This window comes from Aedes albopictus, chromosome 2, assembly GCF_035046485.1.
Source record: "Aedes albopictus strain Foshan chromosome 2, AalbF5, whole genome shotgun sequence".
In the NCBI taxonomy this organism is placed as follows: domain Eukaryota; kingdom Metazoa; phylum Arthropoda; class Insecta; order Diptera; family Culicidae; genus Aedes; species Aedes albopictus.
The window spans coordinates 320,149,772-320,221,860 of NC_085137.1; the positions used below are offsets into that span (position 1 = coordinate 320,149,772).

The 72,089-nt window shown below is 39.0% G+C and overlaps 2 protein-coding genes across 2 annotated transcripts; both read left to right on the plus strand.

Annotated features, from left to right (window-relative positions):
• Nucleotides 1-29,410: 29,410 nt before the first annotated feature.
• Nucleotides 29,411-34,857, plus strand: LOC115270394 (carboxypeptidase B). Its single transcript, XM_029879994.2, has 3 exons — nucleotides 29,411-29,759; nucleotides 29,828-30,560; nucleotides 34,299-34,857. The coding sequence occupies exons 1-3, from the start codon at nucleotides 29,680-29,682 to the stop codon at nucleotides 34,788-34,790; spliced, it is 1,305 nt and encodes a 434-aa protein (XP_029735854.2). The 5' UTR covers nucleotides 29,411-29,679; the 3' UTR covers nucleotides 34,791-34,857.
• A 5-nt stretch (nucleotides 34,858-34,862) lies between these two features.
• LOC109622197 (carboxypeptidase B) lies at nucleotides 34,863-40,977 on the plus strand. Its single transcript, XM_029880165.2, has 4 exons — nucleotides 34,863-35,077; nucleotides 35,150-35,359; nucleotides 39,873-40,151; nucleotides 40,210-40,977. The coding sequence occupies exons 1-4, from the start codon at nucleotides 34,863-34,865 to the stop codon at nucleotides 40,922-40,924; spliced, it is 1,419 nt and encodes a 472-aa protein (XP_029736025.2). The 3' UTR covers nucleotides 40,925-40,977.
• Nucleotides 40,978-72,089: the final 31,112 nt, after the last annotated feature.

Genomic DNA, 72,089 nt, shown 5'->3' on the forward strand with positions numbered 1-72,089 from the left:
AATTTACTTTATATAACATGTTACATTTCGTAACGGGACACCATCGCAGAAATCTTCTTTTTAAAAATTTCAAGCTGAAATGCGTATATTAGCTCTGTTATGAGGTTTTGAATAATAGAGTCTTCTAGACATTTCTTCTTTGGATTGATGTGAACAAGATTGCCCAAGTGAGTTTTACTGAGAAATGTATAGTTTCGGAAATATTCTTGATTTAGTTTTGGGAGCGCAGCGTTACGCTCGCGTGAAAACAGTGTTTTGCTAATGGTGTCCCGTTACGGCTAAAGACATCTAGTTGTAGATCAAATGCTTTGCTAGATAAAATGTTGGTGTCTTCGGCAATGTTTTCAGACAGATGGTAGCTGTCCGACAGGACACAAAAAGGCCTTCAAACCCGCTCTTGCCCTATGGTGGCCATCGGAATGGGCCCTGGGGAACCTGTTTCGAGGTTTATTAAACCTTCACGTACCCGATTCCCGACAACTCATTTTCAAAATGCTGGCAGTTCGTCAATTTTCTTCCGATTTTTTTGAAGTCACCCTCAATTGATCATAAATTGGTGCGAGTTTATTATACTCAAGTGGCCGTTAAATATTCGGAACCATTCCGGCGATATTCCGGATTGTGCAGGGATCAGGGGGTTGTCAAAATGGCTAAAAGTGATTATTTCGAGTGTTGTTGTGTTTGAACCATCGATTTTCAGCGAAATTTTTGTTGCGAACAGTGAAACGCAGCTTCTGTAACCAGATTGGAATAAGTTGGCCCATCCGAATCCCCGTGACAGGTTCCGCGGGGCCTCATTGGGGACACTTCTGGTTTTCAACATAAACATGCCGTGCGACATATCAATCTTCATGATTTCGAATGACTGAGTCAGAAACGATAGACTGAAGTATGTATCAACTAATTTGGCCACCCCGGAACATATAGCACAGGTTCCACAGGGATGTCATCGGGGACATTTCTAGTTGGCAACCAAAACATGCTGAGCGACGTGTCAATCTTCATGATTCCGAAAGAATGGGATAGAAAAAAAAATTACTTAAGTATGTATCAACTAATATGGCCGCTCCGTAACACCTGGAGCAGGTTCCGCGGGGGCCTCTAAAACACAATAACACACACGAAATAATCAGTTTTAGCCATTTGGCAAAACAGATCCCTTTCCCACGCCCTGACCACAGTACAACCCGGAATATCTCCCAAATGGTTCCGAATAATACATGGCCACTTGAGTGTAAAAAATAAGCACCAATTTATGATCGATCGAGAGCGACTTAAAAAAAATCGGATGAAAATTGACGAAATGCCAGTATTTTGAAAATGAGTTATCGGGGGTCGGGTACGTGAAGTTTAATTGTATCTCCAAAACTATGGCTGTGCGACGTATCTATCTTCGCGGTTTTTCCAGATTCTACATTGTAATGATCCGAAGAAGATTTAATGATATCTATAGTATACATTCTTCCAACCCAGTCTTTTCAAGCATATGTTGCATGTTGCTTTAATCCTTTATTTGAAGGCTCATGCGCCTGGAATAAAGGAACCAATTTTATTTGAAATAATTTTTACATTTTAAAGGGGTTTTTTCTTTTATACTATGTTAGTTTTGGGGAACCGTTATACTCGCGGCTTGGTCGAGGTTAGAGAAAACAATGTTTTATTTTGGAAGCGATGGGATTATGGGAGATTTCCGTTGATATTTGGCTAACGACAACCAGTAACAATACAAACAAACGGATTTCGAGAAGAAAAAAAGGTTGACAACCAAAACGACAAGAGGGAGGTCGCTGGACTTTTAATCAATGGTTACTTATTTATGTAGTCACAAAAAGTAATGCAATGTCATTTCCGTGATGCATTTTTTTTTCTTTTTAATAAGAATATAAGCTTCAAAATATGTATGTCGTCATAAAAGTAAATTATGCGGTGATTAATGGGGTAAAAAAGGAATGCCCACCATAACTTCGGGATTTTCATGTTTTGAACGTTGTGTGATTCTATAAGCCTTTTTATACATCATGGTGGTAATTCATAGGACATGTTGAAAAGGTTATAGCATTCAAAGAATATGCTGTCACAACAAAACTTAATAAAATATCACTTGTTATACTGATCCATCAGAATACCTGCCATTTCTTTACGTAGATTTCGTAGAGCTGAGAAGCGGGCTTTGTTCCAGTAGGGCCGTTGCACCAAGAAGGATTATGTAAATATATACCACCTACAATATCATTTCATCATGGTTACAGTTTTTTGGTTAAATATTTGATCAAACCAAACTTATTTATCCACTTATGAATGTTTTTAAAATTTTCGTAACGGGACACCATGTCTACGTACCCATTGTAACGCCTAAGATAAAGCGTAGATCAAGGTAACCCATATGTTGGAAGAAAGGTCTCCACGAGTACTAAGAGAATCCTGAAAATCATTTTTCTAAAGTTCGTAATAAATTAGTTATTACAACAAATGTGCTATTTTCGTAACGGGACACCATTAAATTGCGGCTATTGCAAAAAGTGCTTAAAACATATCTAAACCCATTTTTATGATAAGTTGCCTTTGGGTGTATAAAATATACATTACTATACTACATTTACAAAAAATAGGTATAATGTTTTTAAACTTTCATATGCAAGCAGGCATATTTGAAACTTATCAATGAAAAATTTCATTTTTCTTACATAAAATGCTATTACTTCACCTAACTATTTAAGTAAGTTACCAGTCAAATTTTAAGTAAAACAAATGGTTTTCCTAAGATTGAATCTACCCTTTTTCATATGCTGGAAAGCTTGGGGCAAAACAACTACTTTGAAATTTCCCACCCTTGGCGTAGAAGTGCGTGGAATGTGTCATTTGGTTGCTTGAATTGGTGGACCTACACGCAACCTGAGATTGGCAGATTCTAATACATTTGGGTATGAAACATATACAAATATTGTATTAGGGCCTTGCAAATACAAAAATTGGTAGGTGACAGTAAACCAAAAATTGTATTGGCTTCCTAGAACCTGGAAAAGGAAAATTTCGCATGTGTGCGTGTGCTCTGTCGCACTGGTTTCTCATTATTTGTTCTATTTTTAGACTGATCAAGGCAGCAGCGGCGGCATCAAATACCAATACATGTTTAAAAAGAAATACGAGCGGCAGCGGGAATCGAACCGAGACACTATCATGATGATACACGGTATCCTGCGCTCTAACCAGCACGGCTATAACTGCACATGGAAAGACGAGAGGCTGAAAGCCATCATGATCAACACAAACGTGGCTTGGTGATGGAAGTGATACAGCCGCCACACTGCACAATGGGTCCAGAGCCGTATTTGCGAAGACAAAACTGTTTAAGCTTCAGCTTTAAGTTTTTAGACACATATTGTGTTTTAGAAAGTTTATTTTCAATTGTTGACCCTATTCCCTATCATTGTTATGTTGGGGTGGTTCGTCTGGTTAAACTGATTCAAAAATCTGCTTTCTTATAATTTTATTTGCGATACCATGATGGATAGTGATGGATCGTTTAATTAGAAATCCCACCAATAAACGGCAAATTATAAATTTCATATATCTCAGGACTCTCACCACTTAGAAAGTTGGTGTCTTCGACAACGTTGTTAAGTGAGTCAAGGGCTTACAGTTAATGGTCCACTAGGCGGCGCTAGTTACACATTTGCAAAATCATTCAAATGATTGATATTTTTTCGTGAAGTAATCAACAAGCTGTAAGTTTGTTTTCTTTGAACGTGTCTAAGTCAAGTCAAAGGTTTTTCAAAGAGCTATGTATTAGTCATAATTGTGCAATGTCGCATTTCATTCGGTCCCCTTGATCCAGAGATAAAGCAATTAAACGAAGAACACTCAAATTTGAACTACTTTATTAGAGTTGCTCCAATTTTTTGTAAAGTTATCCAATCGAGCCCAAATTTGTACCGTTTATAGCTTACTAGTTGTGCAACTGGCAGGAAAAATTTGAGAATATTTGGTGCATTATTGAAAAAGTTACAGCTTGCTGAATATATTTGAAATAATAAATTAAAGTTGCATGCTTCAATTAATTCGTAACTAGCGCCGCCTACTGACAGAACCTTGAACCAATCAGCTAATCAACTGAGCGGCCGTAACCAACCTAACAACATCGCCGAAGACATCAACTTTCTAAGTGATCTGAGTCCTGAGATATATGGAATATAATATTTGTTTGCTCACTAGCGCTGCCTTGTGATGGAATTTTGAATCAAACGGCTCATCATTTGTTAGTTCCTGACCAGCCAAATAATATTGCCGAAGACACCAACTCTCTAAGTAATCAGGATGATGAGATATTTGGTATAAACATTTCATCAGTGTTACGTCTGTTTGTCTCTGGTATGACAGATATCACAGACAGCAAGACGTAGCACTGGCGAAATTTCCATACCGTACATCTTGGCACCATGATTACTTAAATATTCGGTATACTTGGCAAAGTTGGTAGGCCAGCCAAGGTTTTACTGGTGATGGGCCGTTTGATTTAAAATTCCACCACTAGGTAGCGCTGACGATAAATTAATTATTATGTTCCATATATCTCAGAACTCTGATTACTTAGAAAGTTGGTTTCTTCGGCAATGTTGTTTGGTTTATTAAGGCGTTTCAGTTGATTAGCTGATTGGTTCAGGATTCTGCCAATATACGGCGCTAGTTGCAAATTAGTAGAAGCATGTATCTTTTACTTATTATCTCGAATATATTCAGCAACCTGTAACTTTCTATAATGTGTAGGGAATATTCTCAAATTTTACCTGCTAGTTGCACAACTAATTAGCTATAAATGGTACAAATTTGAGCTCGATTGGATAATTTTTCATGAAGTTGGAGCGACTCTAGTAATATGTTTCATATTTGAGTGTTCTTCGTTAAACTGCTATATCTCTGGATTAAGTGAACCAAATGAAATGAAATTTTGCACATTTATGACTAATATATAGCTCTTTGAAAAACCTTTGACTTGACTTAAATATGTTCAAAGAAAACTAAATTACAGCTTTTTGATTGCTTTACGAAAAAAAAACATTCATTTCCATAATTTTGCAGATGTGTAACTTGCGCTTCCTTGTGGCAAAATTTCGAAACAAGTGGACCATTAACTGTAAGCCCTTGACCTACCAAACAACATTGTCAAAGACACCAACTTTGTAAGTGACCAGAATTCTGAGATATATTAAATTTAAAATTTGCTTGACCTCTAGCACCGCCTAGTGGTATATACAAAAGCATGCTAAGTTTAAAAAATTGCCTAAAACATTTTTAGCAAGTTGTATCCTTTTATAAAGTCCACCAAAACTATTCAAATTTTGATTACTTGTTCCTCAACGAGTTTGATTTAATTGGTGCAAATTTGGGCTTGATTGATTATTCAACTTTACACGAAATTAGAGCCCTTCTATCTATATCTAGGTTTTGACTTCCGTTTATCAAATTACTGTACCTTAGGACTAAGCGAACCGAATTAAACTAAATTTTGAAAGTTTGTGACTAATGTATTGGTCTTCATATATCGTTGGACTGGACTAAATTATGACCAAAGGCAAAAAAGTTGCAATTTATTGAAAACTTTTCGAAAAGTTCTAATGATTCGAATGTTTTATCCAAGGGATGAAAGTCTCTTTAATAAAGACAAATCAATCAAATCAATCGAATGTTTTATTTTTGTAAATTTGCTATGACTTTGTAAAACATTCTGATATTGTATAGAGAATAATTAATCAGCAGATTTTTGGATAAGCCACACTTGATTGACCGTAATCATTTCACAATAATGAAAAAAAAAAAAAAGAAATGACAGAACTTGGCAGAAACATTTTTGTCTTCGTAAATACGACTCTAGACCCATTGTGCACTGAAAAGCCCGCATCCAGCAGGTTGCTGTTTGCAAGTGGAAAATTCCATGTAGACAATAGGACGCGAAGCTCAGCAGCGAAGCGAAAGTTATTTTTAGACGCAACCCGGTTCAACTTCTCGGATTTGAATGGAGGTGTTTGTGTGTAGTGGTATGGAAGCTATGGAACCGTGTAGCGCATCTTAATACAACGAATGGATTATGATTTATCACATTTTCTGTACGTTTTTAATACATAAATTGGTAGAAAAGGCATATCGCAATTTTTGGTAGCTTTTCTTGTTTTGCGTGTACCATTAGTTGGAGCCACACATTTTTTGTGACCCCATAAATTTTCAGATTTTGGTATAATGTTGGCTTATTTAAACTGTTATAGCTCGAAAGTTTCTTCATAACTCCCATAAAAACGAAATGTTGTTGAAAAGAGGAAAGATAGAGCTATTATTTACAGTTATAAAAAGTTCGGTTAGCCATATAGCTTTCGGCCGCAATTTTGAATTTACATATAACACCTTTTTTGTTTGCAATAGGACGCAATCAGTGAAGTTCTAGATTGATAGTAGTGTGTTGAATTATTGTATGGTGAGATGATCAATTCTCCATTTCTGCAATGAAATGGTGTAAACAGTGTGGGTATTATGATATCTTGACTAGTTTGATGACCGAATGGGTGTAATCAGTTTATAACGCGTAAATACGCGTATCTGTCAAAGGATGAGGAAAATAGGGCGGAGTTAAAAGGTACAAAACTGATTAGACTCATTCGAAGAGGGTATTCTGCTTAGAGGGTTTGAAAAGGCGGTACAAGAGAATTTGATAATGTTTGAGCAAAAGTGTCGGTAACTGTGTTGTTGTATTATTTATTTCTTGCAACTACAACAACACAGTTACCCAAAACTTTTGCCCAAACGGCATCAAATTAGGCAAGAAACCCATATGGGGTAGCGAGTCACTTGGGCAGTGGCCGCTATTTTGGGTACTCTTCGCTATAACTCAGCCAATTCCAAACTAACTTACTTGAAATTGTGTACAGGGCTGGATACTATACATATCTCACCGCGTTCCAAAAATTGTGTAATTGGTTCAAAATTAGTTGAGTTATAGCAGTAAAGTATGAGCCCTGCTAAGATGGTTCCATTTCCCTACCTACGCTGTTTCCACCATTTCATTGTAGAAATGGAGAATTGATCATCTCACCATACAAAAATCCTGCTCACTACTTTCAATCTAGTACTTCACTGATTGCGTCCTACTAAATTTTAACACCAATTCAAATCAGAGACATTTTTACAAAACAAATAAAAAATCAGTGTCATCAGATAATAATTGCGTGGTTGAAAAAAAACACGATTGTTTTTGAGAATTTTGTAAAAAATGCTGAAATGATTATTAATCCTAATACAGTTCTGGAGTCAGTATGACAGCAATATTTCAGTAATAGGGTATGTGTGCCATCAGTAATCGCACGCTCCCATATTCATCCTATTTGAAAACAAGCGATTCCAGTACCGATTGATTCCGTTCTTTTTGTTTTCATGGGAGCTCACTTCTAACAAAAAATACAAAAATATAAAACAAAACAAACAATGCTTCAATCCTTTGTTTTTCGTAGGATGAAAATGGGAGCCACATGCTTAATAAGGGAACCAATACCGTATAGACCCATTAAAAATGTACAAAATTGTAAAAAAATTCAAAAATAAAAAAAATCCAAAATTTAGTTTTTTTGGAGTTTTTTTTTCATCCATCGATCTGGCGGATCCTCTACACTACATGATTTTTTATAAGAACATCGAAATATTGTACAAAAATGCTGCAAATACCTATGTATACCTTTTATTGTAAAGTTGCGTACCTTGAATTTTCGAACATCGATATTTTTGCGATAGCCTAACGGTCATCAACGATTTACCTGATCAATGCTTTCGTAGAGCTTCTGAATGTAACGGAAGATTAAGAGTAAGCAAATTAGCTGACATCACAAGAGCGCCTTGAAATTCGTTACATTGTTCATCATTTCGCGTGTATTTAAGGGCGGACGGGACGGTCGAGAAAATATCCGCCATTGCTCTGTTGCTACTAAGATGGTAATCTCAGATTCTACTTCATATTTTGCAACAAAAACCTATCATTGTGTATGCTCACTTGCAGTGCATATGCTGATTGGTTTTCAGCATCTTCAGTGCGATAGGTCTCGAGATTACCATCTTCAAAATCGCGAGGCAAATTGTTAGAAAGAGAGGCAAGATAGGAAAAATAACACGGCGTCCCGTTTCACCTTAAGTGAAAAAAGTAGTTTCGCTTTGGTGCGATTCGGAGAATGACTCACTCCTTATCGGGGAGGGACGCGGCTGGTATCTATATTGATATTTTCCGTTAGTCGCGTCTTCTTCCCATTGCGTTGGTGTTCAGTTGTATGGGAAAAATCACTTCCGCTGTTGAGTTGATGCTCTGCCGCGGCAGTAGTCGTGATTGCAGAAGTAGCTGAACAGGTTGATACTGGTATCATATCACTGAATGGTCGCACGGCTTCAAGTGTTTGACGTGACACGTGACGAAGGGAACTAATACAGAGGAATGTGTACAGTGGAGTATTGGTTTAATACAACAAAACTTAAAACCCGAGAGAGGCAATGACCCAACGCATTGCGGTAGAACGAGTGGTCCCCGAAAGGGTGACACACACTCACCATAAGTCATAAATGATCAAAATTTTATTGCATTCGGTTCATTGAATCCGGAGATATAACAGCTCAAAGTTAATTATACCTTTTCTAGAACCTTTATAACTTCATGTAGAATGGCCCGATCTTTTCCAAATTTTGACCACTGATACACAACTGGTTGATAAACTTACAGTAAAAATTTGAGAATATTTGATGCCTTTTTCGAAAAGTTACAGCGAATTGAACATTTTTTGAAAAGTGAAAATTTTACCTGTCCCAGTTATTTTGAGTATTCCTCATATATCGAGTCCATGATATCGAAAATAAGAAATATTGTATACTGCTTGAACAGTCCTCTTACCAGGGAACGCCCAATTACACTAGTTTACAAAATAAAACGAAAGTCGTGAACTTCTGTCAACGACCAAAATTTTTGAAGCACAATTTAGTACTGATTTCGAAACCGTGCTTCAAATTTTTTTAAGTAGAGCACTTTTTGAGTTTTAGCTCAATATCGAGTTTTACAACTTTTAAAAATATGGAATTTACTAAAATTCAAATATCTTGTGTTTTGTTCAACCAATTTCAAATCTTTTTCCATAAATTAAAAGCTAAAAACAATACCATTCGATCATCTGAATGCAGGTTTTGCGTCAGATTGATGAAATTCAAGATATTGGCGAGTTTTAGGGACGATTTCCTTAAATTTTAGCCAAATTTCCAAAAATATATGAAGAAATGTATTTTTTTCAATATGAAAAAAACAATCTAAAAATTCTTTCTCAACGTTTATTTGACATATCATATGTAGGCGAGTTACAGTAAAAAATTCAGCTCAATCGCTGCATTGATTACGGAGAATGAGATGTGTGAAATGAGCGACGTTGCTTAAAAATAGAACAAAAATCGATTTCAAATCATCAACCTTGTATGGAAAGTCGAAAAAATTTCCGCTCTACTGTATTTTTTTTCCTTCGCGTTTTCGAACTCAGGGCATGATTCTACACCAAAAACGATCATCAGCTTACCGAGTTCAAAAATGCTGTAAACTAGTGTTATCGAGACACCCCATCTATCGAGCCCCCAACGAGCAAATCTACACTGTAATTTCATTTATCTTGAGGTTGACGAAAATCGGTAACTGCAAATCATATGGGGTTGTCCAGGTAGTGTGGGGTTAAGGCCGTCTTCTACAACAAAAGTTAAAGCCACGACTACTCTCTCCTGGACCCACTAAACACATTCCCATGGTTGCCAAACCCTACGTCTCTCCGGAGGCGTTGCTTCAAAGAGGGGCATTGCTTCAGAGAGGGGCACCCGAGCAGAGGGGAATACCTTCCACATACCATGCATAGAGCACCCTGTGCTATTATACCAAAAATTGTAATTGCTATGCTATTCTACGAAATTTTACGAGGACATCATAATAACAATTGGAGGTATTTGAGCAGAGTTTGGTATTGATGCGGTATTTGTTTATTTAGCAGTGAAAATGGCCAAAGAACAAGTTTTGCTATTACATCTTAGAGCTATCTAAAAATGTACAATTTAATAGCAAGAGTAGTTATTACTTTGTTATTCAATACAATTTGAATAACAAAAACTGAACTTGAAATTTTAGGTATGCATTCATTATCAAAATAACAAGACTTGTTATTTTCTGGGTGTTCCTTATACTAAATTATGGTATTCGTTTTTGTTATTTTGCCTCTTATTACAGCCTAATGAATGGCATATCGAGGTATTATGGTATTTAAGATTAATACCATGATATGTTATTCAATTGTTATTCTTTTCTGCTCGGGCATTGCTTCAGAGAGGGACAACGCTGCAGAGAGGGGCTAGTGCAAATCGCACCCTCAAGGTTAGCTGCGTAGCCTGCAGCAACGAACATCGATCACTCGCTTCCACCAAGATAGCATTGGCGCTTAACCAAGTTTGCCGAATGGTCCTCACCGCTCCTTTTGTCCTCGCCCTCGGAAAGTGGACAAGGTCAGCCACCATGCCCGCGCCCAACTGTTTTGCAAGTACCATGAACTGATACTTACGTGCAACGCGATTTGACCTGCCAAGGGTATCACTACCCTTGATGCTCTATCAGCTAGCACTAGAAGGAGTAGCTGTCTGTGGGGCCTCCGGACCCGGCCCTTACCGGGGACCTCTTTCCAACCCAGTGAACCCGTATGACCAAAACAATGTAGATACTGTCGGAAGCAACCATGGCCTAAAAGGACCTGAGGCAGGTGGAATGTTACTTCTCCATGACGCCTGTTAACCCAACTATCTACCCTCGGGGTCAACCTATGGGGTTGGTGGAACTGTCCCACGTACGCTGCCATTTGACCCTGAGGGACTTCCTGGCAGTCCTACGTGCCTGTTGTGCCACTCATTTGTCCGCCGTGATAAGGATACCGATAGGCACCATTCCAGTGATGACGCAGAGCGCGTCGTGTGACACGGTACGGTACGCGCTCACAACCGTCAGGAACATCAACCTATAAATACTTTCCAGCTCACCACGGTAGCCTTTGATACTTAGCGCCGTGCCCTACGCCGGGTCGTCATACCTTAGTATGGACGTAGCGACAGTAGCCAGAAGCTTGCACTTACTGCCATACACCGCAGAGCTATTGGACATCACCCGAAACAGTGCCAGTATAGCTATGGAGCGTCTTTTGCAGGCGTAATCAACGTGGCTACCGAAGCTAAGCTTATTGTCGATGATCACCCCAAGCGTTCCACGGAGCGCTTCAAAGTGATAGTGCAATCGCCTACACTAATCACCGCTTGCTGCTACGACTTTCGGTTGTTCACAACCACTACTTTTGTTCTGTGGTGAGCCAACTCCAGTTTCCTAGATTTTATCCACGCCTCCACAAACGCGATTGAGTGGGCAGTAGTCAACTCCACTTCTACGATCCATTCACGGTAGACTTCCAGCGTAATGTTGTCAGCGAAGTCAAAGATCTCCATACCCACTGGGAAGTCTAACCTCAACACCTCGTCGTACATGACATTTCGTATTACAGCACAGGACCCAGAATGGAACCTTGCGGGACTCCTGAGGTTAGCTCTTCCGACCCACCTTTGTGTCGTTAATTAGTACTCAATTCTGAAAGTAACTTCCAAGAATCCAGGTAGCTGGGTATCCCTAGACGCAGGAGCGCATCGGCAATAGCTGGCCAACGGCGCTATTGAACGCGTTCCTTACATCCAGAGTCACTACTGCATAGTACCGTAATCCGGGGTCAAATTGATCACTATAAAACAACTTTTGCGGATAACATCAAAGGCAATTTAAATATTGACAAAAGGATTTCTGTTAAACTAGTACCCAGTGGATCTCCATGGAACCATGTGACAAAATTTTTTTCAACAAATTTAAACTTTAAGTTAAATAACTCCAAATATAAAAAAAAATGGAAATGCCAGTTGATCAGTATACAATTAAGCATCGGTTGGAAAGGAAAATTTCCTTCTTCGCTTAATTTGGCTCTTCTAAAACCGAATAACGCGTTTAAAATCTTACAACTAGTGAATTTCATACTTTAAATGCAAAATTAAATTTTGAAATTTCCCCTTAAACGCCTAAAGGTAGGCAGTTTCATTTGAAATAAGTGATTTCTATCACAATAAATGACTATTTAATCATAAAATGAACTTTTTTTTAACTATGTCATGTTCTGATTAGCAACATAACTTCCCAACCAAGGCTCCACAAAAATGTTAAAACATAGAATTTACGGAAAGTCCTATTAGCAATCGATTGTTTAGTAGCAATGATTTCCGCTAAATGAGAAATACATTGCAAATTCCTTAAAAAATAAGGCAAAACTAACGTTTTTCTAAAAAATTAAAAATCTACTCTTATCTCTGGACATCTACGAACCAGATGATGTAAAAAAATAAAGAGTATTACTACGCTTAAGAGTTCCTAGTATGGAATTACAATGTAGTACCCGAATGATCAATTTCACCCCGCTGATCAATTTGACCCCGGTTTACGGTAACGAATCTTCTCTTACGCTGGAGCGCTATCTCGGCGGTTTTTTTTTGTAACTGATGGGATAGCATAGGCCAGTACCACTGTCACGTCGCTTCGGTCGGCGATATTACGGCGATTGACTAAACAGCGTAAACCGCTGTGTTATTCATAAATATCTGCTCATTGGTATACATATTTCAAGAAACTCTAATAAAGACAAATCAATCAATCAATCAATTTCAAGAAATTATAAATGAAACATTTGTAAATTGTCGATTTGGTAACATTCGACAAAAAAACATAAAATGACAGTCGATTGATAGAATGATAACACTAGTTTACAGCATTTTTGAACTCGGTAAGCTGATGATCGTTTTTGGTGTAGAATCATGCCCTGAGTTCGAAAACGTGAAGGAAAAAAAATTACAGTAGAGAGGAATTTTTTTCGACTTTCCATACAAGGCTGATGATTTGAAATCGATTTTTGTTCTATTTTTAAGCAAAGTCGCTCACTTCACACATCTCAATCTCCGTAATCAATGCTCCGATTGAGCTGAATTTTTTACTGTAACTTGCCTACATATGATATGTCAAATAAACGTTGAGAAAGAATTTTTAGATTGTATTTTTCTTATTGAAAAAAATCCATTTCTACATATATTTTTGAAAATTTTGTCAAAATTTAAGGAGATCGTTCCAAAAACTCGCCAATATCTTGAATTTCATCAATCTGACGCAAAACCGGCATTCAGATGATCGAACGGTATTGTATTCAGCTTTTAATTTATGGAAAAAGATTTGAAATTGGTTGAACAAAGCGCAAGATATTTGAATTTTAGTAAATTCCATATTTTGAAAAATTGTAAAATTCGATGTTGAGCTAAAACTTAAAAACTGCTCTACTTTAAATTTTTTGAAGCGCGGTTTCGAAATCAGCACTAAATAGTGCTCCAAAATTTTGGTCGTTGACAGAAGTTCACGACTTTCGTTTTATTTTGTAAACTTGTGTAATTCTATCCCAACAAAAAAAAACAACATATACACTCATTGCACAATTATGGGTCACACACAATTATTAGTCACTTTCCACTTTAATAGATAAATACTATTTAATTGCAAGCTTTTGTTAGCTTTTATTATTTTTCGCACATAAGTTGATTTGTTTTGTGTCATTATACGTATCGCACACGGGCTTATACATCAAAACATACATATTTTCAATATTTTTTTGTTCGGCGCAAAACTAGCTGTCAAAGTAACGCTTCAATTGTGAATATCGGACAGTGCGTGCGCTGCTTTCGTAAGCTCTGTAAAAGCGAGCTTCAGTGATTTTCATGTGCAAAATGGTATCGTCACCAGAACAAAGGTATAATTAACGCTCTAAATGTAGAAATTCATGTGACTGCAGCCAATTAAAGCTTATTTCTGGCAAAATTTAAGTGACTCATTATTGTGCCAAGGAACACCGAAAATCACACAATTATGGGTCATTTTTTGTGCAGCATAATATTGACAGTTCTGCGTACATGGGCATTGCATACTTTTAGGCGTTTATCGGTGGTTGTGTTGGAGATTTTGACCCAATTTTGAAAAATTGATTCCAAATCGTGAAAACACGCTTCGTTAAGAGGTTTGAGACCAGTTTTAGATTCTACTATAGTTGATCTATCGAGAATAAGTGATCATTCATTGAAAAAATAAACAAAACATTATTTTTGAGCCGATTTCTCTTAAGTGACCCATAATAGGCAACAAATTGACCCATAATTGTTACACAGCCAATTTTGACCCATTATTGTGGTTTTCATTATTCACCAACATTTTAGTAATTTTCACCGCCTAAAGTGAATTTTACAAGCAGATTTTTATTTAAAACAATAAAGAGGGGTTTCAATGATAAGAATATAAAATAAAAATATTGAAAGTGTTATTTTTGTATGAAAAACGATTCATATTATGAAATGGTTGTTCCTTGAGTGACCCATAATTGTGCAATGAGTGTACAAAATTTAAATGAATTTTAAAAAAGTTTCCGGGCACCAACTATTGGGTTGGTATACAGATTATTTCATAATCAGATTCTCCGCCCAAAAATTAGTCGAAATCCAAAATTTCATAATTTTTTGAGTCCGGGAACTATTTTTAAAATGCATTTAAAGTTTGTATGGGGAATCATACTCGGTAAGTAGGCCTTGACCAGGCTAGACGGTCTTTTTGTGCTTGTCAGATTTTTTCTGCGTTTTTCAAATATTTTCCAATTACAGGTTTTCGAGGATTGTGGAATAATAGGAAATCGATTTGGGATCAGCGGATTTTTGCAAGACGGATTGGTGCGGTGAAGTCAGTGGCGTTCATTGAAGCTTTGATTCAAGATCATACATTTTCGAAGATTTTGGATTCAAGAGAACTAGTTTGTGGCGGAAGGAGCAGTGAACAGAGGTTACGGATTGGAGAAGCAATTTATTGAAGAAACGTTTGTTGTCCAGGAAACCTTGAGTACAGTCATTGCACAATTATGGGTCACATACAATTATTAGTCACTTTTCACTTTAATAGATAAATACTAATCAATTGCAAGCTTTTGTTAGCCATTATCATTTTTCGTTCATAAGTTGATTTGTTTTGTGTCATTATACGTATCGCACACGGGCTTATACGTCAAAAAATACATATTTTCGATACTTTTTTGTTCGGCCCAAAACCATATGTCAAAGTAACGCTTCGATTGTGAATATCGTAAAGTGCGTGCGCTGCTTTCATAAGCTCTGTAACAGCGTGCTTCAGTGATTGTCAAGTGCAAAATGGTATCGTCACCAGAACAAAGGTATAATTAACGTTCTAAATGTAGAAATTCATGTGACTTCAGCTTATTAAAGCTTATTTCTGGCAAAATTTAAGTGACTCATTGTGCCATGGAACACCGAAAATCACACAATTATGGGTCAATTTATGTGCAGCATAATATTGACAGTTCTGCGTACATGGGCATTGCATACTTTTAGGCGTTTATCGATGGTTGTGTTAAAGGTTTTGTCCCAATTTTGAAAAATTGTTTCCAAATCGTGAAAACACGCTTCGTTAAGAGGTTTGAGACCAGTTTTAGAGTCTACTATAGTTGATCTATCGAGAATAAGTGATTATTCATTGAAAAAATAGACAAAACATTATTGTTGAGCCGATTCCTCTTGAGTGACCCATAATAGGCAACAAATTGACCCATAATTGTTACACAGCCAATTTTGACCCATTATTGTGGTTTTCATTATTCATCAACATTTTAATAATTTTCACCGCCTAAAGTGAATTTTACAAGCAAATTTTTATTTAAAACAATATAAAGGAGTTTCAGTGAAGAGAATACAAAATAAAAATAATGAAAGTGTTATTTTGGTATGTAAAACGATTCATATTATGAAATGATTGTTCCTTGAGTGACCCATAATTGTGCAATGAGTGTACAATTTTATTTTATTACTTTTCTATTTCTATTATTTTATTTATTATTATTATTTTTTTTAATTATTGTTGTTTGTTATGGATGTTGATGGTTCAAAAGAAGGTGACCCTCCTCCAGGATCTTCTTCATCAAAAACGAATCCATTTCGTGTGAAGCTTTATCCTGCTACATTCCCTGGCCCATTTTTGGTTTATTTCCGTAAAAAGGATAAACCTATAAATGTTTTACTAATATCATCAGAAATTTACAAAAAATATTCTTCTGTCAAGGAAATCAAAAAGATTTCTCTTGACAAGTTAAGAGTTATTTTTGGTAAAAGAGAGGATGCAAATTCTCTAGGGGGGGGTGGGGGTAAGACGGACCGGGTGGGTAAGACGGACCAATGACTAGTTCTGTCACTTAAGAGCTGAAATTCGACTTTCTTTAACGATTAACTATATCTTCTTATCAGTTAATGATAATTGATCAACTCCATGAGAGAATACATATGTCAAAAGTGCAAAAAATAATCAATCATTTACCAGGCTACACGCTTTTGTGCTAGGATCTAATTTTGAGGCGGTAATAAATAAGCTTTTTAACATTAAATTGCTAAGTTTTTGCATTTTATTTTGAGTTTCCCAGTAGTTTTAAACTGTTCTGTCCTATACACAACGAAATTCAGGTAAATTTCATGGATTATGAATAGGGTAAAAAATATAATTTGGACATGTATGTAATTTGGACATGCACGGCAATATACGTCTTGTACCGGAGAGCTAACTAAAGTAGATACTTCTTAATATCGATTATTGAATCAAGCAGACCCTATTCTGATGACTTACGTTGAAAATACGCTTAACAATAACGAATTTACTTAAAAATTATCGAAAATGTAAATTGTTTCACTAAAACCCCTCAAATGCACAGGTATGCAAGACGACATATACTTTACAGTCACATACAATATTCACCCCAAAATCGTTGAAATAATAATTGTAAGAAATTTAAATGCCTTATTGCAATGAAATATGTTCAATAAAGAAGCATTAGGCAGCCAATCTCTTAACATTCATCTAGAACGCTTAAAATAGGTGGTGTCCAAAATACATTGCATGTTTTCTACTGTTAATATATTTTGGTCATCTGACGAACTACATGGGGATGTTCTGCGATTGCATACTTGGAGGCGTATTCTGTGGGTCTAGCGATATTTTCTCGATTTTAGCAAAAACTGTAATAGTTATCAAAAAAGATGCCTGTTAAGCGGAGAAATTTGATTATTTTCAAGAAAATATTTGTTAATTTATGCTACTTTCATGATTTAGCAGTACACATGGCTAAACATTGTGATACGTGCCCTGTCCAAATTATATATACCAGAGTGTGTCCAAAACATATATTGGGTGTCCAAAATGCAATTCTAACAGGCGATTGCAAATTGTTATTTTCTCAGCTTAAAATGCTTTCGTTAAGGTTTTTGTCACCAGGAACGCAAAGTACAATCATATTATAAGCGTATAAGTAACTTTGCAAAATAATCAATTGCTTCCTAAGGAAGCTAGGGGACGATTTTTCCAACGTTGTCCTCAGCCTGTCCAAAATACATGAATTACCCTAACGGTGGTGGAATGAATATTTTGCGTTGTGTGGGGGTAAGACGGTCCGCCTTGAGGGTGGGTAAGACGGACAGTGTAGGGGCTACTTTGATAGTGCCGTAAGAAATACATTAAGACCCACACATTGTTCACAGATTGAAATCTATGGAGTACAAAAGTGATTGTGGAAGCCGTAAAAAGTATTACATATTGATTTTTTGTTCAAAAAATAATTATATTAGAATTTTTGTTGTTGGAACAGTTTGAACTTTGTAAAATTACCAGAGCATTGCATACTGTTAGGCGTTTATCAGTCTATGGAGGTTTCCAATTTACAAAATAGATTTTAATTTGCAAAAACACGTTTCGCTAAGAGATTTAAGGCCAATTTTAGATTCTACTATGATTGATCTACCGAATACAAACGGCCACAAACATTATTGAACACAATTAGAGGCGTATTAGCTAAATTTCCAAACGTGTCCATCTTACCCACCCTACCGGTCCGTCTTACCCACACTGTTCAAAAACATACATTTGGAGATCACTTTTTAATTATCTCAAAAGTCATTGAAAATCACATTTGATTGCAAAATCGGCTTGCAGACTGTAAAGTACCTTAGTTGAAGTATATAGTATGGAGATAAAATTTTAATCATCGCATTTTTTACACTGTCAAAAAAGAGTGTTTCCTAAACATGTCCGTCTTACCCCCACCCCCCCTACTTGAATCACAACTTTTTGCAAACTCTTATCGCGTGTATGCTCCATGCGATTTTTGTGAAATAAGTGGGGTCATATATGACGAATCCTTGGAATCTGAAGATGTTAGAAATTCTGGTATTGGAGTTTTTAAAAACAATTCCATTTCACCTGTTCAAGTGTTGGAATGTAATCGTTTATCAAAATTGATTTTGAATGACAAAGGTTCAGAATATGTTCACTCTAATTGCTTTAAAATTACTTTTGCCGGGTCAGTTCTACCTGATTTCGTTGTGGTTAACAATATAACGTTTGACGTAAGGCTTTATTTTCCAAAACTCATGCACTGCGAACGTTGTTTACTATTTGGACACACTATTAAATTTTGCTCAAATAAACCCAAATGTGGTAAATGTGGTGAACCTCATTCATCAACAGATTGTGGTAAAATTTCCGATATCTGTATATACTGTAAACAGAAACATTTGTCTCTCAAGGAATGTTCTGTTTATATTGGTAAGCAGGCAAAATTAAACCAAAAACTAAAAAATAAAAATCAAACATCTTATTCGGAAATATTGAAATCTTCAGGTGATTTTTCTGATCCAAATATATTTGACAATTTATCTGTTGATGTACAGGATGACTTCACTAATGCTAATGAATTCGTTTATAAACCTCCGATAAAAAGAAAAAAGATTACAAATTTGAATAAAAAACCAAACTTCTCTTTTGAACCGGCAACATCCTTTGATAGAAATTTTCCTCGTTTAGACTCTTCCCAACGTACCATATCTGGTTTTAAAAAAGTTGATGAAGATGCTTCAACTAGTAGAAATAATGCCAATACGAATGATTCTTCTAGTAATACTACACATACTAATGATAAAACATCAATTTTGACAATTTTGGAAGAGTTAGTTGAACTTTTAGGTTTTAGCAATTTTTGGAAATCATTGATAAAGAAAATTTTACCGTTTTTGGCTAACCTTTTTGAAAAACTAAACTCATTTGGACCCTTCATTGCTTCATTTTTTTCATTGTAATGGCTCCCAATGATACTAGAAAATTAAATATTTTACAATGGAATTGTCGTAGTATAATTCCAAAAATAGATAGATTAAAAGCTTTGATTTCAATTTATAATTTAGATATAATTTGTTTAAATGAAACATGGTTAATTGAAACCAAATATTTCCGTATTCCATCTTTTAATATGGTTCGGAAAGATAGAAACAATTCCTTTGGAGGTGTGTTGGTTGGCATTCGAGAGGGAATTGAATTTAAATATTTGAATTTTTCAATATGCATTCAAATTGAATATTTAGTTGTCTCCATTACTCAGAATAACTTTAATTTTAACATTGTTTGTTTTTATATTCCACCCAATATTTCATTTTCAATTTCTGATATAAGAAACATTTTGGATAATGTTCCTTCTCCATTTTTCCTTTTGGGTGATTTTAATGCTCATAATTTTGCTTGGGGAAGTGATAAAATTGATGGACGAGGTACTCTAATTTTGGAATTGATTGACGAATTAAATTTAAATATTTTAAATGATGGATCATTTACGAGGATTGCTATTCCTCCTTTATCAAGTTCCTGTATTGATTTATCCATTTGTTCAAGTAGTTTGTCATTTCTTTCTTCTTGGAAAACTATTGATGATCCGAATGGTAGTGATCATCTCCCCATTTTAATTGAAATTTGTCATCCTGATCGCAATCATGTTTTTCAAAATAATCAAGCTCCTGATTTATCAAAAAATGTAGACTGGGGAAAATTTACTGATTTAATTTCATTGTCGTTAATAAATATAAATAATCTCAATTCTCCAGTTGAAAATTATGAGCAATTTAAAAATATTATAATTAAATGTTTGATTAAATCTCGTAAAAATAGTTCAGTATCAGCAGTTAAAAATAAAAAACGTCCCACTTTTTGGTGGGATGACGAATGTTGTTTGGCATTGAAAGGTAAGGCTGCAGCTTTTAAAATTTTTCGTCGTACTGGATCTAGGGATGATTATTTTAAATATCGTAAAGCAGAAGCTATCTTCACTAGAATTACTAAATACAAGAAACGTAATTACTGGAAAAATTTCATTGATGGTCTTGATAGAGAGACTTCATTATCTAAATTATGGTCTGTAGCAAGAAATTTAAGAAATTGTGATTCGTCTCCTCCTTCTATTTTAGAATATACAGATAATTGGATAGATCAATTTGCGTCTAAAATTTGTCCTGATTTTGTTCCACCTTCAATAACTTATAAACATTATCAATCAATTAATCACTTCCCTGAGTTATCTGCTGCTTTTTCATTAGAAGAATTAGATTTGGCGTTATCATTAACTAATAATACTGCTCCCGGAATTGATAATATAAAATTCGTTGTTCTTAAAAATTTGCCAATTGATGGCAAAGTTCATTTACTTTCTATTTTCAATAGTTTTCTTTTTGAAAATATTTTTCCATTAGAATGGCGGTCGATTAAAGTGGTTAGTATATTAAAACCTGGTAAGGATCCTTCTTTGGCTGATAGTCGTAGACCAATTAGTTTGTTATCATGTCTTCGTAAATTAATGGAAAGGATGATTTTGAATCGTTTTGAATTATGGGCAGAAAAAAATACTATATTTGCAACTTCTCAGTTTGGATTTAGAAAAGGTCGTGGGACGCGGGATTGTACAGCACTTTTGACTTCACAAATTCAATTAGCGTTTAATAGAAAACAAGATGTTATTTCAACTTTTCTTGATGTTTCTGGTGCCTATGATTCTGTTCTGATTGATTTACTTTCCATAAAATGAATAATTTTAAAATTCCAGTAATAATAACTAATTTTATTTATAATTTATTTTCCTTCAAAATCATGAATTTTTATCATGGCGGGTCTTCAAAAATGATTCGTTATAGTTATTTTGGTCTTCCTCAAGGCTCATGTTTGAGTCCATTTTTATACAATTTATTCACAAGCGATATGTTATCAATAATTCCTAATGGATGTTATTTTATTCAATTTGCCGATGACAATGTAATTTCCATCAGTGGGAAAAATAGGGAAGTAATTCGACATTTCATGCAATGTTTATTGGATAATATTAGTCTATGGGCTCATAATAATGGTTTTACTTTTTCAGCTCAAAAAACTAAATTTATTATTTTTTCACGTAAACATTCTACCATTAGCATTGATTTGGATCTTGCTGGAAACGAAATTGAACAAGTTTTTGTTTATAAATATCTAGGTATTTGGTATGATTCAAAACTGATTTGGAATTGTCATATTAGATACATTCAAAAAGTTTGTGCAAAGCGAATTAATTTTCTCCGTAGTAGGTACTTGGTGGGGTGCTCATCCTTCAGATATGATAACTCTTTACAAAACTACAATTCGCTCTGTGTTGGAATATGGTTGTTTTACTTTTGGTTCCGCATCTCAAACACATTTTTCAAAACTTGAAAAAATTCAGTTTCGTTGTCTAAGAATTTGCCTAAAATAATGAATTCCACCCACACAAAATCTATAGAAGTATTAGCAGGGGTTATTCCGATTAAAATTCGCTTTCAAGACCTGAATAATAAATTTTTAGTGCAATGTTTTTCAAATAATCATTCAATAATTAGAATATTGAATGATTTATATGAAATAAATCCTTCATGAAGAATTTTAGAATCATTCATTCATTGTAATGGGCAACAAATAATTCCTTCAACTAATAATTATTTCAAAAGCTGTGATATTCAGGCACATTCATTTTCACCAATAATTGATACATCTTTGCAATTGGAATTAAAGCAAATTCCAGATACTGAATATTCACGATACGCTAGAATATTATTTGAACGTAAATTTGTTGGAATCAATCAAAATCAGGTTTTGGTGTGTATAATTCATGTTCAGCACATTTTTTTAAATTACAATCACCTTGTTCTATATTTGTAGCTGAATTAATCGCTTTATATTTTGCATGCAATTTAATTAAAGATTTATCTCCTAACTTGTTTATCATTTGTTCTGACAGTTTGAGCTCTATTAACTCAATCAGAAACAATCAATTCAATTGTAAATCCCATCATATTATTTTAATGTTGAAGGAATTATTATACAACTTGCAATTTAGGGGTTATATAATTAAGTTCGTGTGGATTCCTGCTCATTGTCTAATTTATGGAAATGAACAAGCTGATTCTTTGGCTAAGCTACACACTTCGAAAAATACGTGTAATTTTGAGTCATTTAACGCCGACATATTGCAGCGAGCAGAATGACGGAATAATACGTTAGTTTTAAACATATACACTCCCGTTCAAAAGTTTGGGGTCACCCCCTGAAAAACATGTCATTTTTTTAGGCCCATATCTCCGCCAATTTGCGTCCGATTTCAAAACCCTAGGTTTCATTCAAAAGATAATAAGTCAAAGAAACTTTGAACATGATTTAAAAGAAACTTTTTCAAAAAAATTTGTATGTAAACTTAACCCAAAGTTGCCAAATTTTCTAAAAAATGAATATAAACTTACGGCAGTGTCGCTGGAAATTGGGTCGACCAAATTTTAAGATGAGAGCGGTAATATGACCCATTTTCTATTAGCTTTCAACTGCTTTTTACATAACTTAGCTAAAAATTCTAGAAAAAAAGTTATTAAGTTAATTAATCCTTGATGTCATCGACCAAAAGTTTGGGGTCACCCCTCAATATGATGTATCGGCCAAAAGTTTGGGGTCACTATCGTAAAACATGGAAAAGTGATTTGTTGATATCTTTGTCATCTTTCATTCAATTTTAATTCTTCTTGGCTTATTTGAAACAAAATGAATGATACTTACTGCATAGACATTGAACCACACATATTTGTTGAAATTTACATACTAAAACTTAACGTAAAGTTGCCTCATTTTTTGAAGCGTGGTAAAATGTGCTAACTTTACATAACATTTTTATATACAAAAATCGTTAAATACGTTAAGTTAAAGACATCAAACGTAAATTTAGATAATTATCTTTGAAATGAGCCAAAAATAATTAAAATTTAACTATAGATGACGAAGATATCACCAAATCACTTTTCCATGTTTTACGAAAGTGACCCCAAACTTTTGGCCGATACATCATATTGAAGGGTGACCCCAAACTTTTGGTCGATGACATCAAGGATTAATTTACTTAATAACTTTTTTCTAGATTTTTTAGCTAGGTTCTGTAAAAAGCAGTTGAAAGCTAATAGAAAATGGGTCATATTACCGCTCTCATCTTAAAATTTGGTCGACCCAATTTCCAGCGACACTGCCGTAAGTTTATATTCATTTTTTAGAAAATTTGGCAACTTTGGGTTAAGTTTACATACAAAACTTTTTGAAAAAGTTTCTTTTAAATCATGTTCAAAGTTTCTTTGACTTATTATCTTTTGAATGAAACCTAGGGTTTTGAAATCGGACGCAAATTGGCGGAGATTTTTTTTTTTTTTTACTTATTCGTTTATTTGGAAGGCTCGGGCGCCACATGAGCATAACTGAGCCGAAATCTTTTGTTTTTTTACAATGATTTTACATTTTACAATTTATTACTGCCTTAAGCTATGTTAGTTTGGGAAGCCGAAGTACTCGCGGCTGTTTCGAGGTTAAGGATTGAGAAAAAAAAAATAAAATTGGGAAGGGGGGATTTATGGGTTTAAAACTAAATTATTTGCTAACTTATACTAAAACATTGATGGGACAAATTGTCCATATCTGTAACGGAACCAAAAAGAAAGGACTTTATCGGTAGAAAACGACAAGAAGAGGACAAACGGAAGGGGGGTGACGACAGACAGGGGCGAACAACAAAACCAAAAGGCGGACAACGAAAACAAGGAACGTACTACATCAAACTCTGACATCAACACGTTTCAAAAACTGGTAAATCAGGTTCATGTATTCCAAATCAAGTCCTGCCAACACTTCTCTAACGGGTTTCTGTTGTTTTCCTCGGACCCGGAGAATTTCATGCAGCTCAGATCTGACCTCACGATACTCATTGCATCCCCACACGACATGTTCGATATCCTGGTAAGCCTCGCCACAGACACAGAGATTGCTTTCTGAGAGCCCAATACGGAAGGTATGTGCATTCAACAAATAGTGGTTGGACATCAGCCGACACATTACACGAATGAAATCGCGGCCTAAATCCAACCCTTTGAACCATGGCTTCTTCGACACCTGTGGAATGATGGAGTGCAACCATCTACCCATCTCTCCATCTCTCCATTTGTGTTGCCAGCTGATCAAGGTCTCCTGACGGGCCAATGCAAAAAATTCGTCGAAGGCGATTTGACGCTCGTAAATATCGCCTCCGCTAGCGCCCACCTTAGCCAGAGAGTCCGCTTTCTCATTGCCCGGAATCGAGCAATGTGAAGGGACCCAAGCTATGGTGATGATGTATGAGCGTTTGGACAAAGCACTCAAGACTTGGCGTATTCCATTCAGGAAGTACGCTGAGTGCTTCATCGGTTTCATTGACCGAACAGCCTCCAGAGAGCTTAGACTGTCGGTAAAAATGAAGTAGTGCTCAGGTGGAAGAGTGCGAATGTACTCTAAGGTGTAGTATATAGCCGCTAGCTCAGCAATGTATACTGAACATGGCTTTTGAAGCATGTAGGTGGCGCTATGAAATTCGTTGTAGACACCGAAACCACTCGAATCATCGGTTTTCGAACCGTCTGTGAAGAACTGTTTGTCCCCGCTAACATGCCCGAACTTACTTGCAAAAATTTGTGGAATACACACGGAACGAAAAGATTCTGGTATTCCGGTGATCTCATCCTTCATGGACAGATCAAGATCTACAGAGCAACTGTCGAAGTTTGAGAAGTTGTCACGATTGGTGTCAACCGGAGATGGGCTTACCTCCAGCGTCATGTACCAGTAGTACACACTCATAAAACGAGTTTGAGGGTTCTGTTCGAGCAGCTTTTCGAAATTTTCTATGACCAATGGATTCACAACCTCGCATCGGATGAGGAACCGGAACGATAACTCCGCAAAGCGGTCTGTCAGAGGCTGTACACCAGCGAGTACCTCTAAACTCATAGTGTGAGTTGAGTTCATGCAACCTAACGCGATCCGAAGACAACGGTACTGAACCCGTTGAAGCTTCAGCAAGTGTGTTTTCGCCGCGGATTGAAAACAGAAGCTACCGTATTCTAAAACCGACAGAATGGTTGTTTGGTACAGCCTGATCAGATCTTCCGGATGTGCTCCCCACCATGTTCCGGTAATAGTTCGCATAAAGTTGATTCGCTTTTGGCATTTCTGTATCAGATACACAATGTGCTTCCCCCAGGTGCATTTGGAGTCGAACCAGACGCCGAGATATTGAGAAGACATGCTATGAGTGATTGTCTTACCCATCAGTTGGAGCGGAAACTTTGCCGGTTTGTGTTTTTTAGAAAAGACAACCATCTCAGTTTTCTCCGGAGAGAATTCGATACCCAGCTTGAGAGCCCAAGTAGACAAATTGTCCAAAGTATCCTGTAGTGGTCCTTGCAGATCGACTGCTATTGATCCCGTTATAGAAACAACACAGTCATCCGCAAGCTGTCTTAACGTGCAATTTTCCATGAGACAATCATCTATGTCTCTAACATAAAAATTGTAAAGAAGGGGGCTTAGACATGAACCCTGGGGGAGACCCATGTAGCTAATTCGTGAAACTGTCAAGTCGCCATGAGTAAAACTCATCTGCTTCTCAAACAGCAAATTATACAAAAAGTTGTTCAAAATTGGTGAAAGGCCACTTCCGTGTAGTTTGTCGGAGAGAACATCGACACAAACTGAATCAAAAGCTCCCTTAATATCCAAAAACACTGAGCCCATTTGCTGCTTTTGAGCAAAGGCAAGCTGAATTTCTGAAGTAAGCAACGCAAGACAGTCGTTCGTTCCTTTGCCTCTGCGGAAACCAAATTGTGTATCAGACAACATGCCATTCGATTCAACCCATTTGTCCAGTCGAAAGAGAATCATCTTCTCTAACAACTTCCGTAGACAAGACAACATCGCGATTGGACGGTACGAATTATGATCCGACGCGGGTTTCCCGGGTTTTTGAATAGCTATCACTCTCACTTGCCTCCAATCATCCGGAATGATGTTGTTATCCAGGAACTGATTGAACAAGTTCAACAAGCGCCTCTTAGCGACGTCGGGGAGGTTTTTAAGCAAGTTGAACTTAATTAGATCCATTTCTGGAGCGGAATTGTTACATGAAAGAAGAGCAAGTGAGAATTCAACCATCGAAAACGGCCTATCCATGTCGTCCCTATCCTCGGAAACATCACGAATTATTCGCTCCACGGGTACGGAATCTGGACAAACTTTTTTTGCGAACTTGAGAATCCACCGAGGAGAGCTTTCTCGATCCTCGTTTACCGACGACGCGTTACGCATTCTAATTGGCGGAGATATGGGCCTAAAAAAATGGCATGTTTTTGAGGGGGTGACCCCAAACTTTTGAACGGGAGTGTATTTACGTTCGCTCTTAAAATTACAAGAGGCGATCGGCAATAAAAAAAAATACACGCCGTGACGTAAAAATAAGCTTTTACGGCACGGCGTGTATTTTAGGTTATGTTCACTATGGAATTTCACTGATATCGATCTATTCAATAATAATTCCCAACTCTACTCACTTGATCCGATGCAGTTTAGCCAGCAGAACCGATGTTTCAAACACTCACTAATAATATAAGTATTCCTTCACAAATGGTTTCCACTAGCGGCATGAAAATTCCCGCCACTCACATTCACTGAAACCAATCACGGCCTGATTCCGCCTGATTGCCCGATTTTCTTCTTGTTATCTTCTGGGAAATTCTGTCAGTTTCACTATTTTAAATTTATAAACACTTCTGAACAAAACACATTAGTTAAACATTTAGTCCAAAGCTTTTTAGCTTCAGTATGTAGCAAAAACACTGCCGCATCAACACTTCGAAGATTTGTTAGAAGCATTTCCACTTTCTGTCGAGCCACCGAAGGTGATGATTTTTTCACTGCTCTGCATTTAACTTAATGCAAATTTCTTAACGCATCCATGTATTTCGATCTACTAGTTCGACTATTTCAAAACAAAATTGAAATAAATCCGTAAAAATTGACCAAACGAAACTGAACAACAAACACGAGCAGCGAGGCTGGGAATCAGTTTGACGATTGACGCGCGCATCACTGTTTGTGTTTAAAGACATGTAATTTTATATCATGTTCAACCAAAAATTGAGGCATTCCCTTCCTAAAACATTTATTGCGTCGTAAAACATTGTGCGTGAGCCAAAATTTTACTGGTAATGACGAAACATTAACATTTTTTGAAAACGATTATGAGAGCATTAGATATGACACAAAAATGAGTCACATTTTATCTTACGGCACATGACATTACGTCATTTATAAAGATTATGTCAATTGTATTATTCTGATTTTTTTGGTGTGTAGGTGCAAATCGTGGTATAATATTTAATCGTGAAATTTTTCCTTCAGAGTACTTCGCTCAAATAAAAAGGAATTCACTTGAAGCTTGGCAAATTGATTGGAATTCAAGTGAGAAAGGGCGATGGTGTCATTCGATATATCCGTTGGTAAATAATAATTCATGGTTTCAAAATTTGAATGTAGGGAGAAATTTAATTTGTACATTTTCAAATCATTACATTTGTAATAGTCATCTATATCGAATTAACATTGAGGAATCAAATTTATGTGATTGTGGTGAATCATACCAAGATATTGATCATATTGTTTTCCATTGTAAACGCTATAACTTACCTAGACAAAAATTTATTTATAGTATCATTAGTTTAAACTACTCCTTACCTGAATCCACACGAAATATTCTTGGCACTAAATGTTTGCCAATAATGGAGCTTCTTTATTCATATTTACAAGATATTTCTTATAATATTTGATACTGCTTTGTTTTTTTTTATTTTTATATTTTCAGCATTCAAAATTCGATCGCCATACAGAGTACCTCGGATCATGGACCTTCCCTATCAAGTTCTTATCAAGATATCGGCTCGGCTATGGATTATTTCCGGAGGAGCCTTTATTTAGTTTTACAAATTGTTTATAATGTATTTTGAAAAGATTAAGAGTTTTTATGCCTTTTTGAGAACGATTTCAACATGTAAATTTGGAAATCACTCAAAGGGGCTTTTCTCTCTTACAAAATTTAAAGTTAAAAATAAATAAATAAATCAATTTGTATGGGGAAATTTTTTTGTTTGGGTCGAGCTGTCATTTTATTGATTGAACTGTCATTCTATCCACGAAAATTAAAACTGTTTTGTTAATTTAACCATCAAAACAAAGGTATTGGAATCCAATAAAATCACATTATACTCAGAAAAATGAGCTCTTTCGATTAGGCTAAAGAAAATAGCAATATTTTATTCACTAAACAACCCTATTGTCAAATTTTGGATTTTGATTAATTTTTTGATGGATATTCTGATTATTGAATAATCTGGATACCCTTAAAGAACCCAATTGACAAAAACATTCGGTATTCCACATACCCTTATTAAAAGGCACCATTATTGGTAAGAAATAAAAAATGATTGTTTTCGAATGGTAAAAACTTTTCAATTGTAGTTACCGAACTACCACTCCATCAGGTCACAGATACCCTTTCCTTGCTATCAGAGTCGCGTGGAATAGTGATTGTGTACATGCAGCTGAATCAGGTATAAAGTGAAAAGTCGATAGGCCAATAGTGTCCGGACAGTTTGACAAAATAAAACGTTTCTAACAAAAAGCTTTTAGCATATGCTTTATCGACGATGAATTTGGTAATAATTTACATCAAAATGTGGTGAATGTTCGGTCTTAAAAGAAACTTCACATTTTCGTTGAATTTGAGGTCATTGATTTTTAGTATACCTTTAAACTACAGTCAAACCTCCATGAGTCGATATTGAAGGGACCATCGACTCATGGAAATATCGAGTAGTGGAACTAAAACCTTTGGAAAACTGTTTCTAGGGACCATCATACTAACCTAGAAATTATTTTTAAGTATGGAAAAACTCACCTCCATGAGTCGATATCGAGTCAAGGAACATCGACTCATGGAGGTTCGACTGTAGTTCGTGTAATTAGCGCTTCGAAATTCAACCAAAAACAGTTGGTTTTCTTAATTCAACTGCCCACGCAAGCTACGTGGGGTCGCATATATTGCCAGTCGTTATTTTCAGTCACATGAAATATTTTATTTTCTTTTAACTTTGAAAAGACGACACACACTGGTCTGAGGTGCCGACGGTGCAATAAATTTAATAATCGAGCTGTATAATACAGTCGTCGTAGAATGTGTGATCTTTTCGTGCACGCTTTATCAGTTGAGTACGCTCGCTCTTGCAATCAGGATGGGTCAGATTTTCGGTGCAGTTGCGGTGTTATTAGTATTACTTTTCTCAGTGCTCGGTGAAGAAGTTTCTTATGAAGGGTGAGCGATATTTTCAAATTCGACGATTCGTTTTTGTTTCATAACTATGTATCGATTATTTATTTCAGTTTTAAAATATACAATGTTTATACCAGAACACGTACCGAGTTGGAGCTACTTCAACGTGTCAGCAATGACTTGGATTTGGATTTTTGGAGTCCCGCAGTGCTTAACAAAAACGCTTCTGTGATGGTTAGCCCATGGAATGATGAATCCTTCAGAAGTCAGCTGGTTATGAATAATGTTGAGCATCGAGTTATTCAAAACAATGTCCAAAGGTTGATTGATCATGAAAACGTCATGAATATGATCAAAACTCGTAAACGCCGTAGCACCGCTCAGGATGACACTATTGCTAAGTTTGACCACTTCTGGACGTTGGAAGAAATATACCAGTACTTGGATGACCTGAAAAAGCAATATCCTAAATTAGTGCGTGTCATGGACTATGGAGTTACTCACGAGGGCCGTCCAATAAAAGTTATCACCATCAGCGCCAAGGAGGTGGTTGATGAGTTTCATCCGGTAGTGTTAATCGATGGTGGCATACATGCCCGTGAATGGGCAGGCCATATGGCGGTGTTGTATCTGATTCATCAACTGGTTGAACGTTCTGCGGAGAATATGGACCTTTTGAGCAACACTAATTGGGTGATAATGCCGGTGGCGAACCCTGATGGATATGTTTACACACATCAATCCAACCGGTTGTGGAGAAAAAACAGAGCACCGTCCAATACTGTTTGCACTGGAACGGATTTGAACAGAAACTTCCCTTTTCAATGGGCTTTTTATGGAGGCGTAAGTATGATTATTATTCAATTTCTATGGTACTGCTGTTTTTGATAAGATGTCGGAAAATTTTGCTATAAAGCAAAAACAAACAAAAAACCCTGTGATCTATAGCGAATGTGCAAAACAAACACGTCTAATGCTGATAGCTATCCCTCATAATAAAAAAGTTCTCACGTGTTTGATGTTTTTTAACACTTTTGAAAGTTCAAGTTTCTACATTAAATAATTTAAAGATTATAAGTACGATTTCAAATATTCGACCTTCATATGCATACAGTTAGCTCGGTAAAAGCTAGATAACGCGTAATTCAGATCCCATTGAGATCACTAGCCTCTTCGAGTTACTAGGAACCCTACCAACTCCGTAGTGTGGCCGGAAACTGCGCGCAACCTTAGGAGAGATCAGCAATAGAATAATACGAATTGTGACCAACAGCAATGACCTCCCGGAGACGAAACAGAACATGCGATTAGAAACTCTGTGGTGTCCTCCCACATACTCGCCGATTTTCTGAAGGACCATGGGTTCGGCATCGCAAAGCTGCACACCGCTTAGTTCGTTGGAGCTGGATAGTTTTGCCACTGCTGCTGCCACCTCACTGGCCTCGAAAACGTCCGTTAGTCGTATAAGTTAAGAAGATGATCAGGTGTCAGCCGCTCGCGGGATGAAGAGTAACCGGCGCAAATTCCATTAAATCCATGAACCCATCAAACATATGAAGCGAACGTGTGATCACTACGCCACAAGCCGAAAGGATAAGGATGTGAGCCTTTTGTCGGACGGACGTACCATTCAACACTTTGATGCACATCTCAATGGCTAGGAAAACGTAGGCACGGGAAATAAGGGCAACGGAGGAAACGACCACGTCAGCACAGCAGAGGATAGACCTGTTCCAACTCTCACGCTTAGGGAAGTTAAGTCTGCCATTCACCAGTTCAAACCAAATAAATCAGCAAGGCAAGGCAAGGCAGCTGAGCTCATCAAGATAGACCCAGACAAGTTGGCCACCTGCCTGCCAAACAGCTGTCGGTGGACTGCAAGCAATGGGTAATCTTCTCCATTCACAAGAAAGGTGACTAGGGTATTGGTTCCCTCATTAAGCATGTGGCTCCCATTTTCATCCTACGATAATCTGAATTGATGGATTGAAGCGCTGGTTGATTAGTTTCTATTTTTTGCATTTTTTGTCAAAAGTGAGCTCACAAGAATGCAACACCGTACGAGAGCGAATGAGGCACGTTATAGACAGACGCGGAACAGGCAGAACTCAGTCTTCCCAATGAAGAAGCGCCAGCAGGAAGAACGAAATCGCGAAGCGATGGAAGAGCTGTACTGCGCTAAGGACACACGAAAGTTCTACGAGAAGCTGAACAGCTCGCGCAGAGGCTGACAAGCCGACATGTGCCGAGATAATCACGGGAATATTCTCACGAGCAATCGTGAGGTGGTCGAGAGGTGGCGACAACATTGAGCACCTCAATGGCGACGTTCCAAGTTCCGAAGGTGGCGTGGTAACCGATCTAGGAGTACGTACACAGGACGAAAGACTTCTGACCCCCGACCTCCAAGAGATTGAGGAGGAGGTTGGCCGGTTGAAAAACAACAAAGCCGCTGGAGCAGATCACCTACCAAGCGAGCTTCCATAATTGGAGAAGCACTGGTGAGAGCACTAACTGGGTCATTACCAAGATTTGGGAGGAGGAAGTATTACCGGAGGAATGGATGGAAGGTATCGTGTGTCTCATGTACATAAAGGGCGACAAGTTGAATTGCGGGAACTACCGCGCGATCACACTACTGAGCGCTGCCTACAAGATACTCTCTCAAATTTTATGCCGCCGTCTATCACCGATTGCAAGAGAGTTCGTGGGGTAATATCAGGCTGGATTCATGGGTAAACGCTCTTCAACGGAAACCAGATGTTCGCCATCCGCCAGGTGTTGCAGAAATGCCGCGAATACAACGTGCCCACACATCACTTGTTCATCGATTTCAAATCGGTGTATGATACTATCGATCGAGAACAGCTATGGCAGATTTTGCACGAATGCGGATTCCCGAATAAACTGATACGATTGATCAAGGCTACGATGGATCGAGTGATGTGCGAAGTTCAAGTATCAGGGACACTCTCGAGTCCCTTCGAATCTCGCAGAGGGCTACGGCAAGATGATGGTCTTTCGTGCTTGCTGTTCAACATTGCTTTAGAGGGTGTAATTAGGAAATCGGGGATAACCGCGAGTGGGATGATATTCACGAAGTCCGTTCAGCTGCTTGGTTTCGCTGATATTGTTGATATTATAGCTCGTAAATTTGAGACGGTGGCGGAAACGTACATCCGACTAAAGAGTGAAGCCAGGCGATTCGGATAAGTCAATAATGTGTCGAAGACAAAGTACATGATGGTAAAGGGCTCCAGGGAGGAATTACCGCACCCGCCACTCCGAATTTATATCGACGGTGATGAGATCGAAGCGGTTGAAGAATTCGTGTGCTTGGGCTCACTGGTGACCGCCGACAACGACACCAGCAGAGAAATTCAGATGCGCATTGTGGCAGGAAATCGTACATACTTTGGACTCCGCAGAACTCTACGATCGAATAAAGTTCGCCGTAACACGAAGTTCACTAACTACAAAACGCTGATTAGACCGGTAGTCCTATATGGGCACGAAGCATGGACCCTACGTGCAGAGGACCAACGCGCCCTTGGAGTTTTCGAACGGAAGGTGTTGCATACCATCTACGGCGGAGTGCAGTTGGAAGACGGAACTTGGAGAAGGCGAATGAATCACGAGCTGCATCAGCTGTTGAGAGAACCAACCATCGTCCACACCGCGAAAATCGGGAGGCTACGGTGGGCGGGTCACGTCATCAGGATGTCGGATTGCAACCGGACTAAAATGGTTCTCGAGAGTCATCCGACCGGTACAAGAAGACATGGTGCGCAGCGAGCTAGATGGGTCGAGTAAGTAAGAACTTGCAAGAAAACGAAAAAATCGAATAAATCAATGTCGTACTCGCTTGTTTTTGAATAGGATGAATTTGGGAGCGTGAGATTATTTATGGCACTCAGATCCTATTTATAATGTGAGAACTTCAGAGCGATCACAGTTAAAAAAGCAGCTTGCTACCCTAGATAGTCTTCCGTCGTCTGTTGCCTACAGAGAATGAGTTCGAAGAAAGTTATCATGTCGGCTTCATCGACGGCCGGTCGGCAACGGACCAGATCTTCACCGTATGCAAATTCTTTAGTAGTTATGCCGTGATTGTGAATAAATACCAACGCACCACCTGTTCATCGACCTCATTGCTGAATAGCTGTACGTTTTTCGATTGGGCTGTATACATCCCGCATCGTCATAATTACTCTCTCTCTCTTCTTGGCGTAACGTCCTCATTGGGACAAAGCCTGCTTCTCAGCTTAGTGTTCTATGAGCACTTCCACAGTTATAGTTTTGCATGCGTATATCGTGTGGCAGGCACGAAGATACTCTATGCCCAAGGAAATCAAGGAAATTTCCTTTACGAAAAGATCCTGGACCGACCGGGAATCGAACCCGTCACCCTCAGCATGGTCATGCTGAATACCCGTGCGTTTACCGCCTCGGCTATGTGGGCCCATATCGTCATAATTAGTTGCTTCCAAATTAGTCAGCGAAAAAAATAGACTTGTAATGCATTTCTTCATAAGTATCACTTTTGACTCTTTACTATGTATTGAATTTGTCTATTTCTAGGAATGCTCAATTGGATACGCTGGTCCCACTCCCGCCTCGGAGCTGGAAACACGAGCAATGATGCTGTTGATGGCAAAATACGCACGCGTTACGCAAGTCTACCTGGCGGTCCATACTTGCGGCGATTACATTCTTTACCCCTATGGATATGACTACGTGGATGCTCCTAACAAAGCGCAATTGCAGGAACTGGGAGATAAAGCCGCAGCAGCCGTCAAAGCGATCGGGGGCCCGGATTACACCGTGGGGAGTGCGGCTTTCCTGTTATATCCAGCCAATGGAAGCGATGACTTCATTTACGGTAGCTTTGGAGTGGAATATGCGTACACCTTGGAGCTTTCTTGTAGTGCCAGTAGCGGTGACGGTTTCATAATCAGCCTTGAGGAGATGCAGAAAATCAACAAGGAAGCCTTCGAAATGTTCAAAGTTTTTGGAAAATTTGCGGGAGAACAAACCGTCAAGCCCCTCACATCAAGTCGTCAATCTACGTAAAGCTTATCGGTCTCGAATTGACCATTAAATTGCGAGTGAATAAACAATGAATACCTCTATAAACCAATTTCAATGTATCCTTATCTGAACGCGGTGTCAATCTCCGGTATCATCGATTCCACTGATAAGTCACGTTGTGCAAATCGCCTCTGCTGTTTCAACCAACCCATTCCTTATTATTGTCAGTTATTGCATAAACTTCTGTCGGAGAAGATGAAACTGTGGTTGCCTGCCTTCGGTTGCCTGCTTCTAGCAGTAGTTGGAGTGAACTGTATTGCGTTTACTGAGTAAGATAAGCCATACCATTTGCAACTTTGTTGTGACGCATAATACGTGTAGTTTTGCTTTGGAATTTTCAGGTTTCAACTGTACGTGATCACACCGGAGACACGCGACCAGTTGGATAAAGTACGTCAGCTCGAGCAGGATGGAAGCTACGATTTCTGGGATATTCCACGCTTGAACGCAAAGGTTCGAGTGATGGTTAGCAATGACGCAGAGATCAAGTTTGAGCAATTTTTGGAACAACACGATATAGAATTCGACTCGGTGATTGGGAATGTTCAACAGTAAGTATTCATGATTGCTAAATAGTTACATAGGACCGTATGTTATTTACAAAGAACTTAAACATGAAGTGACAAAAACTAAGAGTCAACAAAAGACTGACCATCATTTTAATTTAAGACTCTCATTTAGTGCAATTTTGAGTAAAGTTCTGACTGAGTCTTAAAATAAACATTCCAACATTGTGAGATGATTGGTCTGTTTAAACTAAAACTTAAAATAAAAGTGAGCTGAACGAAACTAGCAAGGAAGTATAAAAAAAAAACAAACATTGATAAAAATTGCTTTGGAGAAGAAAAGTAATGTTTTAGAAATTGATAAAATTTAGTATTTTTTGCTGAAGTTATTGGAAAATTCTAAAAATACTAATAGCCAGGCATGAAAAACAAACCAATGCCTTGGATACTGTTTGTTCATCTACTTCGATGGTAAGACATGCTTTGCTAGATGGTTTGAATGAGCCATGAGAAGAACAATGTTGATTAAATAAAATCATAAATAACTACCATGAAACCGTAAATCGCTAATGGAAACGTGAAAAAATGCAAAAAGTTGAACATAGAAAAATGGTTCGTAACTGATTGGTGCTAGGCAGGCTTGGAAAGCGTCAGCGTCAACACGGGTCGTCACGCGAATTTTACAGAAGTGCCTCTCTCAATGTCATCGAATCGGGAGACAATGACCAAGAGAGTCTAACAATATTCGCTCATTTTTCGGTCAAAACGAAGCGTGACATGGATGTAAACAAAGCAATTACTAAAATATTCATGGATTTTGTCGTTGTTTAAATCCTTTAAAGCATGAATGTATGTCCTCTCTATCTGTTAAATACAACGGCTAGCCTAAATTTGCTTGGACCAGGTGAAAATTTTAATTTCAAAACAATATGAAAATTTCCGTCATGACGCTTGACCATTGCAAATTGACATGACGAAGTACGCGAATGCTCGTTCTGTCCTGTGACGATGAAAGAGCCTACTTGTTCATGGTCATGGGAAGCTCACGACCAATAACAGCGCTGGTGCTAGGTATGCATTATCTAGGACTTATGCAGACATTACTTAAGCAACTTTGACAAAGATTTGATTGATTGTTAGGCGCCAGAATTTATTAATGTTGAAATTGATTACGAACCACTTTGTGCACATTTAAATTTAGTGGAATGGAGTGAAGGAAATTATTAGAAAACAGGACAGTCTTTCAAATTGTTATGCAAGTTTAAATGCAATATGCAAATGTGGGAAACTGGGAAACAATAATGCTGCCGTTCTACGCCCAATTGACCCATGTAATATGGGAATCCCATATAACATTGGACAATTATGCGTAGAACGACATTATGTAAGAAATCTCTAAATTTGGTTAGCCCTCGAGTGATCGCACTGTTGTATTTTGAACAAGACGTAAAAAAATCTCGATTTTTGTATTCAGCATTAGTGTGGTGCTGGGCAGTGGTAGCCAACCGGATGAAGGCTGCCGTTCTCCATCCTCGGTCACGCCCGATGCTCGCCAAGTCACGTTCCACCTGATCCGTCTATCGTGCTCTCTGCGCTCCACGCCTTTTTGTGCCAACCGGATCTATCGCGAACACCAACTTTGCAGAGTTGTTGTCCGGCAGTCTTACAACATGCCCTGCCTATCGTATCCTTCCGGCTTTGGCCACCTTCTGGATGCTGGGTTCGCCGTAAAGTGCAGCGAGCTCGTGGTTCATCGTTCTTTGCCACACACCGTTCTCCTACTACTTAGACGGATCCGGTCGTGTTCGGTTCTGCCTTCCAGCATGTACTTTGTTTTTGAGGCATTCGCCTCCAGTCCGAGCACCAGAGCACCAAATCTGCCACCGTTCCAAATGTTCTGGCGATAATGTCCATGTCGTCCGCAAAGCACACAAATTGACTGGATTTAGTGAAAATCGTTCCCTGGCTGTTGAGCCCGTCTCGCCTCATCACACCTTCCAGAGCGATGTTGAAGAGTAGGCATGAAAATCCATCACCTTGTCGCTGTCCCCGTCGAGATTCGAATGAACTGGATAGTTCACCCAAAACCCTTACGCAGCTTTGCACACCGTCCATCGTTGCTTTATTCAGTCTAGTCAACTTCCCAGGAAAGCCGTCTTAATCCATGATTCCCCATAACTCTGAGCGGGTCGATTCTGTCTTATGCCGCTTTGAAGTCGATGAACAGGTGATGCGTTGGTACCTGGTATTCACGGCATTTTTGGAGGATTTGCCGTACGATGAAAATCTGATCCGTTGTCGACCGGCCGTCAATGAAGCTGGCTTGATAACTTCCCACGAACTCATCCATTTTAGGTGACAGACGACGGAAGATGATCTGGGATATCAATTTGTAGACAGCATTTAAAATAGTGGTCGCTCTGAAGTTCTCACATTCCAATGGTCGCCTTTCTTGTGAATGGGACAGATTACCTTTTCCTTCCACTCCGGTAGCTGTTTGGTTTCCCAGGTCCTGACTATCAGCCGGTGCAGACAGGTGGCCAACTTTTCTGGTCCCATATTGATGAGTTCAGCTGCGATATCATCCTTAACAGACAGATAAAAATAATGATATTTACACGTCATGTAAACTTCATTCAAGTCATGTAAACTGAGTGTTATGATGGTTTACATGATATATCATGCAAATTTGTGTTATATGTCATGTGTATATGATATATCATGCAAATTCATATTATATGTCATACTGAATTACATTACATATAATGGAAGTTTTCATGATGTTTTATGACTTTTTCATGATATATCATGTAAACTTCTTTGATATCGCACACTCCAATCATGTGCATCATATGTCACAGAATTTTGCCCTCTTTTTGTTGGTTTTGAGCTGATGAATGGCATCCTTAACTTCCTTCAGCGTGGGAGTTGGCTCATTTCCGTCCTCCATCGCACTGGCATCGTCGTTTCTCCCGTTGCCGTGGTCTCCCGTGCCTACGTTCTCCACACCATGGAGGTACTGATCGAAGTGCTGCTTCCACCTTTCGATCACCTCACATCCACCCGTCAAGAGGCCTCCGTCCTTATCCCTGCATATTTCGGCTCGCGGCACGAAGCCGTTGCGGGATGCGTTGAGCTTCTGGTAGAACTTCCGTGTTTCTTACGAACGGCACAGCAGTTAAGTTGCTGTAGGTTGTACCGTGGCGGTCGCCGGTACCGTACATTGTTGTTGACGGAAAGTTTTAGGTGCAGTTTGAACATCACCAGATAGTGGTCGGAGTTGATGTTGGCGCCACGACAGGTCCTGACGTCGATAATGTCGGAGAAGAGCCGTCCGTCAATCAGAACGTGGTCGATTTGAGATTCCGTCTGCTGTGGTGATCTCCAGGTGTAACGATAAGGGAGGCTGTGTTGGAAAAAGGTGCTACGTATGCCCATGTTTTTGGAGGCCGTTTTCGTTCGTCTGCTGGTGCGCGCTGAACTTTCCAATCGTCGGTCTGAATTCCTCCTCCTGGCCTACCTGAGCGTTTAAATCTCCTATGATGGTCTTAACGTCGTGGCTTAGGCAGCGGTCGTACTCGCGTGCGAGCTGCGCATAAAATGCGCTTTGGAGTGTGGACTGTGCACTTTTATTATGCAGAAGTTGAAAAATCGGCCCTTGATCCTCAACCTGCACATTCTTTCGTCGATCGGCCACAAACCGATCACGAGCCTCTGCATATCACCCATCACAATGAAAGCTGTTATCAGTTCGCGTGTGTTGCTGCAGCCCTGGTAGATGGTATGATTACCTCTAAACGTTCACATCATAGATCCTATCCAACACAACCCCTGTAGCGCTACGATGCCGAACCCGCGGTCCTTCAGTAGATCGGCGAGTTTGCGGGTGCTCCCAATGAAGTTGAGAGATCGGCAATTCTACGTACCGAGTTTCCAATCGCAATTCCTTTTTGTTCGCTGGGGTCGTTGACGTTGGTCTCGGTTCGTATTATTCTATTGCTGATTTTCCGTTACAATGTTTTTTTTTTACGGCTGTCTCGTAGGGCCTGCCACCAACCCCCTACTTTTCGGAGCGCATTTGTGCTTAGAGTTCTTCCCTGGTACTCGGACGTTGTTCAGCCGCCCCTAACATGGGAATCAGACGCTGTTGTGGGCCACTCCTCCTGGAGAACAGACGCTCAGGTTTGCAGAAGCAAACCCCCCCCCCCTTTCCTGTCAGTTTACGACCAAAGTTCCCAACGGGTATAGTTACCTGATTATACCTAAGGTTGCTCGTAGTTTCGTCTATAAACAGAAATTTAAGGTTCTTATAAAAAAAAAATCAAATCCAGAGATGCTTCTAGGACAAACTCTTTTTTCTTTCCTATTTCTATTCGTGAAGTAAGATTTTGTATGGGCTTCCAAAATGTGGGAGGCCGCAGGAAGTTTCAGAGGATTCTTTGGGACTTTAAAGAGGTCGGCTTCGGAAGTTTAGGTACGTTACAGGGATTTCATGGAGTTTAGGCATTTTCGATGGTTTCAGAAAATACAATACAATTATTTTAAAATTATTCTTCAGAATTCTGGACAAGGAAAAACGGACCAACGAGGACTTCTACAAACGATCGAAACGCAGTGCTGCCTCTTCAGAGGAAGCTGTCGACTTCAATCACTTCTGGACACTGGATGAGATTTACTCATACGTCGATGGGCTGGCCGCAAGCAATCCATCCGTTAGGTCGTTCGAAATTGGTACAACTCCTGAGGGCAGACCTATCAAAGCGTTGACGATATCCAAGACGGGTGAGGTGACCAAAACGCGCCCAGTTGTATTCATGGACGCTGGCATTCATGCTCGGTGAGTTGATTTTTCGTATTATTTATAGTGCGGTGATGAATCTATAGTTTATTTTTAGCGAATGGGCTGGTGTAATGTCTGTTATGTATATGATTGAACAGTTTACCAGTCATCCGGACCTGTACGCAGAGCAGTTGGATAACACCGACTACGTTATCATTCCTGTGCTGAACCCGGATGGATATGTTTATACGCATGACGTGAACCGGCTGTGGAGGAAAAACCGTGTACAGAATAACATCTTGTGCGCTGGAGTTGACCTCAATCGTAATTTCCCATTCAAGTGGGCTTTTACCAGTAATGCTTGTACCAATACTTTTGCTGGTATGGAAGCCGCGACGGAATCGGAGACACAAGCCATGATGTCTTTGATGGACCAGTACAAATCAGCGATGACGATCTATATTGCTGTACATACGCACGGTGAAATGATTCTCTGGCCGTGGGGCTATGGTTTTATTCATTGCGATAATTGGGAAGAGCATGAAGATTTGGGAATAACTGCTCAAAAGGCAATAGAATCAGTAGGAGGCAACAAATGGATAGTTGGAAACTCGGCTGATGTTCTGTACAGGGCTTCCGGTGCCACGGATGATTACGCTTTCAGCAATGGCGCCAGGTTGGCATACACGATTGAGCTTTCTGGAGGTGGAGTGGAAGGATTCGACCCTCCGGCTTCTGATCTAGGAAAGATCACAACGGAAACGATGGAAATTTATAAAACTTTCGGAAAGCATGCAGGAACTTTACCATTGCCGACCCCAGGTGTCTAGGTAGAATTAGAAAATAAAATCAGACAACAAAATAAAATTTGCAATCACTTGAATTTAGGAATGACAGATGAATCGAATGAATAGAAGTGAAAGATAACGTGTTAATAGTAATTTCCAAATTAAAAAATGTATATTATATTCAAAGTAAGACAAGATATAATTTACAGTGTCATGTTGTTTGGAAGATAACAAGTTGGGCAAAAAAGATAAGGTTCATATTACTTGATGTGATTTTTCAGCTTCTATTCTTTGAGCACTTTCGCCGTTAACATATAATAGGAGTTGTCTCCATTGTACTCGGTCCATGGCCGTGTCTCCAGTTCCGCACTCGGCGAAGGGTCCGCAATCACTAGCTCGATCCACTTAGCTCGCTGCGCACCACGTATAGTTATACCGATTGGATGGCTCCCGAGAGCCATTTTTCGGGTTGCTATCCGACATCCTGAAGACCTGACCCGCCCACCGTAGCCTCCCGATTTTCGCGGTGTGGACGATGATTGGTTCTCTCAGCAGCTGATGCAGTTTGTGGTTTATTCGCCTTATCCAAGTCCCATCAACATTGTACAACTCCATTTGTATTGTTTCAGTTTGACAATACGAATAGACTCTACATAATACGCAAATTCCTTTTAATGTTCTTAAACCGGTGCTAAAGGGAATCAATTCGTACAGATTTTGGGAAATAATACATAGCATGTTTGGATGCAAATATGCAGTTGAATTAAGAGTACGGCAAAGGAACCAGTAGATACCTTTTAATTAAATACATAGGTGTCCTGCTACAATGACAGTGACACAAAGGATTAATCAACTTGAATGAAAATGGTTTGTGAACTTTTGCTATAGTGCAGTGACGAACATCATCAACTCCTTGAACCAAGAAGATAAATAGAAAACTTTTCATCCCAGCAAAACTTCAATTGTCTCATAAATATTAACGACAGTTTCAGACAAAAAAAAACTTTGCCCGCCGAACCGGTCAAATCACTTTCCTGTGGGTGGTTCTTTTGCAGACCAAGCAGAGGGAAATTTGCTTCCAATCGGCCAAACTGTAATCTCTTCCTGTTATCACCAACTATAGTTCATTTCCCACTGTCTTCGGTGTGATATGAAAAAAGTTTCTCACTCTGCGGTTGAATAATTGATTGAAATTTATCGTCAAATTCAATATTGAGTATTATCGAGTCTATTACTTTGCCGCAAAAAGTTGTCTCACACCTACGATTTGAGCTCACCTCAACCAGCGCCTGAACTCTCAAATGGATATTCATTGCCGGATGGTCAATGCCGTTTCGAATGGCGACAGAGCGAACGCTACGATGGTAGGTCGTACGATATTGAATGAGAAAGTTTTTAAGCCTATAATATCGTTCAACAATGTTTGAGAAGGCATTTGGCAGCCGAAAGAGCATGGACCGAGTGGTATTGACACTATGTGGAGAGTAGAGGCCTTTGGACGCAGACAAACTTCCAGTGAAAGAGAATAAGTGCAATAAAAAACCGAAAGGCGGAGGATGAAAGATCATGGAAGTGGAAATTGTCGCTGGCACTTGATGGCAGAGATGGGGATGGAGGTGAAAAATGGCTTGGAAAAGTTTTTGTGACTATTTTTCCCTTGGGGGGAAATGGAAAAAAGATGTAGCAGGGCGTCATGATAGAAAACAATTACAGGCTAATAAAAATTTATATCTATTTGCATTTTGTGCTTCGGATTCCTTTCTGAACGCGTAGCGATGATGCTTCTGGTGATGTGCAGCAATCGGGTGACGGGTGTAGAGTTGAAGTTCTGTCTTGAGTTCTGCTCTTCGGAATAGTTTGGTTGATCTGGTATATTCTAAGAGAACTTTGAAATGATTCGTAGAATTCCAATTTATCAATATAACGGTTGTAGATGATAAGGACTAAACTCCAGGACAGTTTGGACGACGCTGAATTTCCCAAAGGTATGTAATAATTTATATCAGTTTTCAAGTAGTTTAAGTCGTGTTAGTTGATTATGTAACGTTACTTGGCATAGCAGATGTGGAACATATGGAATACAACCTAATGGAATTTCAGAATGGTTCATACAGTTCCAAAGGGGCCACAAATGATAGTAAGATGTATGATAATACTACGAATATTCGAAATAACTACGAATATAACTACTGTAGCAGATGTAGATGTCAAGTTCTTAACTCCAGGATAGTTTGGACGACGCAAAATATTGAAATTTTGGTAAATTTGAACAGGTAACGTGCCACAATGGGTTCACATAGCGCTCTGAAACGGACACTGTAATAACGCATAAGCGTACCACAATGGGTTCAAACAGAGCTCTGAGAAGGGCACTGTAATAACGCATAAAGCGTAAAGAGAGCCTATAGACCTTCACCACCGAGTACTCGGAAACGCAATTGCACAAAAACTGGACAGTTACATATTAAATGATGATCACAGGAAAATGAAGCAGCTTGCTGAATATTCGCCATGTGATAGCTGAGTCGGCAGTGGCCAGTCAATGCTTTGACTTGCATGCTGCAATCCTGCTTTGACTGATTTGTTAGATACTTCGCTACCCTTGGAAATGGCTCAGTACAATAAAATTTTGTTTGACAACATGACTCCAAACTATTCCAATATTGTTTGTGCTGAGTGGCAGCCCGGGTGTCAATCTGAAGCTTTACCCAATACTTCGATTACGGAATAGCTGGCTCAGGGCCAATGAAGTCATGTGATGCTCCAGTGCGAGCTAACTCATCATTTCCAGCGATGGAAGAATGGCCAGGCACCCATACAAGGTGAACAGCGTTTGCTGAATTCAGCTCCTCGATTGGAGTTCGACAAGCGATAACTATCTTCGACCTGGAGTTTGCCGAAGCAAGTGCTTTAATAGCAAGCAAGTGCGGGCTATCTAAACAGAAGTATATTACTTTGCCCATTACGTGCTGCTGAAGTGCTGATTGCACTCCGTACATAAGATTTCGGCCTGAAAAACGGTGCAGTGTCTACCAAGTGAGTTAGACTGATACCGCCTTAGCGAATAAATAAATACCAGCACCTGTTCGACCTTCGAGAAGGGAGCCATCAGTGTAACATACGATGCCGTCTGAAATACTTCTCTCCAGATAACCAGATGTCCACTTATCCCGGGAAGGGAATTTCGTGGAAAATGTTCTATATGGAAAATTACAACTAATTGTAAGATCACTTGGAGCAAGGACAATTTTGTCCCAATTCACCAAAAGTGGAAACAACGAGGTGTGTGTTGAACTGCGGTTCACAGGAGTTTCCTCTACTAAACCGAGTAAGTGCAAGAAAGTGCTTCTTGTTTGAGATGATTGTGTAGTGGGGAAACGTCAAAGAGAATTTCGAGCGCTGCCGTGGGAGTTGAAGAGAGCGCTCCAGACATCGCCATTACGCACATCCTTTGGAGATGGTCTAATTTTGATTGGACCGTTCTCACTTCGCCCTTTTGCCACCACACAAGACATCTATAGGCCAATATTGGACGAACAACAGTTGTGTAGATCCATTTGATATACTTGGGTTTTAGACTCCAAGTTGTACCAAAGGTTCGCCGGCATTGCCCGAAGGCCATACAAGCTTTCTTGATTCTGAACTCAATGTGAGGTGTTCAGGAAAGCTTGGAATCAAGAATGACCTTTACCTGTTCAGTCACATTGATTTCAAAATCAAAGAGACGTAAAGGTCGAACACCATAATGGTTTCGCTTTTCCGTGAAAAGAACAATAGTTGTTTTACTCGGATTTACCGAAAGGCCATATTGGCGACACCAACCCTCAACTACCTGAAGAGCGTTTTGCATCAGGTCGAAAAGGGGGCTGAAGCACATACCGACTAACAATGTTAGATAGTCGTCGGAAAAACCATAAGTAGGAAAACCGCTATTATTGAGTAGCCTCAATACCGTATCTACTGCGAGATTCCACAAAAGTTGTAATAAGACTCCCACTTGAAGGGATCCACAAAAACTCAATTTCCTAATCGCCTCTTGACGCAATGTCGAGAAGAGATGTCGGTTTTTGAGCATATGGTGAATCCAATTGGAAGTCATTGGAGATATACCATGGCTCCGTGCGGCTTCCAATATTACATCGAAAGGCACGTTGTCATAAGCACCCTCGATATCTAAGGAAACACCCAAGCAGCATTGCTTTTGAGCGAATGCCTTCTCGATATAGTAAACAACTTTGTGTTAAAGAGTCACAGTGGATTTTCCAGATTGGTAGGCATGTTGGTTCGCATGAAGAGGCACGTTGGTCAGATGAACATCACGGATGTGATGATCGATAATGCGTTCTAAGCATTTCAGAAGAAAAGAGATCAAACTGATAGATCTGAAGCTCTTTGCTTCTTCATACGACGCACGACCCACTTTCAGAATAAACTTTACAGTAATATTCCGCCAGGATTTGGGAATATAGCCTGTTTGAAAACTGTAAACAAGTAGTTGTTTCAAAACATGTTTGAAATGGTCAAATCCCTTCTGAAGCAAAATAGGATAAATCCCATCTGCTCCAGGAGATTTGAAAGGAGCAAAGCTACTTAGTGGCCATTCAATCGATTCTAGAGTTATGATACTCCGAGCCGAAGCTAAAGAATCATAACTACAAGAAAAGACATCAGGTTCATCCAAAGATGTAATATCCACACATCCAGGAGGTGTGTACTGAATAAACATTCCAAAACTTCCTCATCAGAGGAAGTGAAATCACCATTCGGCAAACGAAGTTTGTTCACTTGGAAATCCTTCGATTTTTCAAGGATTTTGTTCAACCGACTGGCTTCACTCAGACTGGAAACATTTGTACAAAGGTTTTTCCAGCCGGATCGTTCAGCAGACCGAAGAGCTTTCTGATAGGCCTTGCGAGCCGACCTGAAAGCCTCCGATCCAGCAGAACGTCGTCTGTTCCAATTCTTTCTACATTGGTTCCTGAGCTTCACCAGATCAGAGTTCCACCAAGGAGTTCCTCTTGTGGTCTTCACGGACCGTAGAGGGCAAGCTACCTCATAAGCTTCCCTGATGAAGGCCGTTGTAATATCAACGGCATCATCTAAATTACTGGAGTGTCAATGGATGGTGAGTATCCATGATATTTAGCTGCAACCAAATCAGTAAAGAGATCCCAGTTGGTTGATCGGGGGTTCCTGAAACACAAAGTATACGAAGTAACATTCACATGTTAAAAAACGATGTAGCGATGGTCAGATAAAGATTCTTCATCTGACATATGCCAATTGGTCATTTCGTAACTAATTCTGCTAGAGCAAAGCGTTATGTCTAACACTTCCTCTCTAGCAGATACCATGAAGATTGGGCGGTTAATTAAGGCTATGTTAAGTAATCCAAGATCTGTACTGCTTAAGTATTCCATCAAACTGGAGCACCTCAAATTGATGTCTGAGCTGCCCCAGATTATATGGTGAGCATTAGCATCACTACCAACAATTAGTGGAAGTCCTTGAGAAGTGCAGTATGCAATGACTTGCTTGAAAGCATCCGTAGAGGATGATTCATCATGCGGTAAATAAACCGAACAATAAACGTATTTCCTGTTGAGGTTTCCAACAGATACATCGATTGCGATAGCACATACATCTCTAGTAGTTAGTTCAGAGATGAGTGTAGCAACGATTGCGTTGTTGACAAGCACACATGCTCGAGGCATGACACGTGAGTTTTCCATTTCATTTTTTCTGAATGTAGCAAACACCGGATTCACAAGGTTTCCTAGATAGAAATTCCCTTTACGAAAGTAAGGTTCTTGGATTAACGCCACTTGGGCTGTACCATTTTGCATAGGTCTAACCATAGCCACTACCCAAACTAGGCAAGATTAAACTCTTAACAATCACAGCACAAAAAGGAACAACAACAATAAAACCAGATTGGTATCGATTTGAGTGCGCCAAAGGCGAGGATGCACAGAATACACTATGTAAAACGCATAATGCGAAACCATATAGGTGAAAATTTAAACTAATTATTCATAATCCCGCCCTTATTCAGCCTCAAGTATGAGATTGAAGAAGGGCAGCTGATTGTCTCGGAGAAACACAGGGTCCACCGCGCTATTGCTCCGGTTAGCGCAGTAAGGGCAAATACTGTGGAGGGTGGCCTGGTACTCCACAGGCTCCGTTTGCGATTAGGTTTTCATAAGACCCCCTAACCATTCATTCCTAGGCATGGTAAGCGTAAAGCCGCATAACACCTTGAATTAGGCGTCACCTGATTAGTGGACAGAAAAAAGTCAAAATTAAATTTGTATCAGCCTGATGGATGGTTCATACAGCCATTTTTTATTTGGGGTAACACATGACCTTTCTGGCTCCAAAGGGTTAGCGGGCACCAGACACAGCTATAATATTACCTACAGTACGAAATTCTTCTGTTCAAATGGTTCCACGTTCTGTCAATTTCTCTTCAATTGCCACTGCCACTCACTTATCCCTTCTGGTCGAAGTATTCATCACGTTGTCGAAACTCTTTAAATTTATGACCGTTGACGTTCGTGCCGGCTCCCTCTTCTTTCAATTTGCATCAATCGAGAAAGCGTGGAAATCTCCTGACCAACGAAAGGTTGAGCCTTCCCTCGTAAGCAAGTTCAGTAGAACCCTTTCGTGCTCATCCAAATGTATCCCATCAGGCTAATATTCGTGAGCTTTGCTGCTACCTATCCCATCTACAAACCCGAATCCCCGATGGATACCGTCGTGCGGCCCCTTGTACATATCATAAAACCTATTTGGGCTTATAAAGAGATAAAGCCGGAATCACCCGCCCGTGTTTTCGAATAGAAACTCCGCATGTCTGGGGAAGCTGGGTTGCATGTGAATTGTGTTTTAATATGATGAAAAACGGTTATGCTTATCTTAGATTTATTCACAGATTTACATTAGGACTGACGATATATCGGTACGGTATTAATGATAATGTGTGCATTTGTTGCCCAGTTCAACCGCAGTTCCCCTTCGAAACCTGTATAGTGGATTGGACTATGTCGGCAGACGATGACGACGGCGGCGATAGCGACGATGGGAAAAAGAAGTTGTAAAACATTTATCGTCCTCTGGCCCCTCATGTGGGGAATACTCCCCTTCTCCAAACCACACGTGTGACTGGAGGTTGTTCAAAAATTCGTCTTGTGGGATCACGGGTGTTGATTTTGCTACTTTTCTTCATTTTTTTTTTTCGTTTTTTTATGATGCTTTTCTCACATTGGCTGTTTACGGCGAAGGATGTGGCAAATTCTTCTGCTATTGTTACACAAGATTTATCTCTACTGTTGCCTTCAGGGAAGCGTCCCAAATATGGTAGGTAGCTGAAAAAAAACGAGTGGCGCAAAAACATTGCCTGCAAACTGGAATAAATTTTGAAAAAGGTAGTCCAAAGTATGGAAGGAGCACATGAGCAAACGAGAACGGCACAGACGCGGTGATCGGATCAACACTGGCAAAGGATAAAGGGAAAACTACATGTTTGGGGATTGAGATATATAGACTGTCGAACGGGAACCTTTCTCGAATAATGTTCACTGAAGTGACGATGATGGAAATGGAAAATATTGAAAATATATTTTATTGGCCCCGTGGGAAATTTTCAGGTGGAAGAAAATGTTTTCTTTATGATGATGGCAGAGAAGAGCAAGGGATGTCTTGTTTTCGATCTTAGTTTTCAGGACGAGATGTTTAATTTGTTGCTTTTGGCATTGAAACTAAGTGAACATGTTTCAAAGTGAAAATTAGTTTTATCTAGGAAATTAAGGTTTACCATTCTTAAAAATGTGTAGACCAAATAAAATACAATGGCTCTCACCATCCCACAATGTCAATTTCTTGATTTTACTTTGGTTGATCAATAGAGTTAATAAACTATAGAGGACGAATGTCGCTGCTGTTCCCTTTGTTCTATTTCGCAAACATGTCGGGTATCTATCTGTCAAACTGCATACTTTTTTGCTTTGACACTTATAGCCCGGCCTATCTCCGCCAGCAAGAGATGTTTCGGCAGTGACGCCAGCGACATTCTTCCTCTATAGTTTATTACCTCTATTGGTTGATCAAACCATAGGGTGGATCATGAAAAAACGGTTTTCTGGTTGCAAGTTTTTCAGCTTTTCATTGTTTCGTGTGCAAAGATAAACAAACTAGTTGAATAACAGTCTCATTAGCTCAGGTAACCAATAAGCAGTTCGAATGGCATTAATTTGGCACTATATGCGCCATTACAGCAGGTCATTTAATGCTAATTTGCCCTATATGCGCCATAAGTGCTACTTAAATGCAGGTTTTGGCCCAATATACGGCTGATTAAATGCTTAAATTTCCTATCCCCCAGATTGTCAAAATAAAAACAAAATATTTTCCCTGCCCATTTTACGGCTTGCCTTTCTCTTCTATTTTTATCCTCACTCTCCTCTCTCGTGTGCAACTTTTGAGGCTTGTGGCACGTTTTGGAATGCAGTTGTTGCTTTTTTTGCTGGTTTCGACGAAATTGGGATTTGATCCCTTGATACTCGGGTTGACGATGGTGCTGAACTACGCTACGATGTATGCTATAGATGATTAGATAATGTGCGTTGGTTTTTTGATCAATTTAAAGCTTGAATATTACACCGACAGCTGCTTCGTCAGATATTGGAGCATTGGAAAGTAGTCAAAATTATGGAAAATATTTGCCAAAGCATGTTTTTTTAGTTGCTACTCTATAAATGACAACAAGCGAATGATAATGGCATCTACAGCCGGGGCACGTAAATTAAAAAGTGGAAATGTGTTGTGGATTAAGCACCACTCATCTCACGTAGCAGTTTTATGGCACTAATGTAGCAGTTATGCTGCTTGTTGACCAAAACATACCGTGCATCTGAAATGCTACATAACCGCTGTCAGATTTTCAGTCACCCAAAACAAAGCGCGCATATTTTAGGAGAAAACGCGCACGCTGCAAGCGCAAAAGTAGCTTGTCGGCGGTAGAAGCACTTTTCCGCGCTTATTTGATGGTGCGCCTGCGCGCACAAAAATTCGAGTAGTATTTTTGACCACACATTGACAAGCTGCAATGTGTGGGTGTCATTGGTTGCTACGTTGCTGTGAATGTATTGGTGTTCACATACTTTCGCGTCACCAATACATGCAAAACGTGCATCTGTATTGGTTGGGGAAAATGTTGAGAATGTGTGGGTGTCCTACCGTGATCGGTGGTTTGTTTTCGTTCCGATCGAACGATGGACACGGGTGCGATTATCGGTCCTCGTAGGCGAACGGCATTGCGGATTCTTTGCCGTTTATGAGACATTTGGGAAAGTTCGTCTCCCCATTTCGCTCCCATTATCCCATTCAGTTCAAACCTATGACAGCAAGATGAGCGAACCAAACAATGATACGACAGAAGGGGTGGCGGGTGGGCACCTGTAGCAGTCGGATGCGATGCAGAAAGGTACCGGCGTAACGGGCTCAGACGCACCGCGATGACAGCAGCAGGAAACAGCGGTGTTGGCTTACCCGGGTTATCATCCCAGGGTGGTTAGGTTTTGTACTTTTCGTCGTGCAACCACTTATTAGTACTATAATAAAAATGAATATGGTAGACGTTGAGAAACAAAATTCCTTCGGCTACTCGGACAATATTTTATTTAAAATTTATCGGCAAACTTATTTCAGGATTCTTTAAGAAGTTTATTAAAAAATTCTCGAAATCTTTTTTTAGTTTTTACTTTATGTTAGGTATTTTAACTAAACGCTCATTCTACGCTCAAATCTATTTTTGGGAAATTTCTTTGGCATTTCTTTGAGCATTTCTTTGTCAATTTTTAAGGAAATTTCTGCGGTAGTGTTTTGAGGGAATTATTCGTAGTTCCTTATATAAGTTTCTTTGGCAAATAATTAAATTATTGCTACAGCAATATACTGGCAGTTTAGTCAGCGTTTCTCAAGGGTTCCTTCAGGAATTTCTCCAAGGATTTCTCCAGGAATTTCTCCAGGGCTACTTCCAGGGTTTCCTCCAGGAATTTCTCCAGTGGTTCCTCCAGGAATTTTTCCAGGGATTCCCCCAGGAATTTCTCCAGGAATTTCTCCAGGGATTCCTCCAGTATTTCTCCAAGAGTTCCTCCAGAAATTTCTTCAGGGATTCCGCCAGGAATTTCTCTAGTTGTTCCTCCAGTAATTTCTCCAGGAATTTCTCCAGGAATTTCTCCAGGGATTCCTCCAGAAATTTCTCTAGGGATTCCTCCAGGAATTTCTCCAGGAATTCCTTCAGTATTTCTCCAGGTATTCCTCCAGGAATATCCCTCAGGGATTCCGCCAGGAATTTCTCCAGAAGTTCCTCCAGTAAATTCTCCAGGGATTAATCTAGTAATTTCTACAGTGATTTCTCCAGGAATTTCTCCAGGGATTCCTCCAGGATTTCTACAGGGATTCCTCCAGAAATTTCTACAGGGATTCCTCAGGTAATTTCTCCAGGGATTCCTCCAGTATTTCTCCAGGAATTCCTCAAGGAATTTCTTCAGGGATTCCGCCAGGAATTTCTCCACGGGTTCCTCCAGTAACTTCTCCAGAAATTCCTCCAGAAATTTCTACAGGGATTCCTCCAAGAATTTCTCCAGGGATTCCTCCAGTATTTCTCCAAGAATTCCTCCAGAAATTTCTTCAGAGATTCCACAAGGAATTTCTCCAGTGGTTCCTCCAGTAATTTCTCCAAGAATTTCTCCAGGGATTCCTCCAGAAATTTCTCCAGGGATTCCTCCAGGAATTTCTCCAGGAATTCCTTCAGTATTTCTCCAGGTATTCCTCCAGGAATATCCCTCAGGGATTCCGCCAGGAATTTCTCCAGAAGTTCCTCCAGTAATTTCTCCAGGGATTAATCTAGTAATTTCTTCAGTGATTTCTCCAGGAATTTCTCCAGGGATTCCTCCAGGAATTTCTACAGGGATTCCTCCAGAAATTTCTACAGGGATTCCTCAGGTAATTTCTCCAGGGATTCCTCCAGTATTTCTCCAGGAATTCCTCAAGGAATTTCTTCAGGGATTCCGCCAGGAATTTCTCCACGGGTTCCTCCAGTAACTTCTCCAGAAATTTCTACAGGGATTCCTCCAAGAATTTCTCCAGGGATTCCTCCAGTATTTCTCCAGGAATTTCCTCAGGGATTCCGCCAGAAATTTCTCCAGGGATTCCTCCAGAAATTTCTACAGGGATTCCTCCAGAAATTTCTCCAGGGATGCCTGCAGTATTTCTCCAGGAATTCCTCCAGTATTTCTCCAGGAATTCCTCCAGGAATTTCTTCAGGGATTCCGCCAGGAATTTCTCCAGTGGTTCCTCCAGTAATTTCTCCAGGGATTCCTCCAGTATTTCTCCAGGAATTCCTCCAGGAATTTCTTCAGGGATTCCGCCAGGAATTTCTCCAGGGGTTCCTCCAGAAATTTCTCCAGGGATTCCTCCAGAAATTTCTGCAGGGATTTCTCCAGTATTTCTCCGGGAATTCCTCCGGGAATTTCTCCAGGGGCTCCTCCAGTAATTTCTCCAGGGGCTCCCCCAGTAATATCTCCCAGAATTCCTCCAGTGTTTCTCCAGGGATTCCTCCAGGAATTTCTCCAGGGATTCCTCCAGTATTTCTCCAGGAATTCCTCCAGCAATTTCTTCAGGGATTCCGCCAGTCTTTCTCTAGGAATTCCTCCAGGAATTTCTTCAGGGATTTCGCCAGGAATTTCTCCAGGGGTTCCTCCAGTAATTTCTTCAGGGATTCCTCAAGAAATTTCGCCAGGGATTCCTACAGGAATTTATCCAGGGATTCCTCCAGCATTTCTCCAGGTATTTCTCCAGTGGTTCCTCCAATAATTTCTCCAGAGATTCCTCCAGTATTTCTCCGGGAAATCCTCCACGAAATTTTTCAGGGATGTAGCCAGGAATTTCTCCTGTATTTCTCCAGGGATTCCTCCAGGAATTTCTCCAGTAATTTCTCCAGTCTTTCTCCAGGAATTTCTCCAGGAATTTCTCCAGGGATTCCGCCAGGAACTTCTCCAGGGGTTCCTCCAGTATTTCTACAGTGATTTCTCCAGGAATTTCTCCAGGGATTCCTCCAGGAATTTCTCCAGGGATTCCTCCAGTATTTTTCCAGGAATTCCTCCTAGAATTTCTTCAGGGATTCCGCCAGGAATTTCTCCAGTTGTTCCTCCAGTAATTTCTCCAGGGATTCCTACAGTATTTCTCCAGGAATTCCTCCAGGAATTTCTTCAGGGATTCCGCCAGGAATTTCTCCAGGGATTCCTCCAGAAATTTCAGCAGGGATTTCTCCAGGAATTTCCCCAGGGATTCCTCTAGTATTTCTCCAGGAATTTCTTCAGGGATTCCGCCAGGAATTTCTCCAGGGGTTCCTCCAGTAATTTCTCCGTGGATTCCTCCAGAAATTTCTCCAGGTATTTCTCCAGTGGTTCCTCCAATAATTTCTCCAGAGATTCCTCCAGTATTTCTCCGGGAAATCCTCCACGAAATTTTTCAGGGATGTAGCCAGGAATTTCTCCTGTATTTCTCCAGGGATTCCTCCAGGAATTTCTCCAGTAATTTCTCCAGTCTTTCTCCAGGAATTTCTCCAGGAATTTCTCCAGGGATTCCGCCAGGAACTTCTCCAGGGGTTCCTCCAGTATTTCTACAGTGATTTCTCCAGGAATTTCTCCAGGGATTCCTCCAGGAATTTCTCCAGGGATTCCTCCAGTATTTTTCCAGGAATTCCTCCTAGAATTTCTTCAGGGATTCCGCCAGGAATTTCTCCAGTTGTTCCTCCAGTAATTTCTCCAGGGATTCCTACAGTATTTCTCCAGGAATTCCTCCAGGAATTTCTTCAGGGATTCCGCCAGGAATTTCTCCAGGGATTCCTCCAGAAATTTCAGCAGGGATTTCTCCAGGAATTTCCCCAGGGATTCCTCTAGTATTTCTCCAGGAATTTCTTCAGGGATTCCGCCAGGAATTTCTCCAGGGGTTCCTCCAGTAATTTCTCCGTGGATTCCTCCAGAAATTTCTCCAGGGATTTCTCCAGGAATTTATCCAGGGATTCCCCCAGTATTTCTCCAGGAATTCCTCCAGGAATTTCCTCAGGGATTCCGCCTGGAATTTCTCCAAGGGTTCCTCTAGTAATTTCTCCAGGGGTTCCTCCAGTAATTTCTCCATGGATTCCTCCAGAAATTTCTCCAGGGATTCCTCCAGGAATTTATCCGGGGATTCCTCCAGTATTTCTCCAGGAATTCCTCCAGGAATTTCCTCAGGGATTCCGCCTGAAATTTCTCCAAGGAGTCCTCTAGTAACTTCTCCAGGGGTTCATCCGGTAATTTCTCCAGGGATTCCTCCAGCACTTCTCCGGGAATTCCTCCAGGAATTTCTTCAGGGGCTCCTCCAGTAATTTCTCCAGTGGTTCCTCCAGTAATCTCTCCCAGAATTCCTCCAGTGTTTCTCCAGGGATTCCTCCAGGAATTTCTCCAGGGATTCCTCCAGTGATTTCTCCAGGGATTCCTACAGAAATTTCTGCAGGGATTCCTCCAGTATTTCTCCGGGAATTCCTGCAGGAATTTCTCCAGGGGCTCCTCCAGTAATTTCTCCAGGGGCTCCTCCAGTAATTTCTCCAGTGGTTCCTCCAGTAATCTCTCCCAGAATTCCTCCAGTGTTTCTCCAGGGATTCCTCCAGGAATTTCTCCAGGGATTCCTCCAGGAATTTCTCCAGGGATTTCTCCAGGGATTCCTCCAGTATTTCTCCAGGAATTCCTCCAGCAATTTATTCAGGGATTCCGCCAGTCTTTCTCCAGGAATTTCCTCAGGGATTCCGCCCGGAATTTCTCCAGGGGTTCCTCCAGTAATTTTTCCAGGGATTCCTCCAGAAATTTCTCCAGGGATTCCTCCAGGAATTTATCCAGGGATACCTCCAGTATTTCTCCAGGAATTTCTCCAGTGGTTCCTCCAGTAATTTCTCCAGAGATTCCTCCAGTATTTCTCCGGGAATTCCTTCACGATTTTTTTCAGGGATGTAGCCAGGAATTTCTCCAGTATTTCTCCAGCGATTCCTCCAGTCTTTTTCCAGTAATTTCCTCAGGAAATTACTCCGCCAGGAATTTCTCCAGAAGTTCCTCCAGTAATTTCTCCAGGGATTCCTCCAGAAATTTCTCCAGGGATTCCTCCAGGAATTCCTCCAGGGATTCCGCCAGGAATTTCTCCAGTGGCTCCTCCAGTAATTTCTCCAGGGGTTCCTCCAGTATTTCTCCAGGGATTCCTCCAGGGATTCCTCCAGTATTTCTCCAGGAATTCCTCCTAGAATTTCTTCAGGGATTCCGCCAGGAATTTCTCCAGTGGTTCCTCCAGTAATTTCTCCAGGGATTCCTACAGTATTTCTCCAGGAATTCCTCCAGGAATTTCTTCAGGGATTCCGTCAGGAATTTCTCCAGGGGTTCCTCCAGTAATTTCTTCAGGGATTCCTCCAGCAATTCCTCCAGGATTTTATCCATGGATTCCTCCAGTATTTCTCCAGGAATTTCTCCAATGGTTCCTCCAGTAATTTCTCCAGAGATTCCTCCAGTATTTCTCCAGGAATTCCTCCACGAAATTTTTCAGGGATGTAGCCAGGAATTTCTCCTGTATTTCTCCAGGGATTCCTCCAGGAATTTCTACAGGGATTCTTCCAGTCTTTCTCCAGGAATTTCTCCAGGAATTTCCTCAGGGATTCCGCCAAGAATTTCTCCAGTGGTTCCTCCAGTAATTTCTCCAGGGATTCCTCCAGTATTTTTCCAGGAATTCCTCCTAGAATCTCTTCAGGGATTCCGCCAGGAATTTCTCCAGTGGTTCCTCCAATAATTTCTCCAGGGATTCCTACAGTATTTCTCCAGGAATTCCTCTAGGAATTCCTTCAGGGATTCCGCCAGGAATTTCTCCAGGGGTTCCTCCAGTAATTTCTCCAGGGATTCCTCCAGCAATTTATTCAGGGATTCCTCCAGAAATTTCTCCAAGGATTCCTCCAGTATTTCTCCAGGAATTCCTCCAGGAATTTCCTCAGAGATTCCGCCAGGAATTTCTCCAGGGGTTCTTCCAGTAATTTCTCCATGGATTCCTCCAGAAATTCTCATTCTACGCTCATTCTACGCTCAAATCTATTTTTGGGAAATTTCTTTGGCATTTCTTTGAGCATTTCTTTGTCAATTTTTAAGGAAATTTCTGCGGTAGTGTTTTGAGGGAATTATTCGTAGTTCCTTATATGAGTTTCTTTGGCAAATAATTAAATTATTGCTACAGCAATATACTGGCAGTTTAGTCAGCGTTTCTCAAGGGTTCCTTCAGGAATTTCTCCAAGGACTTCTCCAGGAATTTCTCCAGGGCTACTTCCAGGGTTTCCTCCAGGAATTTCTCCAGTGGTTCCTCCAGGAATTTCTCCAGGGATTCCTCCAGGAATTTCTCCAGGAATTTCTCCAGGGATTCCTCCAGTATTTCTCCAGGAGTTCCTCCAGAAATTTCTTCAGGGATTCCGCCAGGAATTTCTCCAGTGGTTCCTCCAGTAATTTCTCCAGGAATTTCTCCAGGAATTTCTCCAGGGATTCCTCCAGAAATTTCTCCAGGGATTTCTCCAGGAATTTCTCTAGGAATTCCTTCAGTATTTCTCCAGGTATTCCTCCAGAAATATCCCTCAGGGATTCCGCCAGGAATTTCTCCAGAAGTTCCTCCAGTAATTTCTCCATGGATTAATCTAGTAATTTCTACAGTGATTTCTCCAGGAATTTCTCCAGGGATTCCTCCAGGAATTTCTACAGGGATTCCTCCAGAAATTTCTACAGGGATTCCTCAGGTAATTTCTCCAGGGATTCCTCCAGTATTTCTCCAGGAATTGCTCAAGGAATTTCTTCAGGGATTCCGCCAGGAATTTCTCCAGGGGTTCCTCCAGTAACTTTTCCAGAAATTCCTCCAGAAATTTCTACAGGGATTCCTCCAAGAATTTCTCCAGGGATTCCTCCAGTATTTCTCCAGGAATTTCCTCAGGGATTCCGCCAGAAATTTCTCTAGGGATTCCTCCAGAAATTTCTACAGGGATTCCTCCAGAAATTTCTCCAGGGATGCCTGCAGTATTTCTCCAGGAATTCCTCCGGTATTACTCCAGGAATTCCTCCAGGAATTTCTTCAGGGATTCCGCCAGGAATTTCTCCAGTGGTTCCTCCAGTAATTTATCCAGGGATTCCTCCAGTATTTCTCCGGGAATTCCTCCAGGAATTTCTTCAGGGCTTCCGCCAGGAATTTCTCCAGGAATTCCTCCAGCAATTTCTTTAGGGATTCCGCCAGTCTTTCTCTAGGAATTCCTCCAGTAATTTCTTCAGGGATTCCTCAAGAAATTTCTCCAGGGACTCCTACAGGAATTTATCCAGGGATTCCTCCTGTATTTCTCCAGGAATTTCTCCAGTGGTTCCTCCAATAATTTCTCCAGAGATTCCTCCAGTATTTCTCCGGGAATTCCTCCACGAAATTTTTCAGGGATGTAGCCAGGAATTTCTCCTGTATTTCTCCAGGGATTCCTCGAGAAATTTCTCCAGGGATTCCTCCAGTCTTTCTCCAGGAATTTCTCCAGGAATTTCCTCAGGGATTCCGCCAGGAATTCCTCCAGGGGTTCCTCCAGTATTTCTACAGTGATTTCTCCAGTATTTTTCCAGGGATTCCTCCAGGAATTTCTCCAGGGATTCCTCCAGTATTTTTCCAGGAATTCCTCCTAGAATTTCTTCAGGGATTCCGCCAGGAATTTCTCCATGTGTTCCTCCAGTAATTTCTCCAGGGATTCCTACAGTATTTCTCCAGGAATTCCTCCAGGAATTTCTTCAGGGATTCCGCCAGGAATTTCTCCAGGGATTCCTCCAGAAATTTCAACAGGGATTTCTCCAGGAATTTCTCCAGGGATTCCTCTAGTATTTCTCCAGGAATTTCCTCAGGGATTCCGCCAGGAATTTCTCCAGGGGTTCCTCCAGTAATTTCTCCATGGATTTCTCCAGAAATTTCTCCAGGGATTCCTCCAGGAATTTATCCATGGATTCCTCCAGTATTTCTCCAGGAATTTCCTCAGGGATTCCGCCTGGAATTTCTCCAAGGATTCCTCTAGTAACTTCTCCAGGGGCTCTTCCGGTAATTTCTCCAGGGTTTCCCCCAGTATTTCTCCAGGAATTTCCTCAGAGATTCCGCCTGGAATTTCTCCAAGGGTTCCTCTAGTAATTTCTCCAGGGGTTCCTCCAGTAATTTCTCCATGGATTCCTTCAGAAATTTCTCCAGGGATTCCTCCAGGAATTTATCCATGGATTCCTCCAGTATTTCTCCAGGAATTTCCTCAGGGATTCCGCCTGAAATTTCTCCAAGGATTCCTCTAGTAACTTCTCCAGGGGTTCTTCCGGTAATTTCTCCAGGGATTCCTCCAGTACTTCTCCGAGAATTCCTCCAGGAATTTCTTGAGGGAATCCGCCATGAATTTCTCCAGGGGTTCCGCCAGTGATTTCTCCAGGGATTCCTACAGAAATTTCTGCAGGGATTCCTCCAGTATTTCTCCGGGAATTCCTCCAGGAATTTCTCCAGGGGCTCCTCCAGTAATTTCTCCAGGGTCTCCTCCAGTAATTTCTCCAGTGGTTCCTCCAGTAATCTCTCCCAGAATTCCTCCAGTGTTTCTCCAGGGATTCCTCCAGGAATTTCTCCAGGGATTCCGCCAGGAATTTCTCCAGGAATTTCTCCAGGGATTCCTCCAGTATTTCTCCAGGAATTCCTCCAGCAATTTATTCAGGGATTCCGCCAGTCTTTCTCCAGGAATTTCCTCAGGGATTCCGCCCGGAATTTCTCCAGGGGTTCCTCCAGTAATTTCTCCAGGGATTCCTCCAGAAATTTCTCCAGGGATTCCTCCAGGAATTTATCCAGGGATTCCTCCAGTATTTCTCCAGGAATTTCTCCAGTGGTTCCTCCAGTAATTTCTCCAGAGATTCCTCCAGTATTTCTCCGGGAATTCCTCCACGAATTTTTTCAGGGATGTAGCCAGGAATTTCTCCAGTAATTCTCCAGGGATTCCTCCAGTCTTTTTCCAGGAATTTCCTCAGGAAATTACTCCGCCAGGAATTTCTCCAGGGGTTCCTCCAGAAATTTCTCCAGGGATTCCTCCAGGAATTTCTCCAGGAATTCCTCCAGGGATTCCGCCAGGAATTTCTCCAGTGGTTCCTCCAGTAATTTCTCCAGGGGTTCCTCCAGTATTTCTCCAGGGATTCCTCCAGGAATTTCTCCAGGGATTCCTCCAGGAATTTCTCCAGGGATTCCTCCAGTATTTCTCCAGGAATTCCTCCTAGAATTTCTTCAGGGATTCCGCCAGGAATTTCTCCAGTGGTTCCTCCAGTAATTTCTCCAGGGATTCCTACAGTATTTCTCCAGGAATTCCTCCAGGAATTTCTTCAGGGATTTCGTCAGGAATTTCTCCAGGGGTTCCTCCAGTAATTTCTCCAGGGATTCCTCCAGCAATTCATCCAGGATTTTATCCATGGATTCCTCCAGTATTTCTCCAGGAATTTCTCCAATAGTTCCTCCAGTAATTTCTCCAGAGATTCCTCCAGTATTTCTCCAGGAATTCCTCCACGAAATTTTTCAGAGATGTAGCCAGGAATTTCTCCTGTATTTCTCCAGGGATTCCTCCAGGAATTTCTCCAGGGATTCCTCCAGTCTTTCTCCAGGAATTTCCTCAGGGATTCCGCCAGGAATTTCTCCAGTGGTTCCTCCAGTAATTTCTCCAGGGATTCCTCCAGTATTTTTCCAGGAATTCCTCCTAGAATTTCTTCAGGGATTCCGCCAGGAATTTCTCCAGTGGTTCCTCCAATAATTTCTCCAGGGATTCCTTCAGTATTTCTCCAGGAATTCCTCCAGGAATTTCTTCAGGGATTCCACCAGGAATTTCTCCAGGGGTTCCTCCAGGAATTTCTCCAGGGATTCCTCCAGGAATTTCTCCAAGGATTCCTCCAGTATTGCTCCAGGAATTCCTCCAGTATTGCTCCAGGAATTCCTCCAGGAGTTTCCTCAGGGATTCCGCCAAGAATTTCTCCAGGGGTTCCTCCAGTAATTTCTCCATGGATTCCTCCAGAAATTTTTCCAGGGATTCCTCCAGAAATTTCTCCAGGGATTCCTCCAGGAATTTATCCAGGGATTCCTCCAGTATTTCTCCAGGAATTCCTCCAGGAATTTCTTCAGGGATTCCGCCTGGAATTTCTCCAAGGGTTCCTCTAGTAATTTCTCCAGGGGTTCCTCCAGTTTTTTTCCGGGAATTCCTCGAATTTCTTCAGGGAATCCGCCATGAATTTCTCCAGGAATTTCTTTAGGGATTCCTCCATGAATTTCTCCAGGGATTCCTCCAGTATTTCTCCAGGAATTCCTCCAGGAATTCCCTCAGGGATTCCGCCTGGAATTTCTCCAAGGGATCCTCTAGTAATTTCTCCAGGGATTCCTCCAGAAATTTCTGCAGGGATTCCTCCAGTATTTCTCCGGGAATTCCTCCAGGAATTTGTCCAGAGGCCCCTCCAGTAATTTCTCCAGGGGCTCCTCCAGTAATTTCTCCAGTGATTCCTTCAGTAATTTCTCCCAGAATTCCTCCAGTGTTTCTCCAGGGATTCCTCCAGGAATTTCTCCAGGGATTCCTCCAGGAATTTCTCCAGGAATTTTTCAGGAATTTCTCCAGGGATTCCTCCAGTATTTCTCCAGGAATTCCTCCAGCAATTTCTTCAAGGATTCCGCCAGTCTTTTTCCAGGAATTTCCTCAGGGATTCCGCCAGGAATTTCTCCAGGGGTTCCTCCAGTAATTTCTCCAAGGATTCCTCCCGAAATTTCTCCAGGGATTCCTCCAGGAATTTCTCCAGGGATTCCTCCAGGAATTTCTCCAGGGATTCCTCCAGTGTTTCTCCAGGAATCTCTCCAGGAATTTCTCCAGGGATTCCGCCAGGAAATTCTCCAGTGGTTCCTCCAGTAATTTCTCCAGGGATTCCTCCAGTATTTCTACAGGGATTTCTCCAGGAATTTCTCCAGGGATTCCTCCAGGAATTTCTCCAGGGATCCTCCAGGAATGTTTAGATAAATAATAATAATCCTCCAGGAATTTCTCCAGGGATTCCTCCAGTATTTCACCAGGAAATCTTCCAAGAATTTCCTCAGGGATTTCGGGGAATACAAAAATATTGAAAAAACACAGAAGCAGCAGATATATTAGGAAAATAAAAAATGTCAATTTCTTGATTTTGCTTTGGCTGACCAAGCCATGTGGGAAATTACACTGTTGAAAATGCTTTGACATCCATGTGCACAACAGAACACGTGCTCGATGAACAAATTGAGATTTGAAATTATGAAAAGAAATCCACGTACTCCGGTGAGACTCGAACTCACGACTCCCAATTCGCTAGACGGGCGCTTCTATTCCTTCAAGCTACGGAGTCACTCGACTATCTCCGTCGCCAGCAGGCCTAGAACTGAACTCGATTCCACAATCGCACATGGTTATCTTCTTTTCACAATCCAAACCCCCTTCGGATGGGATTAGATGAACATCTAACACATTGTCTGTTGTGCACATGTATGTCAAAGCGAGAGAGGAAGTTATTTTTAATTGTCGAGAGCTTCGGGCACTGCCTCCCAATCACTTATTGGTATGGCAATTAGTGTGCAGTCGGGACTCTCGACGGGTCGGTCCTCGGCCGACCGAATACGGTAAGGGTGACCGTAGCAGGTGCTACGGTCACCCTTACCGTATTCGGTCGGCCGAGGACCGACCCGTCGAGAGTCCCGACTGCACACTAATTGCCATACCAATAAGTGATTGGGAGGCAGTGCCCGAAGCTCTCGACAATTAAAAATAACTTCCTCTCTCGCTTTGACATACATGTGCACAACAGACAATGTGTTAGATGTTCATCTAATCCCATCCGAAGGGGGTTTGGATTGTGAAAAGAAGATAACCATGTGCGATTGTGGAATCGAGTTCAGTTCTAGGCCTGCTGGCGACGGAGATAGTCAAGTGACTCCGTAGCTTGAAGGAATAGAAGCGCCCGTCTAGCGAATTGGGAGTCGTGAGTTCGAGTCTCACCGGAGTACGTGGATTTCTTTTCATAATTTCAAATCTCAATTTGTTCATCGAGCACGTGTTCTGTTGTGCACATGGATGTCAAAGCATTTTCAACAGTGTAAATAAAAAATGTTTTCGAAAATATTAATGCAAAATAGTCATTTTTCAAAAATCGCCTCCAAACGATTTTTTAGAGAATAGAAATTATTTACAAAAATGCTTCAAATACGTATATCTTTCTTATTCTTTTTTAAGGGTTGGGCAGCTTGACTTTTTAAACATCGTTTTTTTTTTGGACAGTCTTTTCAACAGGGATTCCTACAGGAATTTTTCCTGGGGTAAATTCAGGAATTCCTCCAGGTTCCAGGGATTCCTCTAGGATTTCCGCCATGGTTGCCTACAGGAATTACTCCAGGGATTGCACAAGGAATTTTTTCAGGAATTCCTCCAGGGATTCCTCCAGGGATTCCTCCAGGACTTTCCTCAGAGATTCCTTCAGGAATACCTTTACGAATTTCTTCTGGAACTTCTCCAGGGATTCCCCCAGGAATTCAACCAGGGATTGCTTCAGGAATTTCCCCCGGGGTTCCTTTAGTAACTTCTCGACGGATTTCTTAATGAATGTTTCAAGGGATTCCTCTACAAATTCCTTCATGTTTGCCTACACGAACTCCTTTAGGAGTTCCACCTAGAATTCTTCTAGTAATTTCTCTATGGATTTCTCCAGAAATTCTTCCACAAATTTTTCTAGGGGTTCCTCCAAGAACTTCATCAGTGAACCGTCCCAAAAAAAAAATCGTGATATATTTTTCAGATATATAAAATCTTTTTTTTAGCAAAATGACGCATATGAATAGTACTATCAGAAAAAAAAATCATGGTTGAAAATAAAAAAAAGTACATGTAGTTTTTTGGTGAATTATGATGACAAACGCTCAAAAAATAGACCTTTTACTAGTAAAAAAAATCCTGCCGTTAATATAAACACAATATTTCAAAAACCAATACCCTTCAAGAATGCCTAGAGGTTCATACAAATATACAAAAATATTGAAAAAATACAGAAGTTGAAGAAATATTACGAAAAAAAAAAATGTTTTTGAGAATTTTATTGAAAAAGAGTAATTTTTCATGAATCGCCTTGGCGGAACCTCTAACCGATTTTTAAGAAAATCTAAATTATCTGCAAAAATGGTTCAAATAAATATATCTTTCATTTAAGGGTTGATCACCTTAACTTTTTAAACATCGATTTTTTATTGGACAGTCTATTCTACAGCTATTTCAACAGGAATTTCTCCAGGGATTAATTCAGGAATTCCGCCAGGTTTTTTTATAGGAATTTCTTCAGGAATTCCACCAGGAAGCTCCTCTAGCAGTTCCTTCAAGAATAACTCCCGGAATTTCTCCTGGAAATCGTAGAATGAAATCCTCAAGATTCCTCTAGAAATCTTCCAGTTATTCCTCCAGGGATTCCTCTAGGAATTCCTCCAGTGATTCTTTTAGGGATTCCTCCAGTAATTCCTTTAGGCATTCCTCCAGTAATTCCTTTAGGGATTCCTCCAGAAGATCCTTTAGGGTTTGCTTCAGGAAGTCCTCCAGTAATTGCATCAAATTCCTCTAGGGATTCCTCCAGGAATTCCTCCAGGGATTCCTCTTGGAATTCATCCAGGGATTCCTCCAGGACTTTCTTCATGGATTCCTTCAGGAATACCTACACGGATTTCTTCCGAAATTTCTTCCAGAATTTCTCCAGGGATTCCTCCAGGAATTCCTCAAGGAATTCCTCCAGCGATTCCTCTAGGGATTCCTCCCGAAATTCCTCTAGGGATTCCTCCACATTTCTTCCAGGGATTTTTCCAGGGATTCCTCCTGAAATTTCTCTAGGGATTTCATCTGGAATTCCTTAAGTAATTTCTCCAGGGATTTCTCCAGGAATTCTTCCAGAAATTACTCTAGGGATTCTCACAAGAACTTCTACAGGGATTCCTACACGAATTTCTCCAGCGATTATTTCCGGAATTCCTCCACGGATTTCTACGGGTTTTTATAGGGATTTCTTCAGAAATTTCAACAGGGAATTCCTCTAGGAGTTCCTTCAAGAATTACTCCAAAGATTTCTCCAGGAATTCTTTCAATGAAATCCTCAAAATTCCTCCAGAAACTCTCCAGGAATTTTCTCAGGAATTCCTCCACGGATTCCACCAGAAATTCCTCCACGGATTCCTCTAGCAATTCAAGCAGGGATTGCTTCAGGAATTTCCCCGGGGATTGCTTCTACGGATTTCTTTAGGAATTGTTCCAGGGATTCCTCTAGGAATTCCTCCAGGGTTGCCTACATGAATTCCTACAGGAATTGCACCAGGAATTCCTCCAGGGATTCCTCCAGTAATTATTTTAGGGTTTGCTTCTGAAAGTCTTCCAGTAATTGATGAGATTCCTTCAGCAATTCTTCCAAAAATATCTCCACGAATTTTGTCAAGAATTCCTCAAGGAACCTTCAGAAAATGTAAAAATCGTTCCTTCATCTTTTCAAGGGATGCATTAAAGAATTTCGCCAGGGTTGCCTGCAGAAGTAACCGAAGTTTTTTTTTTGAGATTACTTCAAGGATTTCTAGAGGATTCATTCATCGATTTGTCTTGGAATTTGCATGGGTGCATTGAGACGGGCTTGTTGGTCCAGGACTTTTAGGTGGGATGGAAAGAAAAAAAGTATATAGTTGAATTTTCAATCCCTGAAAACAACATTTTAACATTTGTAGCGTGATTTGATCAGCTATTTTTCGATATTTTTGAAAAAAAATCGAAAGGTATTTAGGACTTAATTTAAAATTTTCCAGGTAAAATAAATTTCTCCTGATTATTGCAGATATTCAAAAAAAAAATCCGGGCAGTACACACTCTGCGAATCTACGTAATTCTTCGATAATATTCGAACAGTATTTATCGACAAATCGCATCGGTTTCTGTGAAAAATTATTGATGGATTCATATTTTTGGAAAAAGTCCATGTACAATTTTCAACGGAACTCATTGACACTTCTAGTGAAAATAAAAACGGGATTCACTAAACAGCGCGAGCCCCAAGTCATAATTATCTGCTCATTGAACTTTTTCATGAAATTACGAGTGAAACAATCAATGATTATATTTACGCAGCGGTTTACGCTGTTTAGTGAGTCCCTCTGATAGCTTTTTTTTCAGAATCGTTGGTTGAATGATTTCTGGTAAACTATTTATTATGCTACGATTACTCATGTTTACTCATTGAACATTTTCTAAGAAAAGTGTTGGATAATTATTGTTTGGTATTTCTACTGAATATTAATACAATTTTCTTCCAAAATTCTTGATTTTTTGGAATATTTTTCAAGTTAAACGGCTTAGCTTTTTCAAGCCAATTCAAGAGACAGTTTTTCAAAATTGAAATATCGTAATATGTTAGTGCCTACATTTGAGATCTAATCGTTGACTTCAGCATGCAAATACTAAAAAGCTAGTCCTACACCGGATAATCTCTATCATACAAGAAATCATTTGTAATTTAGAAGCCAATATTCATCATCAAATGTGTAGAATTAGGAATTTCTACGTTTTACAAGAAGCCTTTCTCAAGTCAACTTATCTACATATTAGAAACTCTATGAAATACAAAGTTATGCTAATTTAAAGGCTTTGTAAGAGGGGATTGAAGAATGCTGGAAAAAATGCAATTTGAAAACACAGAATGTTACTAATTTTGTCTATTGAGAGATAAATTAGTAGAAAAAAAATCACGTTCTGGTGGGTTTCGTACCCATGACTCCATTTTCGATAGACCGGCGTATTAACCAACTAAGCCACACAAAGTTAAAAATTTATATTTATAAAGTCTTGTAAGTATGTATCCTAATTTGAAGTGAACAAAGTACTGAAACAAGGTTTGGGTTTACATTCGGAAGGCGTTAAACGCCAATTGAATAAATAATTCCCGATGCAAAACAAAATGCCCGACTTATTCCCGCATATTTCCAGACGAACAGCAAACTATTGCAATTAAGATTCTTAAAAAATCTGCGAATTCCCTGTCAGCACCAGAAATCCTGAATATACATTCCGAGAAGCTGCTACAGTGATAGACATTCGTTTAGCCGAGGCTAAAAAAAAATTCAAAAAAATGTCAGGAAACTCATACAAAAGATTTTATGATAAAACTTTTTTATCGTAGTGATGGTATATCTAGTACTGTTTTATAAAAATGTGATACATCATACTTACATATACACTGAAACAAAAACGAGGGTAAAAACCCTTCAAATGTCATTTTTTTGCCTAGACATTCGTTTAGCCGAATTGAACATTTATTAGAATTCCATAATAACAAATTAACAAATTCCGAAAAATATCCAACAAAGTCATTTTGTATGGTGACCTGCAATATAGATCGACTTGTAAATCATGAATTAGGTCGTTTTTGGAAGTGTTGCCATATTAGTTTTGCATGCATCTCATATAAATATGACATATTTTTGTAAATGTTTCCAAATTGAGATTTGATGTAGTTATTTTTATCGGAAGTGTTTCAAAAGAATGCAGTAAAAGTTTTATGACCAAAACAGGTTGAAAATTTACGAAAAACAATGTTTTTAACAGAAAAAAAATAACGCAAACCATCAAAAAATCACGTATTCAAGTATTATTTTGATGAAATATTATGGTTTCACTTGCATAAATCACAGCGTTTGCTACTATTACGTCTTCTAATAGCTCTCAATATCTTCCAGACTGTATTCTGGCTGAAATAACATACATTGGACGGCTCATATTTCGAGAAATGGCACTGAAAGTATTCAAATTTCTAGCATAAACTACTTGTTTCATAATTTAGACATTCTTTTCAAATAAATCATGTTGAAAATGAATGTGGTTCACAACTAAGACTCATTTATAATATATTTCTTCAGATTGAATGAAATAAGCCAATTGTTTGACCATATCTTGCATTTTTGTATAAGCATCTGCTGTTAAATAAACAGGGTACAAAAATTCTGACACTACTTGCAGTTCTTTCGCTTGGCAGTCTTCTAATTAACTTAGTAATGCTAGTATCATATAGGTATACTCCACAGGCATTAGGGCACGTCTTTATTTCAATGCAGAACTATTTATTTTAGCTTTTATCAATCCCATTTTAAAGTTTAAACCACCAAAAACTAGTATACTTAATTTTTTCATGACATTTTATGCAATAATTTGAACATTTCTAACAATAATTCTGTGCCATATTTTCAAATCTGCTAATCTAGCTTACGTTTGAGTGTTTACAGAAACCATTTTTCTTAAATAAATTTGTTTATCGTCGCTTCTCCTTATCGGGACATTTTTTTATAATATTTCTCTGAATTTCACAAATAAATAAACTTTTAAGGTCAATTATCTTGCTAACACGTCATAAACCAAATGCCTTGGAGTATATCCTCGGAAAATACTCACGAAATTGCAAAAAAACTATTGAAAACCAATTTTTCATTTACCTCGGCTAAACGAATGTCTAGGCAAAAATGACATTTGAAGGGTTTTTACCCTCGTTTTTGTTTCAGTGTATATGTAAGTGTGATGTATCACATTTTTATAAAACAGTACTAGATATACTATCACTACGATAAAAAAGTTTTATCATGAAATCTTTTGTATGGGTTTCCTGACACTTTTTTTGGTCTCGGCTAAACGAATGTCTATCACTGTATTGCCACAAAGATTCTAAAATGTCTCTAAATTTCCGGTTGGCACCAGAAATCCCAAAAATATATTAGGAAGATCAGCCATTGGCACAACGGTTCTAAAAATAATCTGTAGACTCCCAGTTGGCACCAGAAATCCTTAAAATATATTCCGAGGATCAGTCATTGCCGCTGATTCTAAAAATAATCTGTGAAATTCCAGTTGTCACCAGAAATGTTTGAAATATATTCCGAAAATCAGCTATTACCACAAAGATTTATAAAAAATATCAGTTAGTTCCCAGTTTACACCAGAAATCCTTAAAATATATTCCGAAAATCAACCATTGCCGCAAGGATTCCAAAAATTATCTGTAAATTCCCAGTTGGCAAAAATCAGCTATTAACACAAAGAATTATAAAAATCAGTTAATTCCCAGTTTGCACAAGAAATCCTTAAAATATATTCCGAGCATTGCCGCAAAAAATCTCAAAATATTCTGTGAATTCCCAGTTGGCACCAGAAATCTTTTAAATATATTCCGAGGATCAACTATTGACACAAAAATTTACAAAAAATCAGTGAATTTCCAGTTGGCACCAGAAATCTTTGAAATGTATTCCAAAAATTAGCTATTACCACAAAGATTTATAAAAAATTTGTATATTCTCAGTTTGCAACAGAAATCCTTAAAATATATTCAATTTGTTGGAAGTTAAAACCTATTCAAAGCTTAATAGGTAGCTACCTAGTTTGAAGACTTCTTTTGCAAATTCTGTAGAAATTTGCTCATTTACTATTTAGAAAATTCATTTAAAATTTTCCTCAACAGTTTTATTTTTTTTATTTCTAAATTCTTTTTTAAATTTCCTTGTTATAACTTTAAAAATTCCTCTGCCAATTCTTTTCAGAATTTCTTCGATTACAAATGAACAAAAATTTTCGGCAATTTCTTGACATAAAGAATCTTAGGAAATTCAATTTAGATGTCTTCTTTATTTGTTGGGAATTGATTTATTTCAGAGTTTTTTTTTTTTCAGAAATAACCTAATTCTAGATTTTTTTCCAGATATTTTCTTTTGAAAATTCCTTCGGCAATTTCATGAGCGTGTTTTTAATCATTTCAGAAAATCCATAAGATTTTTTTCGGTTTACCTTTGGCAGCAGTTAGGGCAAATTGTTTGAAAATTCTCCAGAATTACTTTCAGATTTTTTGGGAATTCTTTTGATAATATTTCGGAATATTTTATAGGTTATTCTTGTTGAAATTGTTGAAATGTTAAAATTACAGTTTCACAGAATGATAATTATCATCAAATCAACAAATAAGTTTAATAAATAATAATTATCGTTCCACGGAGTTCAAAGGAATTGCGATCTCACGACAACAAATCATAACATAAGCCATTTTTTAAATTATATTCAATAAATTATTCAGAATTATTCCAAGGAGTTCTTTAATATTAAGTGATCCTATGACAGCAAATTTTGAATACAAGGCAGGTTGAAAAAAAAAGTGTTTCAATGAATTAATCAGATTAACCATAAGGACTGTGATCTTTCAACAACTTTTCTTAATACTAGCCAAATTTCAAAATTAATAACAAATAAGAATTACTTCAAGGATTTCCATAAGAACTGTGATCTTTGGACAGCAATTCTCAATATAAGTCAGAATAAAATAAAAAAATAATTCCAATAAATTAATCTGAATTACTCCGAGGGATAACACAAGAACTGTGATCTTTCAAAAACAATTCCTAACATATGCCAACATTAAAAATAATAAAAAGAAAATATTATAATTAATTCAAAGAGTTTAATAAGAACTGTGGTCTTACGACAGCAATTCTCAATATAAGTCAGAAAAAATAAAAAAAAAAAATCCAAAAAATAATCAGAATTACTTTGAGAAATAACATAAGAACTGTGATCTTTCAAAAACAATTCTTAACATAAGCCAAATTTTAAAATAGTTAAAAAATATCAGAAATAATACAAAGAGTTCCATAAGAACTGTGGTCTTACGGTAGCACTGCTCAATACAAGTCAGATTTAGGCAAATATTCCAATAAATTGATCTTAATTACTTCAAGGAGTTTCATAAGAATTGTTGTCTTTCCACAACAATTCTTAATACAAGTATTTTTAAATAATTTAAAAAAATACCAGAATTAATCCAAGGAGTTCTATAGAACTGTGATCTTACGACAACAATTCTTAACACAAGTCAAGTTTTTATATTAATTTCTAAAAATAATCAGAATTGCTCAAAGGAATTACACAAGAATAGTGATTTTAAAATAAGTCATAACATAGGCCAAATTACTAAAATAATTTAAATAAATTAATCAGAATAATTCCAAGGAGTTCCATAAAAATTGTGATCTTTCGAAAACAATTCTTAAAATAAACCAATTCTTTAAAATAATTGTAAAATAAATTACTAGTATTTATCCAAAGAGTTCCATAAGAACTGTATTACGACAACAATTTTCAATACAAGTCAAATTGAAACAAAAAATCAATAAATAAATCAGAATTGTTTCAAGGTGTTTCATAAGAATTGTGATCTTTCGACAACAATTATCAATACAAGTCAGATAAAAAAAAACAGTAAAATAATCAGAACAATTCCAAGGAGTTCCATGACAACTGTGACATTTCGACAACAATTCTCAACACAAGCCAGATTAAAAAAAAATAAAAAAATGACATAACTTATCCAAAGGTTTCCATAAGTACTGTGGTTTTACGACAACAATTCTCAATACAAGTAAAATTTTTAAAATAATTTAAATAAATAAATTGATCAGAATTGCTCCAAAGAATTTCATAGCAATAATTGTGATCTTACGACAACAATTTTTAATATAACCCAAATTTTTAAAATAATGTGTAATAAATTATTTAGAATTACTCTAAGGGGTTCCATAAGAACTGTGATTTTTCAACAACAGTTCTAAGTACAAATCACATTTTTAAAATAATAAAAAAATACCAGAATTGATCCAAAGAGTTCTATAAGAACTGTGGTCTAACGGCATTAATTCTCAATACAAGTCAGAAAAAAAATCCAATATATTAATCTAAATTACTCCCAGTCAGGAGTTCCATATAAACTGTTGTCGTTGCATATGTCTTAGCATATGTCAAATTAGTCAGAACTGAACTCCTTGAAGCAGTTGGAGATCTTACGACAAATATTCTTAACAGAAGCTATTTTTTTAAATATATGCAACAAATCAATCTAAATTACTCCAAGGAGTCCCATGTAAACTGTGATCTTTCGAAAACAATTCTTAACATTAGTCAATTTTTAAAATAATTAAAAAAATACTAGAATTAATCAAAAGTGTTCCATAAGAACTTACGACAGCAATTCTCAATATGAGCCAGATAAAAATAAAAAAAAAATAAATCCAATTAATCAATCAGAATTACTCCGAGGAATTACATAAGAACTGTGATCTTTCGACAGCAATTCGTAACATAAGAATTATTTCAATAATTTTGAAAAATACCAGAATGAATCCAAGGAGCTCTGTAAGAACTGTGATCTTACGACAACAATTCTTAAAACAAGTAAATTTTTTAAAATTATTTCAATAAATTAATCAAAATTGCTCCAAGGAGTTCCATTAGAATTGTAATCTTGACAACAATTCTTAACATAAGCCAAATAATAATAAAAAAAATACCTGCAATAATCCATAGAGTGCCATAAGTGCTGTGGTTTTACGACAACAGATCTCAAAACATGTTTTTTTTTAATAATTTCAATAAATTAATCAAAATTGCTCCAAGGAGTTTCATTGGAATTGAGATTTTACGACAACAATTCTTAACTTAGGCCAAATTTTTAAAAATATATGCAATAAATTAATCTGAACTACTCCAAGGAGTTCCACAAGAACTGTGATCTTTCAAAAACAATTCTTACATGAAACAAATTTTTAAACAAAAAAAATATAAATAGAATTGATGCAAAGAGTTCCATAAAAACTGTGGTCTTACTACAGCAATTCTCAATATAAGTCAGATTAAAATAAAAAAAAAAAATATTCCTTTAAATTAATCAGAATCAGCGGACCTGGTGTGCTGGTTATAACACTTGACTATCATGCCGAGGACCTGGGATCGTATCCCACTCCCGACAAACTCGCAAAATGTGAGTTCTTCCTTCGGAAGGGAAGTAAAGCGTGGGTCCCGAGATGAACTAGCCTAGGGCTAAAAATCTCGTTAATACAGATAAAAAAAATACTCCAAGGAATAACATAAGAATTGTGTGCTTACAAAATAATTTGAAAAAATACCAGAAGTTATCCAAAAAGTTCCATAAGAACTGGTTTTACGACAGCAATTTTCAATACAAGTAAAATTTTTAAAATAATT

What these genes read in the sequence shown, in the direction of transcription:
- LOC115270394 (XM_029879994.2), top strand. Translation starts at nt 29,680, where the DNA reads ATGGGTCAGATTTTCGGTGCAGTTGCGGTGTTATTAGTATTACTTTTC. An exon ending in GAAGAAGTTTCTTATGAAGG is followed by an intron (nt 29,760 to 29,827) that starts GTGAGCGATATT and finishes TATTTATTTCAG; the next exon opens with TTTTAAAATATACAATGTTT. An exon ending in AATGGGCTTTTTATGGAGGC is followed by an intron (nt 30,561 to 34,298) that starts GTAAGTATGATT and finishes GTCTATTTCTAG; the next exon opens with GAATGCTCAATTGGATACGC.
- LOC109622197 (XM_029880165.2), top strand. Translation starts at nt 34,863, where the DNA reads ATGTATCCTTATCTGAACGCGGTGTCAATCTCCGGTATCATCGATTCC. An exon ending in GTGATTGGGAATGTTCAACA is followed by an intron (nt 35,360 to 39,872) that starts GTAAGTATTCAT and finishes ATTATTCTTCAG; the next exon opens with AATTCTGGACAAGGAAAAAC. An exon ending in GACGCTGGCATTCATGCTCG is followed by an intron (nt 40,152 to 40,209) that starts GTGAGTTGATTT and finishes GTTTATTTTTAG; the next exon opens with CGAATGGGCTGGTGTAATGT.